The 72,089-nt window shown below is 35.9% G+C and overlaps 1 protein-coding gene and 1 long non-coding RNA gene across 2 annotated transcripts; both read right to left on the bottom strand.

Annotated features, from left to right (window-relative positions):
* Nucleotides 1-28,289: 28,289 nt before the first annotated feature.
* LOC141484201 (uncharacterized) lies at nucleotides 28,290-55,302 on the bottom strand. The gene is made up of 3 exons (XR_012466525.1): nucleotides 55,094-55,302; nucleotides 51,291-51,488; nucleotides 28,290-33,514 (listed from the first exon to the last, which is right to left on the bottom strand). It is a non-coding gene; the product is annotated as an uncharacterized lncRNA (long non-coding RNA).
* A 4,953-nt stretch (nucleotides 55,303-60,255) lies between these two features.
* LOC141484200 (uncharacterized) lies at nucleotides 60,256-61,876 on the bottom strand. The gene is made up of 2 exons (XM_074179286.1): nucleotides 60,980-61,876; nucleotides 60,256-60,922 (listed from the first exon to the last, which is right to left on the bottom strand). The coding sequence occupies exons 1-2, from the start codon at nucleotides 61,146-61,148 to the stop codon at nucleotides 60,492-60,494; spliced, it is 600 nt and encodes a 199-aa protein (XP_074035387.1). The 5' UTR covers nucleotides 61,149-61,876; the 3' UTR covers nucleotides 60,256-60,491.
* Between the last annotated feature and the right edge of the window lie 10,213 nt (nucleotides 61,877-72,089).

Here is a 72,089-nt window from a genome sequence, read left to right as displayed (position 1 = left end):
ATAAGGTTATTTATTGTCACAGGTTAATATATAGTGTGTGTACACATCGAGGCTGTAAAGTATACTAATTTTGCAACGTTGTCAGACTGTTCTCAAAGTATATATTTCTTCATACATTACAAAAACCATACAAAATAAAAGGCTGACAACTCGGATCATTCTCCGACATATAGGTATTTTAGTTATTTTACTAACTGTGAAGGGGTACCCGAATTTTTTTGTAAAAAGGGGAACGGTGTCTAAAAAAGTTTGACAACCCCTGGTCTAATATAATATAAATTGATTTCAAATCCCTGAAAAGATTCCGAAAATAACAGTTTTATTAAACAAGAAACTGAAATAACAAAGAAATAACATGCAAGCAACCACCAAAAAATAAATAAAAATTGAAATATTAATAAATGCTGAAAATTCAATCGAAACGACGTTTCGATTGTTCGGGTGATATCGTCTTCGGGTGATAACTGGACTTATTCCTTCGAGATCCGACTATTTATAGGTCATTCGAGTGATTTCACCTATCCCCTCTTCCCTCTTACCGCTTCATTGGTTTTAGCGGGAGATGACCGTTTGGCGGAAGTTGGTGCTGGACTAACCCTGCACATATGCCGTAATGAAAATACATTTGCATATTTATTTTTAATAATACAATTTGTGTATTACAACAATTAAATGCCAAAGAATTTGGAAAAATTTACGAGACAAATATGCTCGTGAAAAAAGAATGATTCCTTCTGGTGCAGAAGCACCATCAGAACCTCAGTGGGAATATTTCCATGCTTTTCGATTTCTTGAGATGACAAGAGTTGAAATATTGGTGATATTTTTATAAATTGTAGATGTGATATTTTTATGAATTGTAGAACACATTCAGGACTGCAAAAGTATCAGAGATGTGGAGGTTGATATCCCAAATGACTGCCAAGACTGAAAAGATTTTTATACATATTTCAGCAGAACAGGCTGATGTTCATCAGGAGGATCACAGAGGTGAGATTTTTCATTTTTAAAATCGGATTAAATATGGATTTTCAGAAAAAGATTCAGAACCAGAGGCAACGAACCCAGACAAATGTGAAAATTTTGCACCAAAGACTGATTGGGCCCGTAAAAGACGAAGAGTAACTTTTTATACAATGTGCAATCTTTATCATCAATTCAATTATTGCACGTGAAAGACAAACTATAAAACAAACATCGGAAGTGGCTAATATACTTAAATGTGCCGAAAATATAGTTGCTGCCATCCAATAAAAAACAGATGGCACACCAAACGATTTATTTGGGGCCTATGATACTTCATCTCTGAATCAGATGACAACAGATGTTGCATCTAAAAAAAAAGACGACAAATAAGCGACATTCTTGAAAGACAAGAGTGAATGACGTATGTCATCACTTTGTGAACCATAGGCACCTATATCAACCATTGTAAATAAATACATAGCATCACAGGTTGCCAGGAGTAGGGGAAAGTCGGGAGGAGAATTATCGACAAGAAAATAATTTGAGATCTGTTTCAGATGAAAAAGAAAAACGGCAAATCCGACAAGCAGCTGGTGAATCACTAGATGATTCAGATGAAAATGATTTGGAGAGATCTGTTTCAGATAAAAAACCTATGAGATTCGACAATTAGATATGGAATTATTAGATGATTCAGCGGATGAAGAGCTGCCTCTTGCACATTTCGTAAACACAGTTGTTAATTATTCTTCTCTTCCTTCACTACAACAAGAAGTAATCTTGAGCACTTACAAAACGCCAAATAAAAGCGAACCTTCCTGCACAACCGCAACATTGGCCATATCCAAAGTTAAGAAGACAATTTTTCAAAAAAATTCTAGTTCAAGCCGAATCTAAACCGAAACCTTAACTTCATTCGAAATGTTTGACGCTACTCCCGGTCCAAGTGCAATCCAGAACCACGCCTCATCTGAAAACTCAACTGAAAGTTACGTCACAGAAACCGACAAAGAGACGGGAAAAAAGTTGTGTCACTCTTGGACATACGGCCTTTCCCAAAATATGAACGACCAGATAACAGAGAAGGTAGAAAAATTACTGCCAGTATTATCACTAGCACGCCTATGAAAAGACAGTTGAAGGAGAAGTTAAAAAATGAAAGGCAGAATATTGGTGAACCTGTAGACGATGAAGACTGTCACTAAAAGATACGTTGACGATCACATTAAAGCAGCCAAGGAATCAACCTTGAATTATTTCCAAGAATTCATTGCACCAGCGCTACGATCCGTCAAATAAAAACATTGATTCAAAAAACACGAACTGCGAATCATCATTGACAAAAATGCACTGATCACTTCAGCATTGGCTGATCGATTGAGTAATGTGGAGAAGCAAATTGGTGTTATAACCGATTTGGTTGATACTTTTACTGAACAAGTTATTGAAATTGAACAGTCAGTCGTTAAACCTGCACGTGAACAATAGCGAACTGAATCCTCAACTTCATCACTTAGAAGAAACCATATAGCAGTAATATGAGTGATGCAAAATGGCAGGTTGTGAAGGAAATACATAAGCCAGCGCGTCGAAATCTTCCCCGTCGAAAGACAATAATAAAGGTATTTTATGACTTGTGGCAGATGGTTCTGATGGAAATGTAACCATATGCTAAAGAAAATGACGGTCATAGGTACATCCTCATAGTAATCAACTGTTATTCGAAGTATGTATGGTCAAGACCATTGAGAAATAAAACTGCTGATTCAGTTACTGCAGCTATGGCGAGTGTGTTGAAAGATGCGAAGCATGTCCCAAGGAACTTACAATCTGATCACGGTACCGAGTTTTATAATTCAAAATTTTCATCGCTTATGAGAGAGCACCGTATCAATCATTACTCAACATTCAGCACAAAAAAGGCTGCAATTGCGGAAAGAGTCATCAGGACGTTGAAAAGTTGGCTTTATAGACAATTTTCACTTCAAGGCCACTACAGTTGCTTGAATATTCTTCCTAAAATTACCAGTCAATATAACAACAAAGTTCATCGTACCATTGGCATTAAGCCTGCAGACGTAAAACCATCCACAAAATTTACAGTTTATGCAAGATCAAAGAAGCAGCATTGAAAACGTGAAAAAATAGAATTTAAAATTGGAGATATGGTGCGAATCAGTAAATATTAAGGCGTGTTCGAAAAAGGTTATACGGCAAGCTTTACAACTGAGCTTTTCAAAGTTGTAAAAGTAAATAAAACAGATCCTATAACTTATGCGCTCGAAGATGTGAACGGACAGCCAATTAAAAGTTCCTTCTATGGTATGGAATTGAATAAAACCCATGATCCCAATACATATTTGGTGTAGCGAGTTTTGAAACGAAAACGATGTCGTCTATATGTAAAATGGCTGGGATTCTCCGAACATCACAACTGATGGATCAATGAAAATTCATTAGTAATAGCATTATTATTGTACTTGAAAAATAAAGTGGAATGTAATAAATTTGAATTTCATTATAAATTTTCTAAAGCTGTGGAATCTATTATTCTTCGCTGAATAGTTTCGAAATACCAAAAATCATATAAGTAATATTGTAGCACTGGATTTATTTATTTTATAAATCAACATAAAATGAAATGAATTGAATAGACAAAATAGTTAAAATCAGCAGGTAATTCCAGGGCCTATCTGGGTGTATGTCGATATACGATTACCATGGATTTCTCGTCTCCTGATCTGCTCATCTCGTTGATTCGACTGGGTTGGCACATCCCCCTCTCTTAATCGTATAAAGCGAGAAGTTGGAGAAGCGGGGGCGCTACCACGACCACAACCGAATCATATAAAAGTAGAGTTCCGATCCTGAACCTCACTCAGTATATGAGAGCACATCAAGATGAATTCGGAAAAAATCGCCGCTGTATTAGCTAGGATATCACTTGATGATGAGAATAATTGGACGGATGATGAGTCATTGAATGGGGATGGAATGGCTTCCAACATAGAGGGAATTGTGGAAGAGGAAGTTGAAATTATAGGAGATGACGCAGATATTGAAGTAAGCTAATGTTTTGGAGCACGAGGAGATTATTGAAGAGAATATCATCGGGGATGGTGCCTTAATGATCAGCGTCCGATGGCTCAACGTCACCGACACATTAGAAGATCGACTGGACCTGTATTGTGTGACAGATGCGCACGTAAGAATCAAAACGATCAATAATGGTATCCAGAAGTTATGTTGATGCTGTTTTCGATTTTACTCGATACGGAACAATAACGGCGGCTGGTATCAACATGTAAACACCCATGATACGGTCTCTATGATGCAGCTGGGTCAGTATTGATGTGAGGCATGTGGAAGACCGTTCACAAATTTCACAAGAGTGTCAGCATGCATAATATGTAATAGTGTCAAACCTGTGTGTGTGCGTAAGCACACACAGAAAGAATTCGAAATTCCTGTTCAGGCTTTTTAGGACCCTACCGACAACAACATGGAGGAGGAAAATAAAAAGTTAAAAGAGGAAAACGAAGAATTGAAAAAAGACATCGTAAGCTGGCAGGACAAATACCTGACGGAGTTCGCCAGATGCAAGGAGGCAATAGAAGAGTTAAGAGATAGGATTGATAAGTTGACTGCAGAGAATGCAGAACTAAAAGAATCCAAAACAAAGAAGAAAGAAAAACCAAAGAAGGAGGAAGAAGCAAAACAGACAAACACCAGGAAAAATCAACAACAAGAGACCGGAAAGGAAAAAGAGTGCAGAAAAGCGAAGGACACAGCGGCCAACGAGGACAAAAACAAGATTCTGACAACAGCCCCCGAGAAGGAGAAGGAGAAAGCTACCAAGAGGACAAGAGAACAGGTAGTAACAACCGAAACAGAAACGGAAGATGAAGGTTTCCAAAAAGTGGAAACTAAGAAAAGCCGTAAAGCCAAGAAGAGAACGACAAAGGACCTAGAACAAAACAAGATGGACGCGGAAACAACGTCCATGGACACGGAAACGACGCCCATAACTGTCGTACCAGTCATACCAACCGGAGAACGTAAAACTCCGGAGGTCCCAGTCTGGAATTCCGCCTGGAATTCCACACGTACACCCTGAAAAAAGAAATCCCACTCCACGCAGTAATCCGGGGGATACCGGAGAACGTGGAGGAAGCGGACGTCGCGGCAGACCTTACGAAACAAGGGTTCGAGGTTCTGGAATGCCATAGAATGACGTCCAGAAAAACCAGACAAATACTGCCACTATTCCTGGTCAAAGTCCCTAAAGACCAGGACAAAATCTACGCATTAAGAACATGCGTAAATTTGATCGTGCGGGCGGAGCCGCAAAGAATTAACAAAAGAGAGATAAGGCAATGCCACCGATGCCAGTACTTCGGGCATGCACAGAGATGTTGCCACGCAACCGCACGTTGCGTAAAATGTGGTGAGCAACATGAGACTAGAGAATGCCAAAAACAAAGGGAAGAGCCGGCCAAATGCGCAAACTGCCTGGGTGCGCATCCGGCAAGTTACAGGGGGTGCAGAATGTTCCCCAAACCAAGACCCTCGCAATCAACAGGAAACAGGCCTCGACAAACGGAGAGTCAGAGGCCCCGGCAACAAACAGCTCAAAGAAAGCCAGCACCGAAGGCACAACAAACCGGAGGAAGCGAGCTGATCCAAATTCCAGGAAATCTGACGACTGAGCAGCAAAAGATCGCGCAAGCGGTCTTAGCCGCCCTAATTCAAACACCCGGACGACAGTAATGCCAGCACGAGTGCCTGGAAGACTAGTCGTAGGATCGTGGAACATCAACGGTTTCACAGAAAGAAGAAACGAGCTACTGGAGCTACTGTCGCGCCTAGAAATAGACGTCATGGCGCTCCAGGAGACACGGATAAGAAGCGAAAAGAGCTACCGCATCCCAGGATACAACATGTACAGGACAGACAGGCCAGGGGGGCGCAACGCCGCGGGAGGCGTTGCGCTACTAGTCAAAACAGACCTAGCGCAAAACGAAGAAAGAAGACCGGAAACCCAAATCGGCGAAGCAGTAGCGGTCAGAGTCAACGTGAGACGCTACGAGCAGCTGAAAATATCGTCGGTATACCTACCTCCGCAAGGTAGAAGAATAGAAAGAACCGACATGGCAGAATTATTCCCAGATCACCATCCCACAGTGGCCATCGGCGACTTCAACGCAAAGTCGCCAGACTGGAACTGTAGGTTCGCAAACACAAGAGGCAGAGATATAGTAAGATTACTAGACGAATTTGAGGACATCGAGGTAGTAGCACCGAACAGCCCAACGTACTACCCGCAAGCAGACGCAGTCCCAAGCACTCTTGACATCGCGCTAGTACAAAACATCGACACTACGGAGATGGAAGTACTAGAGGAAGGGTCGTCAGACCACAACCCCATTCTATTCACAATAGGAAGGGGAGAAGTGGAAGCAGACAACCCAACGAAGCGAATCATAGACTGGACAAGATTCCAGCGAACCATACACGACGCGCTGGGTGAGATACCACGCATCGAAACAAAAACAGATCTGGAGAACGCCACGGACCAGCTTCAGCAGGCGATCACACAGACAACGGAAAGAAGCGCGAGGGAAGTCCCAGCCACGCGCTTTAACTTCCAAGAGCACCTTCCACCAGAAACGATGGAACTAATCAGAATAAGAAGACGCCTGAAAAGACAGTACCAAAGAACACGTGCACCGATGGACAAAAGGTGCATGAATAGAGCAAACAGGATACTGAAAGAAGAGCTGAAAGCGATCCGAGAAAGACAATGGACCACCCGTCTGGAAGAGCTGGCCACAGAAGATAGATCTGCGTGGCAAATGCAGAAGAAACTTAGGAACGAACCGCGACAACCCTGCCCACCAATACACGGCGAGCAAGGAATAGTCTACACTGACCAGGAGAAGGCGGAAGCATTCGCGGACAACTTCGAAAGGCAGTGCAAAGAGAATGACGTCCCGTTCACAGACGAGGTAGAGGAAATAGAAAACCAGGTGGAAAGAACGGTACGGAGGCTCAACCGACGAACAGATAATGCGCAACCCCTGGCCCCGACATCGCCTGAGGAAGTGAAAGACATTCTGAGGCACCTTATCACTCGGAAAGCACCAGGCCCAGATAATATAACAAATAGAACACTGAAAGTGCTGCCACGAAAGGGTATAGCAGCCATAACCAACATCATAAATGCTATACTCAGACTGCAACACTTCCCGTACCAGTTCAAAGAGGCAACGGTAATCCACATACCAAAGCCCAAGAAGAACCACCTGTTTCCAGCGAACCACCGGCCAATAAGCTTACTGCCATCCATGAGCAAAGTGGCGGAACGCGTCATCCTGAAGAGACTGGAAGAACAAACCAGAGAGTTAGGGATCCTCCCCGACGAACAATTCGGTTTTAGATCAGAACACTCAACAGAGCTACAAGTCCTGAGGGTAGTGGAATTTGCGACAGAAGGCTTCAACCTTGGCAAAGGACACAACACCGGAGCTATCTTCCTAGACGTCTCCAAGGCGTTCGACAGAGTTTGGCACGACGGGCTACTAGCCAAGATGAGCGATTTCGGATACTCCAAACCAATGGTAAGATTAATCCAGTCTTTTCTAGCTGACAGGCGATGCCGCTGCAGAGTAGGAGACGAATTATCAACAGTTCGACTACTGGAGGCAGGAGTCCCGCAAGGTGCAGTCCTTTCGCCACACCTCTACTCCGTATACACGGCAGACGTGCCCAAGCCAGAGAACAACTTTAACAAGTTGGCACTCTACGCGGACGACACGGCCCTGCTGGCAAGATCTAGGAGTCAAGTACTCGTTACAAGATACCTGCAACAACAGGCAGACAGATTAGAGGAGTGGGCTAACCTGTGGAAGATCAGTATCAACCCTGACAAGAGTCAGGCGATACTGTTCACCCGCAGGTTCGTACAACCGGAAGGCAACGTCATCTTCAACGGACAAGAGATTCCGTGGACAAACAAAGCAACATATCTCGGGGTCATCCTAGACAAGAAGTTAACATTCCAGGAACACGTACAACAGAGAATTGGAATGGCCAAACAGGCCAGAAGACGCCTGGCGCCGATCATAGGAAGAAGTAGTAACATGGCACTGAAAGTCAAGCTACTGATGATCAGAACGATCCTAATGCCGATAATTCTGTATGCATGCACTGCCTGGGGCCAGTGCGCGCAGACATACAGAAAGAAGATCCAAGCATTTATGAACACGAGCGTAAGGGCCGCCGTAAATGCACCGTATTACATCCCGAACAGATTCATATACAGAGATCTAGGACTGGACACGCAGTATGTGGACGTGTATATGAGAGAACATGCAGAAAGCACGTTCGATAGAATCAGATCGCATTTAAATCCAGCGTTTCGCGATCTACACGATGCGTTGAACATGGATGACCCCAGGTTCCGAGAAAGGGACAAACATCCAAGGCCGACCAGACAAAATCAGAGACCGCCCCCACGAGTCGCCGTCAGGCGGCTCAGGCAAGTATAAAAATCTCAAGTGTATTAACCATATACTCTCTTACAGGAAAACTGCGATTCAATTTCAAAATCACATTTCTCAGCTTCACTGGGAAACGCCCGACTATCACAACTATGGCCGCCGTTAGCTTTGGGGGCCCCCATGCAAAAATTCAATTAGGAATACCGCGACAAACAAGAGCCAAATAAAATTTAAACCGAGAAGTTAGATAGGGAAATAAAAGCACCTAAAGGCTGGTTTCCAACCAAAAGAGGTTAGATATCAATCTTGCTGAAGTGCCAGCAGCTGGATTGAGGACCGTTTCCTTAAGAAACGGGGGTGGAAGGAAAGGGTCGCCAGGTCCAAACCTGCGGAAGCATTTCCGTAAGGAGGGAGCTTGCGACCTGGGCACACAACCCGGGAGGGGCATGGGGGGGTGAACCTCACTCAGTATATGAGAGCACATCAAGATGAATTCGGAAAAAATCGCCGCTGTATTAGCTAGGATATCACTTGATGATGAGAATAATTGGACGGATGATGAGTCATTGAATGGGGATGGAATGGCTCCCAACATAGAGGGAATTGTGGAAGAGAAAGTTGAAATTATAGGAGATGAGGCAGATATTGAAGTCGACGAAGAAGCTAATGTTTTGGAGCACGAGGAGATTATTGAAGGGAATATCATCGGGGATGGTGCCTTAATGATCAGCGTCCGATGGCTCAACGTCACCGACACATTAGAAGATCGACTGGACCTGTATTGTGTGACAGATGCGCACGTAAGAATCAAAACGATCAATAGTGGTATCCAGAAGTTATGTTGGTGCTGTTTTCGATTTTACTCGATACGGAACAATAACGGCGGCTGGCATCAACATGTAAACACCCATGATACGGTCTCTATGATGCAGCTGGGTCAGTATTGATGTGAGGCATGTGAAAGACCGTTCACAAATTTCACAAGAGTGTCAGCATGCATAATATGTAATAGTGTCAAACCTGTTATACACTAACCGTGGGCCTTCTAGTAAAAAAAAACAGCCCTTTTCAGGGCTACATTATTCATACAAACAGTAGTAGTAGTAGTAAAAGTAGTACACCAGAGAATATCGTCTCACGGCATGAGACTCTTCTTCTAGGTCTTTCATATGAATGAAAGTTGGAAAATTTCCACCTAGTAGCAGAATATGAAACCGGTTTACAGCTGAAAATATACATTTTCATTGAATAACTAGTCTATTTTCGATTTTACACGAAAAATAGTTATGACGAAAGTAGTATGAAATTGGATTTCTTACCACTGAGAATGAATATCCACTACACCGTGCCCCAAATATCATGATCCGCGTAGCAAATTACGCGGCTGCCATTGAAATAATGATGCAGGTGCAACCGCGAATCAGCGACTATGACAGAATGAATGAATTGATCCACGGATTCGTCGCCACTGTCGCGGACCTGCGAATAATTAGCGGATGAAACCGCGGATCCTCGATAATCCGCGGAATCGATGAAAGTTCGCGATGTACGTGAGACATTAAATACACTCTGCTTTAAAGTTATTACGCGGCTGCAACCGCGGATCCGCGACCGTGGCGGAATGAATCACGACTTAATCCGTTGAATGAATCATAATTCGCGGAATAAAGATAGGAAACAGGGGGGGCCCAACGGTGACTGGCCCAGGGTCCCGGAAAACCTAAAAACGGCACTGAACAAATCAAACCAAAACTTTTCATGATGCAGATAGAGGGGAGAGCAAGATGGGTCCAACTTGTTTGTCAACATTTTGCGTTAAATCAAATAAGAGAAAATGCAGTGAAATAAGAGAAGAATCAAGAAAGGACATTTTTGCGATGTTCTAGAAGGAATTATACTGGGATCAACGAAAAACCTATGTGTGTAGTTTAGTTACGAAAGAAAAACCAAAAGAACGAAAATCAGCAATTGTTGATAACTCTCGACGTAGCGGGACTCTTAAATATACCATTAAGGTTAGTACAAAAACGGTGCCTGTTTGTAAAAAAATGTTCCTTTCGACTTTCGGCCTCAATGAATGGCAAGATGATAATTGGGTGAGTCGTAGTCATAATGGAATGTCTCAAGCAAAGAAAGAAAGGCCTAAAATAGGAGGAATTCTTTTTTCTCGAGTTCCTAATGTATTTATGAAAACTTTCTTGGAAAAATTAAATAAGCTGCCTTCTCATTATTGTCGGAAAGAGACTAACAAATTGTATTTGGAGCAATCCTTTGCAACTATCACTGAGCTTTATAAAGTGTACATTGATGCATGTAAATAATGTAATGAAATTGTAATGAGCCAAAATTCTCTAATTACAATGTTAACCCTTTCGCTGCGGATAGCGCATAAAAGCGTCATTTCATTTTCGTGTCACCTCTGCGGACGACGCATTTTTGAGAAAGGTTTAGTTGTTTTGCTGCTGTAAGCACATGAATGCGTATAAACAAGTCCGTTTCTTATCCACTCTTTGTCACGTGATTTAGCCAATCGCTTGGGCAGATTTGAAGTGGCGATGAAATGTTTTACGTTTAATAGCGCTTGGAACGTTGGAACATTTGTTGTGACGTGTTAAGACGTGTCGAGACGTTTAGTATTGTTTGGAAAGCATTTTGCACGGAGTACAAAACAATAAAGGTGAAATAAAACGTAGTCATTCTGGGCGAACTGTGCCGAAACAGTGATTATAGAATGAAAGGTAATTACTTTGGTTAGTGCTGAAATAATAATAATTATAATTTTTTTTAGTAATAACAATGTCTATCCCCTTGCCTAAAATAGGGGCATATTATACCATTGCCAAACTAGAGGAAATCCTGACGCAAAGTGACTCAGAAGATGATTTTATAGCCGGAGATGCATCGGATGATTCCGCTGACGAGATTGAAGCCGAAGTTCTGGAACAGATGACAACTTCACCCGCAGATGAAGCTAAAGTGGAAGAACATGCAGAAGAAGAGCCAGGTGAAACTTGATTTGGGAACAGGTAAACATTGTGCCGCGAAGATTCTCTTTTGACACGAGTAAATGTGGACATAATATTCCGGGTCTTTTTGTGTAACTGTTCCGAATACGATTGTTTTCAATTTTTTTTTCGGGAACGAGATAACAAATCATATAGTTAGCGAAACCAATAAATTTTATAAATACGTCGTGGAACATAAAGATCGTCTTCTGCCACATTCTAGATTGAACCAATGGAAGGACACTGACGGAAAAGAATTACATCGTTTTTTTGCTCTGAATTTTCTAATGACGCTTGTAAGAAAGCTTCAAATACAACAGTACTGGTTTGTAAATGCGTTATTAGAAACACCTGCCTTCGGAAAACAATGCCACTGGAACGATTTCTGGGGATCTTCAGTATGCTGCATTTTTTCGACAATAATTTGCCAAAGAACGATGATACTTTACGAAAAATTCGTAAAATTTTGAATCATGCAAGAGCGACATTTAGAGAATCTGCGCAATCGAATTTCGGAAAATCTGGAGATGTAGTTATTACACTCCTTGAACCCTACTTGGACAAAGGCCATACACTGTTTATTGAAAATTGGTATAGCAGTCCTGATTTATTTTTATGGTTATATGAACATTGCAGTAACGCTTGCGGAACTGTGCGCAGGACCAGAAAGCAAATGCCTAAAATGGAAGAAAAATTAAAAAGGGGCGAGTTTTCCTTTCGTACTACTCGAAACAGACTAATTGCCATAAAATGGTGTGACAAACGTGAAGTATTTATGCTTAGTACAGTCCATGACAACAGTGTCGCAGCTACAGGAAAAACTGATAGAACGACCAACAGAAAAATTATGAAACCAGAGTGTATTATTGAGTACAACAAAAGAATGGGGGCAGTAGACAAAACAGATATGCTGCTAAGCTCTGTCGAAAGTGTAAGGAGTACAACCAAATGATATAAAAAAGTATTTTTCCATATTATGGACATGGTCCTGCTGAACAGTCATATATCGTTCCAAGATGCCATAAAAAAGAAGATAACACTGGCTAGTTTTCAGATGAATTTTATTTCTCAACTGATAGAACTCAACTTAGGTGACTACGTTTACACATCAAGAAGGGCGCAAGTTCCGGCTCCATTTCGATTAACAGCTAGACATTTTCCTAAAAAATTTCCACCAAAAAATAAAAATAATTTGATCGGTAGAAAAAGATGTTTTGTTTGTACTCAGAGTAAGGTACGAAAAGAGACAGTTTATATGTGTGAACCGTGTAATGTCGGGCTATGTATAACATCATGTTTTGAAAAATATCACAAATTACGTAACCTAAAATAGATAGGTACAAAAAATCGTTTTGATTCATATTTTCATTTTGTTAAGACTTTTTTGTTGTTTTGTTCTGATTTTTTAGAATAAGATTTCTTTTATTTTCCTTATGTAACTATTTTTGTTTATGTTTATTAATTAATTTAAATTTAAAAAAAAGTAATACTTACTATAAAATTCAAAAAATTATTCGGTTATGGAGATTATACGATTATATTTCAAAATTTGATGCTTCACTGCGGATGAAGTCTTTTAGCGCAGCACTGGGGGAAACAAAGCCAGATCGAGCGCGCCGCAGCGAAAGGGTTAAGAAACATTAACATCTCTCTATACAAACCAAAAAAAGATGAATGTGACATCTGTTGTCAATTCAAAGAGAACAATGTATCTGAAGAAGAGTGGCAAAGGCATCAAAACGAAAAGGATAGAGCAAGGGAGGAAAAGAAAAAGCTAAAGATAAGGAAGAAATTTTAAGAGGTGTCCAACACGTTTTAACAATGAATCTGCAAGCGGTTAAGATATGCCCTTCTATAATGGCGAGTGCTCTGTACTATAAGCGAAAATTAGCAGTCCATAACTTTACAGTTTATAATCTGGCTACGAGACACTGTACATGTTACTGGTTTGACGAAACACAAGCCGATCTACAAGCCTCAACATTTAAATGATGGTAAACCAGTTATTCTCTATTCAGATGATTGCACTTACCAAAACTGTAACAGTATTATGGCAAATGCTCTTCTACATTTATCAAAAGAACTGAATATTTCCATCCAACAAAAGTTTCTTACCAAAGGACATACTCAAATGGAATGCGACAGTGTTCATGCAAATATTGAAAAAAAATTAAGAAACAAGAAAATTTTCTTACCAAGTGATTACTGTCGCATTACTGAAGAAGCCAGATCATTACCGGAAAAATTTGAGGTCAAAATGCTTTCCCATGATTTTTTTACTAATTTCAACCAGTTTATAGTGTATCAATCGATCAGGCCCGGAAGGAAACCAGGAGACCCGCAAGTAGTGGATCTACGATCAATTCAGTACACAGATGGAAAAATGTTGTATAAAGTTAATTTTGATGATGAGTACAAAGAGGTACCACAGCGAAGAAAAATGGAAGTGAGAGACCAAAATAATTTCACAAAACTTTTTGAGGAAAGATTGAAGATTATGAAAAGTAAATTTGATGATCTTCAACAACTAAAACCTGTAATGCCTAAAGATTGTTGGCTTTTTTACGACCAATTACCACATGATTAATATTAAAAAATTAATTTTGTTCTTTTAAATACAGTACTCTCTCGCTAATCCGCCGCTCCATAATCCGACAACTACTATAATCCGCCGTTTTTTCGCAAGTTGATCCAATCTATAGACTCTCTGTAATCCGCCGGTATTGAACGAGTTTGGTTCGGTAATCCGCCGCCGCAATCACCTCCCTATCTTTTTTTTCTGGAATGTTCTATACATCGCCGTTTAGTCTTAAACAACTATGTACTCGTTAGTCCGCCACTAGGAATAAAAACGAACGGTCGCGCGTCTTTCTTTCTTGTTGTTAATTAGCAAAAAATGGCTTCTTCACCACAATCACGATCTACTAAACGAAAGCACGAAACTTTAACTTTAATGGAAAAAATGGAAATCTTAAAGAAAGTGGATAGTGGTGTGCCTTTTACAGACATAGCAAATCAGTTTCATATTGGGCGGTCAACAGTTTACGATATTAGGAAGAACAGAAATAAGATCGAAAACTATGTCACTAACACCGAGTCTGGAATAGGAAAACGTCAAACGATGAGAACTGGTGAATATCCACAGTTGGAAGAAACACTTTTTTCGTGGTTTTTACAAGAGCGTCAACGTCACACACCGATAACTGCTGAAGTATTGCGACAGAAAGCACTCCAGTTCTATGCAAAAATTTATAAGAAAAATGATTTCAGAGCTAGTGAAGGATGGCTTACAAAATTTAAAGCAAGATTTGGAATCAGATTGCTGTCCATAACTGGAGAGAAATTGTCCAGCAATGAGGCTGCTGTATCATCATTTCTTGAAGTTTTTATGAAAAAAATTGAAGAGCTTAATTTGACGGCGGGTCAAGTTTACAATGCCGATGAAACTGGCTTATTTTGGCTACTTTTACCACATAAAACGTATGTTCACAGAAGTGAAACGTCTGCTCCAGGCAGAAAAGTATCCAAGGAGCGGATAACCGTTATGCCTTGTTCAAATGCAAGTGGCAGTCATAAGTTGAAACTCTTAGTTATTGGAAAATCTAAAAACCCTAGGTCATTCAAGGACACAAATCTCCCGGTTGTTTATATGAGTCAAAATAAAGCCTGGGTAACCAAAGATTTGTTTTACGACTGGTTTCATCATGTTTTCGTGCCTGAGGTGAAAACATTTTTAAAGTCGCTAAATCTACCACAGAAAGCTCTTCTTGTGCTTGATAATGCTCCTAGACACGGCCCAAATGACGAATTATCATCTAGTGATGGCTGTATAAAAACACTTTTCCTTCCTGCTAATTGTACGCCTCTGCTCCAACCAATGGATCAAAATGTGATACAAATGATGAAAAACAATTACAAAAAGAAGATTTTACTTAACGCCATAAGTCGAGAGGCAAACATTTCTGAAACTCTGAAAATGTTGAATATCAAAGATGCAGTTTTTACAGTTTCTGATGCCTGGGACGAAGTTGGAGAAAGAGCAATCAAATCATCATGGAAAAAATTGTGGCCTAAAATTTGTGAAGATGATGACACTTGGGAAGAAGAGGATCTAATTCCATTACAGGAATTGATAGAGTTTGCAACAAATCCTAATGCAGGTTTAACACGTGAAGATGTTGAAAATTGGTTTGAAGAAAACCCAAGAAATATATGAGACACATTTAACTGAAGATGAGCTTGTAAATGAATCATTTGACTCATCCTTTGATAGCTCATCAGACGAAATGTCGGTACATGTAGATTGTTTACGGTTCACCTTATCATATTATTTTTTGAGTTTAGTATTATTTTTGTTTCATTACCTTCCTAAATGCAAAGGTTGAGTGAGGAAATTTTCACTTTTATTTTTTGGGTATTATTATTTTTTTTTTCCCTGTAACCACACGGGATTCTTTCACCGCGCAAATGCAGTTGGGGAAAACTCAGACATGCGCGGGGAGAAGCAGAAGGAATACGGCCATTTTTCGCACCGCAAATTGTTACTCCGCTTTAAAAGTATTTTCCCGCATTTTGTGATTAGCTATATGATTGCTATATGTGTAAAATCGAAACTCTAGAGTGTTGTGCAGCAGAAGAAGACACATTCGAAGCCTTGTGGACATGCTATCCGTCGACAGAACAACAGGTGAGTGGACCCAACTGTTCGTCGTCATTCTGCATTGATTGGGAGTGATCTCCCTGGTCCTTTAATTCTTATTATTCTTATAATTGAATGAACCAGCGCCATTAAAGATTTTACATGGCCACTTCGGCCGGATCCCAAAAAATTGTGAAGATTTCCTCACATCTAATAATTATATGTTCTTGAAAATAAATTCATTAATTTATCTGCCTTTCAAGGTCACCCAATAGGCAGGTATTCAGTGCCATTTATTTTGTTCTTATCAGTTTCCTAATTATTTTCAAGGTCATACGATACGCAGAGTTTTGCTTTTTCATTTGCTATCACCAGTGGCGTACAGATATTTTTTCGCTATCTTAAGTAATAAAATAAAATATGTCTTCAAACGCTAACAAACTGAAACAATATAAGGCGATTCGCCAAATTTATTAGTATCAAATGCGTGAACTCAAAAACTTCGCCATGAATGCTTCAACAAGTGAGCAAGCAAAACTACAGTTTCAAATGGCATATTCGGCCTTTGATGAGGTGAAAAAACAGTTTTATATTCACCATTCGAGCACAATAAGCTTGGCTTGCATTATGGAAAACGAAGATACCGATGCCGAAGAAAACCTTCGCAAAGAATTTGAAAACGACGCTTCAGAAGTGTATGCTTCGTACCATACTGTATTCCAAACTGACCAAAAACCTGTTCTTTCCACACCACAACCGAGTAAGCCTTCTGCTAAGCTGAATCCACTCAAAATACCCAAATTTTCAGGAGATCTTAAACAATTCCGCCATTTTTATGAAATTTTTTCTTTAGTCGTTGACGGAGACGACGACCGCTCTGACGTCGAAAAATACTCGCATCTAATGGACGCCTTGGAGGGTCCTGCAAAGGCTGTTGTCCAAAGCAATTCCGCATCCGCACTGAACTATAAGGCTGCTCTTGACGCTCTAATCGAACGTTACGATCGACCACGCTTAATCGCATTCGCCCATTTACAGTCGCTAGATAACGCACCTATCGTTACTAATTCTAATAACTCGAAAGCTTTACGTTCTCTTGTAGATATTTTCACTGAAAATATTTCTGCTTTGGAAAAAATGAAATTACCTATAAAACAGAGTGATTTTTTACTATTCTATATGCTTTCCAAGCATTTAAATGATGATCTGTTAACTAAATTTGAAATTCAATACGGTAATCCAAACAAAGGAACCTTTCCACAATACGATGATTTGAAATCATTCATTGTAAATCACTGTCACGCATTAGAGACTGTAGAATTTTCTTCTTCTTTAAAATCACAAAAAACGTCTAATAGTCAATTACATTGCAAGCCTGAAAACAAAACCAAAGGTTCTAATTCATTTCAGTTGAAACCGCGTCAGGCAAACACGTTTTTTGTAAATGCAAAGAAAAGCACCACTTATTCATGTACATTCTGTAAATCAACTGATCACTTCATTTATAAATGTCCTCAGTTCCAAAATAAATCACCACAAGAACGTCTAAGCCTTGCCCACGCTAACAAATGGTGTTTAAACTGCCTCTCAGATCGTCATACCTCTGAGATGTGCCGTTCGCAATCTAACTGTCGATCCTGCTTTTCAAGACATCACACAATGATATGCATAAATACGTCACGTAATAATCAACCCACTAGTGTTACTAGTCCGCAAAATCCCAACAATTCCATTTACAATCCGCAGTTCAATTCTGCAACGAATAATTCCCAATATTATCCGCAAAACTTGCACGCCACTGACAGTCTTTTCGCCACTAGTGCTCCATTAATCGGAGCAACGCCTCAATCCGCTCATGTCCCGCAAACGAGTCCCCTCAATACGCAATTCAACAGTGGCTCCTTACCCCGAGCACACCCCACTTCAGATGTTAATTTTTCATCACCGCAAGCGCAAGCAAAACAAAATATTTCTTTACAAATGCAAAACCCGCAGCCGCCTACAAATTTCTGTGGAATCGCTTCATCTTGTTCTGGTGTATTGCTTTCAACCGCTCTTCTTGAAATTCAGGATTCATTTGGTAATTTTCACAAAGTTCGAGCACTTATTGACAGTGGTTCCGAGACAAATTACATATCAGAAAAGTGTTTTAAAAAACTACATTTGGCGCGATTCGAATCGTCCTTGAAAATTCAAGGTTTGAATCAAATGGAGGAATATACTACAAAAGGTGGAGTTTCTTGCTCTATCAAACCGATTGGTACCTCCAACCCAATATTGAATATTGATGCTTACATTTTACCAAAAATATGCACAGATATGCCACCTCGCACTCTGAAACATACGCACCTTGACCATATAAAAAATCTGTTTCTTGCTGATCCTAAATTTTATGAACCCGGTCCAATAGATTTATTATTAGGTGCCGAAATTTTTGCTCTTATTTTACTTAACAATCATATTTCAGGCGAAAGGAATGAACCGATCGCAATAAATACAATTTTCGGTTACGTATTAATCGGAAAATATACGGAGTTGAACTCTTCATTTACTACCGCTACAACTTTATTTTGTTCTACGGCACAAACAGATTTGTTCAACTTGAATAAGACTCTTTCGCACTTGTGGGAAATTGAGGAGATTCCTAGAGAAAAAATGATGTCTCCAGAAAATGAACTCTGCGAGAAAATATTTCGAGAAACACACTCACGTGACGCTACTGGTAGATATATTCTAGAGCTTCCATTCAAAAATATTAATGAACCGCTTTTTGACATCACAGAATGTCGCGCTCTTGCTACAAAACGTTTTTTGTCCCTTGAAAATAGGTTGTACGCAAATAAGGAATTACATCGCGAATATTCAAAAATAATTGTTGATTATTTAAAAGAAGGTTTTCTCAAACCTGTCCCTGACAACCTACTTCTCCAAAATGGTTTTATAATACCACATCACGCGGTAGTGAAACCAGGAAAGGTCCGCATAGTACTAGACGGCAGTTTCAAAATTAGAGGCAACCAACCGTCGTTAAATGATACGCTTTTGATTGGTCAAAAGCTTCAAAAGGATATTGGTCAAATTCTATTAAATTTTCGTCTTGGTAATATAACATTCACTTGTGATATTCACTCTATGTTCACTATGCTTAAAGTAGCTGAAAAGCATCAAACTTTTCAGAGAATTTTATGGAGAAATTCCAAATGCGAACCTATCCGCGAGTACATGTTTGAGAGAGTGATTTTTGGGTTGTCTTGCTCTCCATTTCTTGCGAATCGAACCATCCTTCAGTTAGCACAAGATGAACGCGACAACAACCCCTTGGGAGCTCGAATTTTAGAACATTCGACTTACGTTGATGATTGTTGTTCGAGTTTCAATTCATTTCAGGAAGCAAAGATAGCTCGCGATCAACTGATTGCAATACTGAAAAAGGGCGGCTTTGAACTAGGAAAATGGTCGAGTAATACTAAGAAATTACTTTTAGATATTCCAGAATCGCAACTTCAAACAAGTTTAGTTAACTTCGACACAGAATCGCATATCTTAAAAATCTTGGGTCTTCAGTGGTTTCCACAAGATGACATATTTTGTTTCACAGTCGATACCACAGAATGCAAATGCACCAAACGGAATATTTTAAGTCAAATTGCACGTCTGTATGATCCGTTAGGATTTCTTAGTCCTGTCACTTTATTCGCGAAATCCTTTATGCAAATTTTACATACATTAGGTCTTCAATGGGATGATGAACCACCACTCGAAATTCGCGAAAGGTGGTCACAGTTAAAAGATGAGCTTTTACTACTCGAGAAGGTTCGAATTCCTCGCTTGATTGGAATCAAACAGAACTCGGAAGTGCAATTGCATGCATTCGGAGATGCCTCAATGAAGGCGTATGCCACGGTAATTTATTTTCGAATAACTGAAAATGAAAAATGTGATATATATTTTGTTATTGCTAAGTCTCGCCTTAGTCCTTTGAAAAATTTGTCAATTCCAAAACTTGAATTAACTGCTTGTGTTCTTCTAAGTGAATTAGTTTCCTACGTTTTGAAAACTTTTCACAATAAAATAGTGTTTTCTAGATTGTATGCGTGGACTGACTCGTCAATTGCTCTGCATTGGATTAAAGGACCTGCATATAAATGGAAAACATTTGTCGGAAATCGTGTTGCGCGCATTCAAGAATTATTATCACCAGAATCATGGCATCATATTGACTCGCAAAATAATCCTAGTGACAGTGCTTCAAGGGGACAATTACCTTCAGAGTTCTTAGAAAATAATTTATGGTTGAAAGGTCCGCCATGGCTTGCATTACCCTGTAACCAATGGCCAAAATCTAGATTCAAATTTGATAGTGCACCCCCTGAAGTGTTTTCTGAAGAAAGAAATACCTTTCTTGTAACTTCCGAACCAGAATTCGACCCTTTCGAAAAAATAATGACCCACTTCTCTTCATTTTCGAAAGTACAAAGAATTATTGCTTACTATTTACGTTTTCTTTTCAACTCTAAAAAATCAAATCGCGATTTTCGCAGAACGTGTGTACTTACAAGTTGTGAATTACAACAATCTACTTTATTTTTAGTAAGATATACTCAACAAAAATATTTTTCGGATCTGATAAATAATATGAAAAATAAAAGATCGATTCCAAAGGCCTATAAAAAATTAGGAGTATTTATTGATTCCCATAATATTATACGAGTCGGAGGTCGTCTCGAACACTCAGACCTAAACTATGATCAAAAACACCCCGTACTTTTACCAAAAGGTTGTCGGCTTACCACTTTGATCATAGAATACTTTCATAAAGTCTATTTACACCCCGGTGCGCAGACCTTACAATTTTTATTAATTCAACATTTTTGGATCTTGTCGCCAAAACGCGCTATATACAGCATCATTTCAAAATGCCTAAAATGCTGGCGTTTGAACCCAAAACCATATCAGCCTCCAATGGGTTCTCTACCCCGCTTACGCATTTCTCAACTTCGCAGTTTTTCAGTTGTTGCAATCGATCACTGTGGTCCTTTCACAACGAAAGCAATGAAGATTCGCTCTCCAAAAACGTTCAAATCGTACGTGGTCGTGTTTTGTTGTTTTGCTACTAAAGCATTACACTTAGAACTTTCGGGAGATTTGTCTAGTGAGACGTTTTTGTGTGCCTTCCGGCGTTTGATTTCACGAAGAGGCCCTGTAATAAAATGTTATTCTGACAACGGTACAGCTTTCGTTGGTGGTAACAAAATAATTCAAAACATGTTGAGAAATGCAGCAAATTCTCTCGCAATAGAATGGCATTTTCAACCTCCTTCTGCTCCACATTTTTCGGGATTGGTAGAAGCTGGAGTCAAGTCAGTAAAAACGCATTTGAAGCGAGTAATTGGTGAACAGATTTTAAATTACGAAGAATTTTACACAGTACTCGTTCAGATTGAGGGTTTGCTAAACAGCCGCCCTCTAACATCCATCAGTTCAGATGCCAATGATTTTTCCGTGTTAACACCGGGTCACTTTTTAACCCTGGAACCTATTTCTGCGTTACCTGATCCAGATTTGTCTCACTTGAAGTTGAATCAGCTAAGCCGATGGCAACTTTTACAACGACTCCATCAGGATTTTTGGTCACGATGGCATACAGAGTATTTACATACCTTGCAACAAAAGGCGAAATGGTTTGCTCCCACCTCGCCTCCTCCCAAACTTGGTACTTTAGTAATAATAAAGCAAGATAATGTTTCTCCTTCGAAATGGAATCTTGCCAGAATTACAGCTCTGCACCCAGGTGCAGATGATATTTGTCGCGTTGCTACGATCCGCACTGCAGATGGTAGTGAATTCAAAAGACCTCTGGTAAAGTTATGCCCTCTACCAGAAGTTGAAATTTCGCATTAAAAAAGGGTCAAATACCCCTTTTTGGGTGGCCGGAATGTTTACGGTTCACCTTATCATATTATTTTTTGAGTTTAGTATTATTTTTGTTTCATTACCTTCCTAAATGCAAAGGTTGAGTGAGGAAATTTTCACTTTTATTTTTTGGGTATTATTATTTTTTTTTCCCTGTAACCACACGGGATTCTTTCACCGCGCAAATGCAGTTGGGGAAAACTCAGACATGCGCGGGGAGAAGCAGAAGGAATACGGCCATTTTTCGCACCGCAAATTGTTACTCCGCTTTAAAAGTATTTTCCCGCATTTTGTGATTAGCTATATGATTGCTATATGTGTAAAATCGAAACTCTAGAGTGTTGTGCAGCAGAAGAAGACACATTCGAAGCCTTGTGGACATGCTATCCGTCGACAGAACAACAGGTGAGTGGACCCAACTGTTCGTCGTCATTCTGCATTGATTGGGAGTGATCTCCCTGGTCCTTTAATTCTTATTATTCTTATAATTGAATGAACCAGCGCCATTAAAGATTTCACATAGATTGCACTGTCAAATCAGAGGACGCTTTGGAAAGTGTTGACACTTGCATTAAATGGGCTCAGGAAAATGGAATGACATACGTTTGGTTAGAAATTTACGTAAAATGCGTGATCAAGGAATTACGAAGATTTATTATGGCAAAAAACAGGCCAAAATAGACCAGTATTTTTCAAAACCTGAGTAATCAGTTACGTGTCAGTTTATTTTCTAATTTCAATTCATTTTTGTGAACCTACATACTAATACAAAATATATCTGCATATGAGTAAATATCTATAATCCGCCGTTTCCAGTAATCCGCCGATGGTCCGGATTTTATGGTGGCGGATTAGCGAGAGAGTACTGTATTGTTCTAAAATTGTTCCTAGGAGAAAATAAAAAAGTTTCAATTACTCGTAACTTCTTGTTTTTACTTTTCAATAGCTCGTAAGTCTAATTTCCTACAAATTGAAAAAAAATATTTAAAAAAACGAAATTCACAGGTTTTCCTTATTGATTTTCTTGTTAACATTTTCCATCAAAAATTTGATCGTTATTAAACATCCAAGACAGTTTTATGTTCCATTAAGGACCCTGGGTTCGTTAACGACCCACTTCAGATTTTCATTGTCAAACCTAACTTCTTTTGCATAAACAAAAGATCAAAACTTATTTCCATATTAGCATTGTGTACCTTTTGCATGCCGGGCGCTTGTTTCAGGGTTTTTTCTGGCTTCAGAGAAATTGTTGAAAATAGTATTTTTTTCTTGTGCGTGAAATGACTTCATATCGGAACTGGTAAGAACCTTTTTTAGTATTTCATTGTTTATTTTGGTAAATTACTACAATTATAAAAGATGTCTCACAAGTAAGGTTTTAAGAAATCAAACTTCGACTGCGAGGTTGCCAAGCTGCATGTGTTTTTTTTAGTGGGTCGTTAACGACCCCTTCGGCCTCAGAAGTTCTTGAATATTTTTATTGGTTATTTTTTTAGGAAGCGCCCACTCACAGCTATTGAGCTTTTAGAGCAGATAGAGAATTTAGAGGAAGATGATGTGATTCCAGACGGAATTGTGATATTACCAGCTTATGATGGTGATGAGAGTGCCGAAGATTCAGGAGACGAAGACTGTAGGGATCCGGACCGTCTTTGTGCAGCACAACTAAATGCTGAAGCAGAGTTCTTTTATGACAATTCCGACCTCCCAGAAGAAAGCAAAGAAGCCGCAGAAGTAATTCAGGAGACAATTCAACCCTCTACTTCTAAAAACTTACCTATGAATCATAAAATTGTAATAAGTTGGATTTATTATATTTTCCGTTGAATTTTAGATACCAAAACACATGTGTTTTCGTATGAAAAGGGAACCTTATCATCTTTCAGAAATAACCTTAAGGCCAACAGAACCAAGCCATTTAAAGGAAAAGTCGTTAAAATTAACTGCTTGATGCTAAGAAATTCGATATTTTGTAACATTCAACCCCATAATTCATTTCATTATCTTTCGTTAAGGGTCGAAAATGTCATCCAGTTTGTATACCCCATTTAGAATAAAGTCAGAAAACACTCAAACGTATAATAAATATCGCAATTTATTTTATGAGCTCAAAATTTAACGACATGATAAAATGAAGCCACCCAAGTGGCTACATATGTTTTATTCGAGACAGCAAAAAATATCAAAAATGACCCTTGCAGTGACATCTATATATCAGTAGTAGACTCACGACATTAGAAATGTCGGGAACTAGACGTGAATTCTTGCGGACTTATTCGCCGGACCATGAGGTGGCGAAAAGAGTACCAGTCTTAGAAACAATTTAAAACTTTCCGATTGGTTAGAATTTTCTGAAACATTACTTACATCCCCTAACATAGTAAAGGTGGTCAGGTTTTTTGAAAAGATTGAAGTCAGTGGTGCGCGCAGCGGCGGTCCTAGGGCGGTGCGACCGCACTAGGCGCCGTAATGTGTGGGGCGCCGAAAACGCTCGACCACTGATCGCGTTTTCTTCATAATCATCCATCAGTCACTCGCAAAAACTATTTGTTCGCGCACGTGTGTATTTAATTACTTCTTACTTGTGTCTTGTGATCTATTGATTAAACTTCAAACAACTATTGCCTCTGTTGCAGATACAGTTCATTTAGGTAAGTAAGATTATGCATTTCACTAGTTCGGACTTCCATTGTCTATTATATAAAATGATTTGAAATCCCTGAAACAAGTAAAAAAGAATAATTAAAAAAGAATAGTTGAAAATAACAATTATATTGAGCAACAATAAACCTGAAATGAAATGATAGTAAAATATCCTACAAGTAAAAATATAATAATTGAATAAATAAAAATTAAAGGAATGCAAAAAAGAAAATAATAAAAATAAAAAAGTGTAGAGATTCCAAGTCACGTTAGTTCATGACGTTTCAATTGTTGGTATCTACAATCGTCTTCGGGTGATGACTGGCTTTTTTACTTGTTTCAGGGATTTCAAATCATTTTATATAATAGACAATGGAAGTCCGAACTAGTGAAATTCATCACGAAACATTGTCAATCACCTTCAAACAAGATTATGCATGTTAGAGATAGATTTTATATTAGCCCGATATATCATACTTTAACTATCCTAAAGTATTAAGATATAAATTTGATTATTTCATTATATATTTTACATATAGGTAGGTATCTTTTTTATTTGTATGAGGGTGGGTTTGTACATTAAGTAATTATATATGATGTATCCTTTGTTTAGTTCAAAATTTGCCCTCAAGTAACTTAGTAGACCTCATTTATTTACATAATATATATGTATCTCTTACAGAAAATAAACATGCCGCCACCAAAAAAACTATCAGGCGCACAGAACCTAAAAAGAAAAAAGAAAAAACAAGAGGAAATTGAGAAAGGTGCAAAATCACTTGCAAAATTGTTGAAACTTGAGAAGTCAACTGAAACATCGTCGTCATCAAAACTAATTCAACAGACAGAAGAAGACGAAGACAAATGTTCTGCACGCGAAGCTTATGAACATGAAGAGCAAAACACGCAAGACATTGCTACTTCTGGAACCTCATCTGCAGATCAAAATATTGTAAAGATATTGTACAATCATCACCATGCTTGCAAGATAATTATTGGGATGATATTTCAAAGTGGCCGCCACTTATTGATTCTTCAACACAAGATGAAATAATCATTAGAGGACCTGTAAATAATGAAATAAGTAATGAAAAGTACCCTAGAAAATGTGATGGGCGTCATTTTTCAAATATACATTTTCAAAGAGTAATGCCAAATGGAGAAATTTTTAAAAGAAGATGGCTTGTATACTCAAAATCTGCTGACAAGGTATATTGTTTTTGCTGCAGTATATTTAATCGAAGTGTACATTCTAATTTGGGAAAAGATGGATTTGATGACTGGAGGCACTTATCAACACGTCTTAAAAGTCACGAAGCATCTTCAGATCACCGACGTGCTATGAACAATTGGATAGAAGCATCGATTAGATTGAAGAACTTGAGTGGAATAGACAAACAGTTGCAAAAACAGATTGAAGACGAGAAATCAAAGTGGGTCGCTATCCTCGAACGAATGATGTCCATAGTATTCTTTTTGGCAGGCAATAATTTGTCGTTCAGAGGAAGCTCTGGATCTGAAACTTTATACACTTATAATAATGGTAACTTCCTGGGTTTGGTGCAACTTCTAGGAAAATTTGATCCTGTGATGATGGAACACCTTCGCCGCATTGTTAATAAGGAAACTAATGTCCACTATTTTAGCAAACGAATTCAAAACGAGTTAATTGGGTTACCTGGAAGTGAAGTTCGAAATAAAATATTGACTATGATTAAGTCATCTAAGTACTTCTCCATCATACTAGACTGCACTCCTGATATAAGCCACGTTGAACAATTATCATTAACTTTCCGTTTTGTTGACACGAATGGAGAAGAAGTCAAAGTACGAGAGTGTTTCGTTGCTTACAAGCCGGTAAGTGACTCTTCAGGAGAAGGGCTCACTGGCCTTTTTCTTGATGAAATTGTGAAGGAAGTTGATTTGGATATGAACGATTGTCGAGGTCAAGGATATGACAATAGTTCCAATATGGTAGGCATAAACAAAGGTGTCCAGACCAGAATTCTGAACCAATTTCCTCGAGCACTTTTTAACCCTTGTGGCTGTCATAGCTTGAATTTAGTGATAGCAGATGCGGCTAAATCATCCGTTAAATCTGTTTCTTTATTTGGATTTCTTCAAAGACTGTTTGTAATATTTTCTGGGTCAACAAAGAGGTGGGATGTCATATCCAAACACATAGAAGGACTATCATTGAAAAAAGTTTGCGAAACTCGCTGGGAAAGTAGAGTTTCTAGCCTTGCTTCTGTTCGCTATAATTACTCTTCAGTTCGTGATGCTCTTTTGGATCTTCACGAAGAAACGAATGACTCAGTTACTGCATCAGAGGCTTTATCACTGATTCAGAATATGGAGCAATTTGAATTTATAGTTACAATGGTGGCTTGGTACGACATCCTATTTCAAGTTAACATTGTCAGTAAAGCTATGCAGTCTGAAACTATGGATTTATCAAACGCATCGCAATTATTGAAAAACTGTTCTGAATTTGTGAAGCAGTACCGGACGTATTCGACTGCACAAATAACAGCTAAGGAAATAGCATCTGAGGCTGGGATAGATCCTACATTTAAACCAGTCCGACCCCGAAGAAAAAAGCGATTATTTGGGTATGAAGCTACAGATGAAACACCAACAAATCCCGAAGAACTATTTAAAAATAAGTCTTTTACCCTATGATAGATACTATCGAAAATGCACTGGTGACTCGGTTTGGACAATTATCCAAATTTAATGATACATGGTCTTTTTTGTACAATATCAAATTAATTTCTGATAAGTCATTATTAGAAAAAGCTTGTGCAGATTTGCAAATCATTTTAACCGATGGGGAAAAATGTGACATCACTAGTCGCGAATTGGTTGAAGAACTTTTGAGCCTAAACCCATTATTAAAAAACCTTGAAGCAGCAGAGCCACTAAAAGTTCTTCAACTTATTAAACAAAATGATTGGCAGGATATTTTTCCGAATGTGTGGACAGCGCTTCGGATTTTGCTGACCATCCCTGTAACTGTCGCTAAAGGAGAACGCAGCTTCAGTAAGTTAAAACTAATTAAAACGTACTTACGTTCCACTATGTCCAAAGAAAGACTATCAGATCTTGCAATATTATCAATTGAAAATGATATTGCTCAGGAGTTAAATTGTTCCGATCTAATAAAAAAATTCGCAAGCGCAAAAGCAAGAAAAGTATTAATCTAGTATTTTTATTAAATCAGAATAATTTAAATTTAACCCCGCCGCCGCCATTTTAATTAAATAAAACATTAACAAAAATACTTTTTTCTTTTATTATTTATTTCCCATCCAACAAAATACACTTAAAAATTTAAATAAGTTATCAGAGGAGGGGCGCTACCATAAAATCTCGCACCACCTAAAAGTTATGCTAAGGCCCCCCACTGGGTGCGCGGAGATTTGGTGAATCCAGTTGAATTTCCTACGGTAGCTGGAAATTCTAGAGGAAATTTTGAGTGAATTGAAATATTGAAATATTTCAAGTCACTGTTTAGAGAAGTGACACTAATTGGGTTATGGTAGTACTCGCGGGTTTATTCAATTTAGTGATTTAGAGATTTTTTTCGAGTTCCTGGTAAGAGTATTTGGGGAAATAGTGGCTTTTGTTGGAGTTTTCAGGGGAGTCCGTCTACGATAATTTTGGTGAGCGTATTTTAAACAATTCTGATATATAGTGTAGATGTTATTGCATGCGTATGTGGATTATATTTTCGACTTGGCACCTAGAGTATTAATGAACATTTACCATAATAATATAGCTACGAATCGGGTTCCCTTTTCATTTTATTAGGTTATTATAGGTCATAGTAATTTCCTACGTTATACAGAGAGGAGCGATTAAGTGGGTCTCTTGAGAACTTCTCAGAGTTGTATTTTAGTTGGTTTTATAGCATAGCTAGTAGAATTCAGGCAAGGCATATCTATGCCCTGAGTGAAGTTACCTCAATTTTCAAAGGAATACTCCTGTCAGTTTGTTTTAGTAGTTTACCCATAGTTTGCTCATGGTTATAATTATTAATTTCTTTTTCTTTTATATAGTGTAAATAACGTTCAGTATTAATTTTTGTTCATTTAATTTTTTTCTATTGTTAATCCGATTATTCTGCCAACTTTACTCATCAATAAAGTTGGTTTGTGAAAACTTTGCTAATATTATTTCATTCCCTCAAACCCCTAGAAGACCACGCATTTAAGCCGTGGCCGAATCCAGTCTCTGAGGATATAATTGGTGGCATAACCAAGCCATTCCTCCACGAAGATTAGAAGGTAGGAAAAAGTCAACTGTTGACCAAGTTGCCTACTAATTCTCAATCCGTGTGATCAGGACGGATTTCAAACTTTTTCTGATCTGGTGGCAGCAACTCTCACGCTACCAAACTAAATTAAGAAAATAAATACCTTTGGCTGAACGATCCCATATACAGGGGGGTGAATTTTTCTGGTGCGAGTAAACACTGAGATGATTATTATATATTCATAGTAGTACTTATATAGGGATCGCCAATTCAGACCCGACGGTCATTTATTACAATATTGGAAACTTCATATTTTCACAAACATTGCCAAAAATTGCAGATTTCAAATCGCAAGCACCAGGTAATTTCCAGAAAAATGAAACCAATACTGATATTAAATTTTGTCAGCCCCTAACTGTTTCCAGGGAGAGTGATCCTTTAGATTTTTTTGAACTATTTTTGACCCCAGAAATTATTGAAAATTTAGTAAGATTTTCATGCTTGTATGCTGCGAAAAGAAATAAAGCAGGATTTCAGTTGGATGTTGGCGATATGTACACCTACATAGGAATTCTCCTTTTGAGTGGATATGCTCTATTACCACGAAGAACAATGTATTGGGAAACAAACGAAGATGTTCGTAATCCTCTGGTGGCCAAGTCTATGCGCAGAAATCGTTTTTTTGAAATATCTTCTAATTTTCATGCAGCAGATAACGATAACTTGCCTCAAAACGATAAGTTTGCCAAAGTAAGATATCTTACTGATGCACTAAATAATAACTTTTTGCGATATGCACCTGTTGAAAGCAACATATCCATCGATGAATCCATGATTCCTTACTATGGAAGGCATGGATGTAAACAATACATAAGAGGTAAACCTATCCGTTTTGGATATAAGGCATGGGTTGCAGTACTAAAGTAAGGATACTGTGTACAGTTTCAAGTGTATCAAGGCAAAGATAAGAACATGGATATCGACAAAGATATGGGACTGGGAGTATTAGTAGTATTTCATTTTGCAGAAATACTGAAAAAATCTCAAAACTTCTCCCTTTATTTTGTCAATTTTTTCACTTTTGCAAAACTTATCACATTGTTGGGTCAAAAAGGTATAGGAGCAACAGGTACCACTAGAGAAAACAGAACTGGCAAATGCAAACTGATAGAAACTGCCACAATGAAGAAGCTTGATAGAGGCTCCATGTGTTCTGCACTTGATAACCATAATAATGTGGTTGGTGTTCGCTGGAAGGATAACAATATTGTCACACTTATGTCTAATGAGTATGGGTTAGAACCAGTGGCCAAATGTAAAAGATATTCGGCAAAAGAAAGATCTAAAGTCAACATATCACAGACTTACGTTGTAAATAGGTATAATACTTTCATGGGGGGAGTGGATCAGCTGGATAATCACGTCTCAAATTACCGAATTGTATTTAGAGGCAAAAAGTGGTACATTCAGCTAATTTTTTGAATGTTCGATGTATGTGTCACAAATGCATGGCTTTTAGCGCGTGAGTATGGATACAGTGAAGACAATCTTACTTTCTGTCGTACAGTTACACAAGCACTCTTACTGAAATACGAAAAACGAAGCACATGTCCAGGACCAAAGAGGGCAAACAACCCAAAAATTGCAAGCGGACGACACATAATCTTAACTGGACAAAGAAGACTCCGATGTATGGTATGCAAAAATAAGACCAACAAGTCTTGTGATGCTTGTAAAGTTCCGCTACATGATAAATGCTTTCAAACGTATCATAGTTAATTTCAAATAATATAAAGTCAATAAACCACCTTATATCTGAAGTGTACATTTATTGCACTCCTAAGTCCCAAGGGGTCATCAACGACCCACCTCAAAACTCAAAAACCAAAAAGATAGAATTTTTTAAAGTATTTTTCTGAGTCATTTCTGACGTTCCTTGAACTGAAAAAGTTATCAGAATAACCAATTTTGGAAAAAAATAGTTCTGGGCCTTAATGGGTTAAGACATACGAGTTATTGATTTGAGACCGTCGATAAGAAGAGGCGGCAAATTATAAAATGGGAGTGTATTCATCTAATCCTGATGAATTGGAAAAACAGATGGCCAATATACAGATTTGCATTGATACAATTGATACATGGTAGATATTGGAGTAGAAATTGAGTAACGAAGTATGAATCCCAGTTAAACAAAATAATTGAAGCTGAATTCCAAATATATTTTCTCATAGAAAAACTTATATAACAATGCAACTCATTTTCGAAAATTTCCTATAATCAAAATAGAATGAAAATCAACTCTGCATAAATATTCAAGATAGAAAGCACAATTGACCAACATTGTTCAAGTTTGATGTTTTCCTGAAAAAGAATAAAAAACAGTAACAGTGAAACAGTATTCCTGTCTAAATAAAACAAATATTCCTGTTTCCTCGAATACAACTGCAAGAACAAATTTTCCTCCAAAGTTGGACCGGTAATGAAAATCAAAACGCTTCCCAGCTATATTACCTTCGTAAAAATGTGAACATGAAATATTAAAAATAATTTCTGACATCTAGTCCTAACTACATGATAAATATTAGAGGAGATACTGAAGTAACTTAAAAAATGTCGGAGAATTAAACTACGGGTAACTCATTTTTGAAAATTTGCTATGATCAAGAGGTAATGAAAATCAACTCTGCATAAACATTCAAAAAAGAAAGCACCATTGACCAAAATTGTTCAACAAGAAAGTTTTCCTGAAACAGAAAAAAAACAATAAAACAATATTCCTGTAACAATAAAAGACATATTCCTGTTTCCTCCAATACACCTGTAAGAAAGTATTTTTTTCAAATGCTGAGCTGGTAAAATGAAAATCAAAACACTTTCCAGCTATATTACCTTCTTCAAAATGTGAACATAAAATATAGAGAAAAAAAATGTGTGAATAAAAACATCAGTTAATCTTAGCCTTGATCGGTTTTTGTCATTTTTGTTGTTTTGGTTTCTATTGAACAGGGTTGAAAATGGATGTTTGTATGTTTAATACATAATATCAACTAATAAAAGATCATTTAACCAAAATTATTCCATTGTAAAAAAAATTTACCATATCCGCTACATCTTTATAAACATCAACATAAGGGTCGTTATCGTAATCAGGTAAGGATATTCACATAAACTGGTTATGGTTTTTCTGTAACATGGTTGAAAATGCATCTAAATTACATAATAACAAGTAATAAAAGATAATTCAACCAAAATTATTTGATTGTAAAAAATATGAACATTTTCATCTCCAAACTATGTCAGGAACATAAATTGCTCAACTATTAATAGAATAGCTTCAGGGATTAATTAGAGATTACTGAATATAATCCAAAGTAACTGCAAAGTGAGGTTCAAGAGATGATGAAAATCAACTCTGCATAAACATTCAAGAAAGAAAGAAAGCCCCTTTAACCAAAATTCTGGGAATATAAAGAAGTCATGCAAGCAAAACTTTTTGTGAATCAAAACAACAGAACATACAGCAAGAAAATAATGCAACCAATGCATTAAAAAAATAATGAAAGAATTTCATCCATCAGATTTTTTTCCTGTAACCGAACTATTTCGAAGATCGCACCAAAGAGGAACAATTATAAATCGATTTCAAAACTTCCAATACCTTGATAATTTCCCCGACAGAGAGCAACATCTCCGGCGAGGTGACTAAGCTTGACATTGACATCCAGTCCTAACTACATAGTAAATTTTGAAGAAGATACTGAAGTAAGAAATAATTGAAATCCCACTTCAACAAACAATTGAAGCTCAGACTTCCATATATTGTCCCCCTTGGAGTAGTTATTCATAGAAAAACTTCTGCAATGTTGGAGTATTCAACTACATGCAACTCATTTTCGAAAATTTGCCATCACCAAGAGATAATGAAAATCAACTCTGAAAGCAGGACAAGTGACATCACTTACTGTTTCCTCAAGTATGCTTTATAAACATTCAAAAAAGAAAGCACCATTATGACAAAATTTGTTCAAGTGTATGGTTTTCCTGAAAGAGAATAAACTACAACAATAAAACAATATTCCTGTAACAATAAAACAAATTTCCTGTGTATGTATGGTTTTCCTGAAAGAGAATAAACTACAACAATAAAACAATATTCCTGTAACAATAAAACAAATTTCCTGTTTCCTCCAATACACCTGTGAGAAAGTGTTTTTCTCCAATGCTGAGCTGGTGAAATGAAAATCAAAACACTTCCCAGCTATATTACCTCCTTCAAAATGTGAACATAATGTATTGAAATAATTTTGTGAATGAAAACATTAAAAGCTAATTTAAGCCCTGTTTGGTTTTTGTTGTTTTTATGGTTATGGTTTTTATGAAACATGATTGAAAATGCATGTATATTACATAATATCAACTGATGAAAGATCATTCAACCAAAATTATTTGATGATAAATTGAGAAGACACTATACTATTCCACAATATTTCACAAACTTCATTTTTTTTCTTTTCAGCTTTCCAGGTTGACTCTTGCACTTAAGATGGCTTTGGTAGCGTTTCAGCTGTCTTTTTCATAGAGCAGGACTCTGAAAAAAATATATAAGGCCTTAGACGCCAATTTCAGTCAATACAGTTAAACTAAACATACATGCTACTATTATTTTCACTACTATGTTCAATAATTTTCTGTGGAAATTATAAATTATTATTGTGACGCATCACATCATATCTCAAATAAGTATGGGAAAATAGATTCACTAAATTGATCAAAATGAATGCCAGTATCAATCTAGCTATTTTGAAACTGGTATACGTTTGTTCAAAAGTAATTGACAAATAAGAGTACATCATTACCACTGACAGAGCGAAGCCTCAATTGAAGCTACTCAAGAATAAGCAAATACATGGGTTATCCCTTCAAAATTGAAAACTGAGGTTTATCAAAGCACCTGGGCTGAAGTGGAAAATTGAAGGTTCATCATGGACTGACAGGATGGTGTATTTAACACCTTAGTCTACCGCGGTCGCGTTATGGGTATAGAGATAGAGATTCCTGACACAAGGTGCAGGTCCTGTCGCGAGGCGTCTGAGACCTTAATGCACTTGCTATCAGCATGTCCAGCATATGCGGTCTCGGCGTATATTCATCGACATAACGCGGCCCTAAGAGGGCTATATTACCATCTACGGCACTCTTACGGTATTGACGAGACACCGGTGTTGCCCTACGCTCCGGGGGATATTGAATCCTTTGTAAGAACGCAAAGTCCAAATTCATTGAAAATATTTGTTACCTACCCACAGGTTCATGCAAGGTAATAAGCCTAATGTAGTTCATCTCGAGCACGAGATTTTCTCTTCGAACTCCACAAATTGAGATGTTTGTTCTGATTATTGGAGTCGATAGTGCAATGATGCCCTCTCTGCTGACGAATTTCAAGATCATACCATCTTGCCGCACTAAAGCATGTGCCCCTTGACTTAGGGCACATGATTCTCGGTCCCAAAGATCACTTACCCCGCGGTGTGGGGAGTGGTCGTTGGTTGGTATTGGTGGCGCACCCTCCTGAATGTATCGATGCTTCGGGAAAGATGAGCCTTTGATGTCATACAATGGGGAATGTTCCTCCTGACGAAAATCAAATAATATTCATAAAAGAGCTCTAAAACAACGCATTTTAAAGTTATCATTTCAACCTTTTTCTTCAAAAAATTATTTAAATACTTAAAAAAAGAGGAATGAAATAATGCATTCAACATTTAAAGGATTCGTTCCTATTTCACCATTTGGCAACATCGGTTATAGCTAATAAAGGACAATGAATCTGTTACCTGTATGAGACAAACAAAGATGACATATTTCAAAGGCGTGCTGTTCTGTTTACTTATGTTCCGAGTTCCGAGACATTCTGTGACATATGACATTTTGTGCACCTAACCTATCTTCCTCTATATAAATAAATAGCAAAACAACTGTTAATGTGGCTTGTGAAGTTGGTATTGAACTATAATTTATATTTTGCCTTAATTGTTGATTTATAAAGATAATTTTCCTTTTTTAAAGTAGAATATCTAGGTATGTATAAATTTTTCAACTTGATGTAGGCGCTGTTGCTAATAGTTGCCAATTAGAAACAAATCCCTTTAAAAATTAAAACCCAACATTTGAAACATCAATTTGAATACTTTTCCAAGTGAATTTGAAAAGCTCATGAATTAAACTCAACTTTATTTTGTTCAAACTTGCATTTGCTGTAATAACCCAAATTGAGGAACATTTCCCATTATGAAGGCAAGTCAAGTCTGTAGAGTACAGATTATGACTATACAATGATCAGATACCGGTAAAATACAATTGAACACGATGATTACAAAAACGTTAAATATTAAAATTGAGAAGCTAAAAAATAAGAGCCTGTAGTCATAAATGCCTGGGTACTGATTCAATAAATTCTTCTACCGAGTAAAATGCTTTTCCGATGAGATAGTTTTTCAAGTTGTTCTGAAATTGCTTCAGAGTATTAAATCCCTTCATAGAAGAGGTTAGTTTGTTACAACTGTCATTAAATGTAACATTTTTAATGGTTGTCAAGAGTATTAAAAGAAATCAATATTCCAAAAACACCACTATCGATTTCAAAAACACCAACAAGAAAAATATCATTCAATACAATTGGTATAATATTAAAGACCAGTCTATCAAGGATTTGTTGGCCATAAGTTAGGCCAATAACTGATGAATTATGCGTTTTCAGAATAATTTTATTATTTCATTTTGATTTTCAATAATCAATGTTTTCAAATCTTTTGGAAGAAAATTAATTCATTTGATTGAATCAAGTATTGCAAGATTTCCTGTATTTTTTTTTTGAAAACTTTGTCATTTCGATCAAATCCAAATTGGAATCAAATAGCAAATGCGAGAGAGAACATGAATGTTGCAAGTTCATTTCGTAGTATACACATGGCACCATCAAAATTAAGTAAAATATACAATATGTAAAATAGGTGAAAACAATCACAATTTTTTTACAATAACTCTAAGTAGATCTTACATTTAATAAAATAATCCAGTCATATTAGTCAAAATAGGGCAAATATCCTAGAATTGAAGATAGTCAGCTATAAACTTGTATAAACCTTTATTTTGACACCCTAAAACTTGTCTTTGTATTCATTGTGGATATTGAAGTTTATTCAAATCTAAAGCCATATGAAAACAACATGTACGAGGTCTATCCAAGAAAGTTCAAATTTTGCAGGCTAACAAATGGTTTAGAGCGAATAAAATCTGAATCAAGCCAAGACACAATCTATAATCATCTCTTCACATACAGAAGTCGCACAGGGTTTATCAGTGAAATCATTTTGTCTTGGGTCACTCACATACATTATTTATGTAAAAAATGATCAAGTATAATCTTCATGCTTCGAAAACTGGAACAAATATTAAGCTTCACAGCTAAATTGCTCATTTTTCACCGTTTCATTCGCATATATGCTATTTGATAATTTTATAGGGGGCATCGTCCCATTCCGCTAAAGCTGTATTCTACAAAAATAAAGCCATAAGTATTTTAACAAGAGCGGATATGCGGAATTCGTGCAAAACTAGAAATTATGACTGTTCTATGGGTTCACATTTATGATTCCTTAATAGAAATTCATAACAAGATAACAAGATTCATTAACCAAAAATTCAGACCACCATAATTATCCAACAAGATCTGGAAATCTTTAGACGTCAATGATATAAGGAAGGAAAAATTCGCTTGACCTTGACATTTGCAACAAACTTCCAGATTACTTCAAAGATTTTCACCAGAATCTGTTCAAGAGTAGAATGAAACATTTTTTACCAACTTACTGTTTTTACTCCACTTCAGAGTTTCGCAGTTTCATTTTTTCCCGCAGCTCTTAATTTGTTGAATGAAACAAACTGATCTTACTCATGAGATTCCCGCTAACACATCTTAGATCGGTGGGTATATATGTGTATAATTGTATTTTATTTTATATATGTCAAGTATGTTTGTGAATATTTGTAGGTGTATTTTGTTCACAAGGAATTTTAACTCATCAATTTATAAACACATATGAATGTATTAACCTGCGTAAATGCTGTATCGCAGTAATGAGCAACAAGCGGCCCGCCAAGCTTTTCTAAAATTGATTTTATTTTATCGACTTCCTCCCATCAATATATTGTTATAAAATTACTCATAATAAAATGGTGCATAATAAACCGAAACAATTTTTTGTGACGAGTTACTCACTTGCAGGTGACTTGTTCAACCAAAGATTCAAAATTATGTTAACCAACAAATTTTTTCAACTTTCAACTGTTTAAACCATAACAGCATGTCAGAAAAGCAAACAAAATAACAAAAGCTGCGGATGACAGACAGATAGACAGACATACAGAATTTATTTAATCACGTATGCGTACAATACATTTATGACAGGTTAAAAAGAGAGCAGATGCACTCTGTACTGAGTACAAAGTTAAAAGATAATATACAAATATTATTTATCATTTGAAATAAAACTCAACTGCTAGCTATAATAAAATATTAATGCTACAGAACATCACATAGTAACATATATATATATATAAAAAGTAATATTAAGTGAATAAATCATTAAGTGTAAGTACTATTCATATAATTCTGTGTTGAGTAAAAACAGTAAGGTCAGCTGGTAAATATACCAAGATGGCGGGTAGAGCAAACAATCATACAATTGCTCCCAAAGAAAATGAAAATTTTACATGTAAACATTGTTCGAAAAAAGTGGTGAATAAAGTGAAGTGTACAAAATGCAGTGAATATTTTCATCCGAAATGTCTAGAGCAGTCTAGCGATAAAAAAAATCAGAATGCAAGCATGTACATGACATGCAAACTGAGGACATCCGAGGAAGAATACTTGAGACAAGAAAACAAATTACTCAGGCAAATTCTGACAGACAAAGACATCATTATTGCCGACAAAGAAAAAATAATTCAGAAAATAACATTTTTAGAAGAAAGACATTCATCAATAAATAGCCATGTCTTTCAACAAGTCAGGAGCACAAAAAATCTGTTTTTGCAGGTAAAGAAGAAACTCTGGAAAAAAGTTCATAAATTGCAAACAAGATACAGGATAGCACTAACATTGAAACCCAACCCAGCATCATACAGGGTGGCACTAATTATGAAACGAGACCCAAGAACAGATTACACGAAACTATTCATCTTGAAAAGGCCCAAAGGAGTATCATGTCCAATATCATGTATATAAAATGGCGGCAGGTGCAAGTCCACTATCATTAAACTCTAAAGAAAACAATGAATTTATATGTAAACATTGTCAGAAAAAAGTTGTGAACAAAGCATTGTGTATCAAATGTGAAGACACTTTTCATCCTGCATGTCTCAGGCAGGCTAATGAGTCTAAAAAAAGTGATTGTAAGCATGTGGTGGGAAATCAAAACCAGGGTAAAGAAAGAAAGCAAAGTGACCTAGTCTACACTGAGGAAATATTCCTAAAAGAAGAAAATAAACTTCTGAGAGACGTAATCCAGAATAAGGAAACAATTATTAAGGACAAAGAGATAGTTATCTCATTATTGAATGACAAAATCGCATTCCTAGAAAATATTTTGTCACAATATAGCTATAATTATCCTCACAAAACTCAATCTGAACAAAAAAACGGCAGGCAAATAGCACAAAAAAAGGCCTATCAGAAAAAGTTGAGGCTGAAAAAACCAAACATACCAAGCAAAACCTTATAAATGAGTCAAAGGTAATAAACAGCCAGAAATCGGAGAATGTCCAATTACAGGGTGATTCATTTCTCCAAAGTGAATCAGATTGCACCAAAAATACTACAAATTCAAACAGAACAAAAAATGAACGAAATCATAATGTTGACAAAAAATGATGAAGAAACACAGGATGATCACCAAGTAGTAACAAGAAGGAGAAGAGGACATAACATTGGAAGTGGTAATGGAAATGAACATTTTTATGGGAAACACGAAAATAAAAGCAAAAAGATATGGCTATTTGTATCACGGGTACCAGACACCATTAAGGAGGATAACATAGAGAAATATATTAAAGATAAAACGAAGACAGAAAATGTGCACGTCAAAAAACTAGAAACAAAAAACATACGGAAGGATAACCAGTCTTTTATGATTGGAGTAGATCCTCATCTAAAAGAACTTATCTACGCACCTGACTTTTGGCCCAGAAATATAATTTATAGTAGATTCAATTTCAAGATGGGCAACACTTTCTAGATGGGCAACCAAAAGAAGAGGAGGCACAGACAAACCAACCGAGGTCTTTTTTAGAAATACAACAACAAGATCATCATACCCCCAACCACCACTGAACTGTGATGATGCATTCAATATGATTCATTTCAACATACAGGGACTTTCAGGAAAATGTGATGACCTTAACGTACTACTGACAACACATAATGTGAAAAGCGCTTGTATCGATGAACACTGGCTCACAGAAGATGAACTGAAGACAACTGTGATTAAAAACTACAAACTCATCTCATATTTTGCTAGGACACAACATCGAAGAGGGGGAGTATGTATATTTGCTAATGAAGAAGTAAACCTTGAACCAATCACTTATAAAGGTAGTGTAGAGAAGAGCTTTGAAACGTGTTTAACACATATCAAATTTCTAAATAGAAATAATCTCATATATATTATTAGCATATACAGAACTCCAGATAGTGAATTTGGTACCTTCATTACCAAGATAGAACAATTACTCTATGAAATATATAACAAAGAGGATACTTTTATTATCTGTGGTGACATAAATATTAACTTTCTCGAATACAGTGTGAATAAAATGTTATTGATGAATCTGCTACAAGAGTATAACATAAAATATTACATCAATGAGCCTAGAAGGATAACTAGCCATTCTGCAACTTGCATTGACAATATCTTCTCGAATACAGAAATAAGTCATGTACGGGTGTTACACTCTTTTTTATCCGATCATACATATCAGCTTTGTACTCTTAATATTGCAGTGAATGAGGAAATCAAAACAGAGTCTATCTATGAAAGAATATTCAATGACTCTAATATTAGCACATTTCAACAACATATATCCACTGAAAACTGGAATGAAATATACTCAGCTAATACTTTTCAAGATAAGTTTTCCATATTCTATAAAACATTCATTTACTACTATAACATTTCATTTCCCGTAACTAAAACTAAATTGAAAAATAACACAAAAAAATGGTATTCCCCTGAAATCAAGGAAATGCATGCTCAACTTTGTGAAATTGAAAGGGTAAAAAACCAAACACAAGACAAGAACTACATTGCAGCATATATTCAGTTTAAAAAAGAGTATAAATGCCGAGTAAAACATTTCAAAAAACAAAAAAATGATGACAGACTTTTCAATTCACCTAATATCATGAGAGAGAGCTGGAAAATTATTAATGAGGAAAATTGTAGCAAGCAGATAAATAAGGTCAATATTGTTGATAATGAAGAACAGACAATTACTGATCCAATGATAAAAAGTAACTTTATCAATGACTTTTTTATAGACCCTTCTCACAATTTCAACAAATCCAATAATGGTGATAAAAAAATCAACAGATTCCACAAAAGTTTTTTTCTAACACCAGTGACACCCATAGAAGTAACATCCATTATAAATAAGACAACAGCTAAACAGTCTGCTGGCATAGATGACATAAATGGGAAAATTCTCAAATCTGTCTGTACTCTTGTAGCAGATATCATATCATATTTAATAAATGAATCTTTCACATCTGGAACATTTCCAGATGTTAAGGAATCAAAATGTATACCTGTATTTAAAAATAAGGGCTCTGAGTCAAATCGCTAAACTATTCGAAGCATCCTATTGTGATAGATTGACCAAGTACTTGGAATATTTTGAGCTCATCCCAGCAAATCAGAATGGTTTCCGTAAGCACAAATCAACCAGCTCGGCAATTTCTGATTGCCTAGAGTTTATCTACAGTGCAATGAATGATAGAAATAATGTTCTAGGACTGTTCTATGACTTCAGTCGGGCTTTCAATACCATTGATCATCATTTGTTAATCATGAAATTGGAAGGGTTAGGAGTCAGGGGTGTTCCGCTTCAATGGGTAACATCATACTTAACAAACAGAACCCAGACGACAGTTGTGAATGGTGTGAAGTCAGATTCAAGAGTAATAAATTCAGGGGTTCCACAGGGTTCAATCCTAGGACCACTATTGTTTGTAGCTTTTCTGAGTGACATTGAAGACACCTGTAAATTCGCAAATCAAATGATATTATATGCCGATGACACTAATATTCTGATGTCACACAATAACATTGATCAATTAACAAATTTAAGTAACAAAGCATCTAATGAAATAGAAAGGTATAGCTTTGAGATAGGCCTTAGCCTGAATAAAAAAAAATCAATTATGTCCGGTTCTTGCCAAAAAACATGAATCCAAATTATGACCTATACTCAACCTTATCTGGTAAATCTATACAATCCATGGAAACCATCAAGTTTTTAGGTGTTACTTTGGATAGTAAGCTAACATGGGAAGCACACATAAGTACTGTATGTTCGAAACTAAGCATTACATGCTATATGATAAAAAATCTGCGAGATACTGTATCAGCAGACATCTTGAGACTATGTTATTTTGGGATGGTACAGTCTACTCTACAATATGGTGTGATCTTCTGGGGGTCGTCTTGTCACTTTGAAAGGATAATAAGAACGATTTGTCATGCTCATCCAACCACAACATGTAAATCTTTATTCAAGAATCTCCAAATACTAACCCTTCCATGTTTATATATTCTTGAACTGATTATGTACATAAAACGTAACCAAAAAGAACTAATGAGGAATGAAGACACTCATATGTATAATACTAGGAATAAAGAAAAACTTCGACAACCCTATTCAAAGTTATCAGTCTGTGAAAATTCACCAAAGCATATTGGTATCAAGTGTTTCAATAAAATAAGAGATTTGATAGATGTGAATCTGAATGACATTATATTCAAAAATAAATTGTGTAGTGATTCAGTTTTACCGCCAACGGGTTGTTAGTGAAGTGTCGGTGGAGGGGCGCGTGAAACAGTGGCGTCAATTAGTTTTGGGAAGGTCACTAGTAATAATAAGTGATCACAAATCATTGGAGTTTTTGTTAACAAGTCAATTCCGTAGCGCACGCTTAACTAGGTGGATTCTATTCATTCAGGAATTCGACTTTGAAATTCGTCATTGTAAGGGAGTGGATAACCTTACAGCGGATATATTATCTCGGAACCGATCAATGACGGAGGCCATGTACATATTTTCTTTGCTCGTTTGAATACCGATTATTCTAGGATTGAAAAACATTTTGTTAATTTGCGCGAGGACCAAATGCGGGAAGAATGGATCAGAAATAAGATTGAAATATTAGAAAAGGCAAAGTGCGATAAAAGGGCTCTCGGAGTGAAGGAACAGAAGATTTATAAATGGTATTTAATGCATGAAGGACTATTGTTTCGAAAGGGAAGTCTAGGATACAGTGGGTTTCAGTTATGTGTTCCTCGGGCTCAGATAGTAGATTTAATTATACAACAACACGAGAGTATAGGCCACTTTGGGAATGCGAAAACTTATAGTAGCCTAAGAAATTATTTTTGCTGGCCAAAAATGCAAAAGCATGTTCGACAGGTGGTTGCCGGGACATGCTGTTATAGTAGAAAAACCAGGCGACTTAGTATGTATCGATTTGATGGGGCCTCTTCCACCGAGTCGTGGCGGGGTACAACATTTGCTAGTATTAGTAGATGCCTTCAGTAAATATATCAAGTTATACGCGCTAAAAAGGGCGTCTTCTAGAACCATTTTGAATAAAATTTTGAATAATTACATTGGAGAAGTTCAAAAACCACAGTGTTTTTTGAGCGATGATGGAACGCAGTTTACTTCCAAGCTGTGGGGAAAAAAGTTAAAGGAGGTTGGAATCCGGCATAAGTTGATTTCTGTCTATTATCCACAGGGGAATATGACGGAAAGATACAACCGAGAAATTGGTCGTTTATTAAGGGCTTATTGCGCTGAGAAACATACAATGTGGGCCATGTTGCTTCCGTGGGTAGAAACATGCTTGAACAACGTTATTAACGATAGCACAGGATATACGGCTCTGTTTCTTCAGTTCGGTAAGGAGTCTACTAACCCGTTTGAGAAAATCGTGCAATTTCCTTCGGTCGATAAAACTTCAATGGGTTTGGAACAGGCTTGGGTATTGGCCTCTAAACGGTTACGATCAAAAGCACAAAAACGGGCAGATATACATAGCGCTAAGTTTCAACCTGTTTCCTTCAAGGTCGGCGATAGGGTTCTTGTTCGGTCGCACCCACAGTCCTCAGCAAACGATCGTGTTATCAAAAAGTTTGTATGGGCTTTCGAAGGACCGTTTGTGGTTGTCCGGCAGGCAGGCCCAAATTTATACATCATTGGTGATGTCCAGGGGAGGGAACTCTCTAATCAAAATGTTATTAATTTGAAACCCTATAATGAGATTAATAAATTACAGTAACTGTGGTTATCGTTGAGGAATTAGAAGTTCTATTTTATTTAGTTGTCAGTGTTTATTTTTCTTTTCATTATCATTTTGGCTACCTTAGAGAATTGAGTAAGGGAGCTTTGTAGAAGGTTGTGTCTACTTCCAGTACTTAAATTGCCGTTACTTGTACACCTAATTTAAGTAGGGGGGTGATGTAGTGATTCAGTTTTACCGCCAACGGGTTGTTAGTGAAGTGTCGGTGGAGGGGCGCGCGGAGTTAAGAGACGAATTGTTTTGGACAGTCAGTCTGGCATGGTCAGCCGACAAGGCAGTGTGTTTATTGACTGTGAATTTGACGATAGCGATTGCGAAATTAATGTTGTATCGCAGCTATCTAACACTTGTATATATTTTAATGTATGTTCTGATTGATAAATAAATCAATAGTGGTTACACGTCTATATCAAACTCATCGAACCCAGAGTCTCATCGCAATTGAAAAACTTTCTTCTTGAAAAAGTATTTTATAATATTGAAGACTTTTATAATTCGTGATATCTCATAATTGTAAGACTGACTATTGTATGTACAATTTTTCTGGTTTGTTTGCGATTAACAACTTATTTGTAGATTACCTTCTTTTCTTTCTTAACTAGTCTGATAAGTGTTATGTATGTGTATGTATAATGCCTTGTATAACCTTTGATTGATGAATAAATTCTATTATTATTATTATTATAATTAACCTTTAGGAAGGAAATTAATGTGACACTGAACGTTTTCAACAGGTCATCAGGAAAAGTAATCGCAGGAAGATCAATTATGGAAGAAGCGATGGGGACATCAATTTTAACACTTTCAATGCTAATGACCCGGATCCGTGTCACCTCCCACCTGTAGTCACGTGCTCGTGACACGGATCCGTGTCGTCTGTGTTTGTGAAGTCATCTTGGCAGTGTATCGCGAGCACCGGTTGAAAGCAGTAGTAAGTTTGTTAGCATATAGCCAATGCATAGGAAATTCGTATTTTTTGCGCCGTTTCCGTATAGAATTTTTGTAACAACTGATATCAGAACAAAATGGCGGATAGTGAGGCAGGGCCATCGGAGTCTAAAAAAAGAAAATTGACTGTTAAAAACCCTCGTAAATTGACTGAAGATGAGCTTCAGGCAGCATTGTATGAATCTTTCAGTGACTTTGATTCTGACGACGCGTCGGATTTCATTCCTAACGACGACAATGACGATGAGAGTTTTAGCTCATCCGACTCGGGTAAGTGTATTCATTATGTTTTTTTGTACTCGAACTCTGAAGGCAATTAATTTGATTTCAGAAGATGATGTACCTTTGATAAATTTGACGAGAAATAACGTGAACAATAACCAAGAATTAAATAATGCAGTGGCTCACGCTGATAATATTTCTTTTTTATGGGATGAAAATTCTAATGGGATGTGGAACTTTCCATTTACGAAAAGAAATGAGCTTCTGGTCCCCTTACCGGGTGACAAACCAATTGATTATTTTCGTTTCTTGCTTGACGACGATTTCCTAAACCTGATAGTGGAACAAACCAATATTTATGCCGAAGAAGTATTTTGTCAGCCAGGTATATCTGAAAAATCCAGAATTGTTTGATGGAAACCATTATCGACGGAAGAATTACTTTCATTTTTGGGTCTGGTATTGCACACAGGCACGATAAAATTAAAAAAAAATTCAAGACTACTGGAAAGTGCATCCACTGTTTAATTTTAAATGTTTTTCGAGTCATATGAGCCGTGATAGGTTCCTCCTAATTCTGCGATGTTTGCATTTCTCAAAAAATCTTACCGAGGGCGAAACTACAAACGATCGCTTATATAAAGTATCACCCATTATAAATTTTTTCAATAAAAAAATGGCCACAATTTACTATCCAGGAAAACAACTTTCGCTAGATGAGTCCATGGTTTTATGGAGGGGTCGCTTGTTATTCAGGCAATACATAAAAAACAAGTGACATAAATATGGAATCAAGCTCTATATGCTTTCGGAACCAAATGGCATCATTTTAAACATAGCTGTGTACACTGGTGTTTTAGATAGTAAAGGAGGAAAGGGACATGCGGCAAATGTTGTGTTGCATCTGATGGAAGGTAAACTGAATTGTGGCCATTCCCTTTTCTTGGACAACTTTTACAACAGTTGTGACTTAGCAGAAACTTTACTACAAAAACAGACTTATTGTACTGGGACACTTCGTGCCGATCGAAAAAATAATCCAAAGGAAGTTGTTAGAGCAAAACTGGGAAAAGGCGAGACTATATCCAAATATTCAAAGAAAATATTGGTGGGAAAGTGGAAAGACAGGAGGGATGTTCTTTACATATCAACAGAGTTTGAAAATGAAAGGATTGAACATACAGATAAAAGAAATAGAGCACGACTAAAGCCTTTGCCTGTTCTTGAATATAACAGGTTCATGGGAGGTGTGGATAGACAGGATCAAATGTCCTCGTATTACCCATTTGAAAGAAAGACGCTTCGGTGGTACAGGAAATTAGCTCTACATATTATTCAGCTAATGCTATTGAATGGATATTATTTGCATGGAAAATATTCTTCACAGCAAAAAATGTCATTGTATGATTTCAGGCTGGCGGTTATAGAAGAGCTATTGAAAATGAAGACAAAAGCCACTCCGGATTTCAAAAACACAACATTTGTTTCTCATCACCCAAAAAAAATTCCTGAAGTTTCTACTAAAAATGAAACCAAGAGAAAGAGGTGTAGGGTATGCTCGCAAAATAGGATTAGGAAAAGCACTATATATCACTGCGAGAAATGTCCTGATGCGCCTGGCTTGTGTCCAGGAAAATGTTTTGTAATATACTTGTCAAATAATGCTTTTTATTTTGGGAAAAAATATTTTTCATGTTTACTTTGCATTTTTTATGAATGTATTTTATGTTTGACGTTTTTATGTTCAATATATTTGTGTTTTACAATAATTCGTTGATTTTTTTTTATGGGAATGTAGATTGCATTTTTACCGCCTACAAGAAGGAAAAACAATAGAAGACCGACACGGATCCGTGTCGGTCAGCAAAAAGCAAGAAAAATTTTGCTATATGCTCATGACACGGATCCGTGCCATGCTTGAGAAGTTCACAAGCGCTAGATATATGTCGATCTAAATAGTGAATTTACATTTACAACAAGAACATAAAAGAAGAACATTGAAAAAAAAATTAGCACCTAGGTTCAGCAAGCTTTAAAAATTCCGCAGCGAAAGTGTTAAAGGTGTAAATGATGAACAGAAAAAAATTTGTTACAAAAGTTCCTGATAACATAATGGAAGAAAATGTCAAGGAATATATTGAAACACATATTTTCAAAAATCAGGATTCTGGAAATGAAGTGGAAGTCAAAAAAACTACACACACTTAATGTAAGAAGGAATAACCAATCCTGGCAGCACCAGGCTTGAAAGAGGAATTATATGATCCAAATTTCTGGCCAAAAAATATTGGATTTGAAAGCTTCGATTTTAGGAGAGGAAGATCTCCTTGAAAATGTGGAAACTCGAACAAATAACACAAACCAAGCAGAATCTTTTTTAGAAAAGAATCAAATAAACAAGATCCAAATGATATGAAAAATTTTCCAATGCACCACAACGTACAGTCTTTAGGAAACAGTGTGAATATGCTCCAAAAAGTCATGGAAAATCCTAATTGCCCCATTCTATGCATAACAGAGCACTGGCAAACATGGGAGAAACTAAAACACTATACTATTGATGATTTCAATCTTATATCGAGCCATTGCAGAGAGGAACGCAAACATGGAGGTTCAGCAATTTATGTGATGAAGAGGATCTCCGGTAGTCCCATTGGTGAAATTAATGCCCTCTCAGAGGATTTTACTTTTGAATGCTCCAGCGCAGCTTGCAAAATAGCAGGCGGCACCAAATTTATCATAGTCTGTGTATATAGATCACCATTAGGTGATATAAATTTTTTTTTATCTAAATTTCAACATATAATGGACATTTTATATGAAAAACACTGTGTATATTTTATTGCAGGTGATTTCAATGTGGATCTTTTATGTCAAAAAACGAAGGCTTGCAGAGATTTCAGAGATCTGCTGGCCAGCTACAATGCTACTATAACTATTTCGGAACCAACAAGGAAAACTTCTCATTCTAGTTCATGCTTAGATAATATTATTACAAATTTTGATGGATTTGAAAAAGGAATAGTCATACAAACCGGTATTTCTGATCATTCTGGGCAGCTCTTGCTCTGTTATATAATGAATCAAACTCACCTCACTTCCAGAATTCAGAAACGATACTATGATCTGGAATCAATTCTGGAATTTCGTAAAAAATTAGTTTTCGAGGATTGGTCAAATCTTTACAACGCAGAAAACCTAAATGAAGCATTCTCATCCTTCAGTAATACTTTCAACTTCTATTTCAATCTCTATTTTCCCAAATCATGTAAGAAAAAGAAGTTGACTAAAAGTAAATATTTCATGTCACCAGAGATTAGTCATATGAAAAACAAACTAGTTTTCTATCAATCAATATCGCACATTGATCATCAGTACAAAGAAATTTACAAGGAACTAAAGATCAACTATAATAATCTACTAGAAAACGCCAAGAAAGATTACTATAGGAAAAGAATTGCACAATCAGACAACAAAACCAAAATGATGTGGAAGATAATTAAAGAAGAAACGGGTTCACTGCATTGTAATCAGATAGATACTGAAAAACCAGGAGAAATGGCTAATAATATTAACAACCATTTTGCAAATTCAGCTCTCAAAATTTTGTCAACACAAAATAATATCAGTAAAGTGAGCGGTTTTGAGAAGTTGATCGTCAGTTTCAATGATTTTAGAATGACCTGCAACACCTCTGTGAAGTTTTTGGGTATATATATCGATGACACCTCAAGTTGGGTAAATCAAATTGACAATCTCTGCAGAAAACTCTCTTCAACTACATATGCTATGAGAATTCTCAAAAAAAAAACCTTGAGTGTTGTTCTGATGACTGTCTACTACGCTAATTTTTACTCTGCAATAAGGTTTGGTATTATTATTTGGGTCTCCAGTCATGAGCTGAACAGAGTATTTCTCTGCCAAAAAACGGTAATCAGAATACTTTTTGGTATGAAGGTCAAAGACTCATGTAGAGGAATCTTCAAAATGAACAAATTATTAACAGTACCAGCGATATACATTTTTGAGTCATTAAAATTTTTAGTAAATCAACCAAGCTACTTTGAAAAGCATCATAAAACACATAAGTATGGAACAAGATTTAGGAATGATTTTTTATATCCGATACATAAAAAATCTCTATATGGAAGAAGTACTGTATACAGTGCGATTACATTTTTTAATTATCTGCCACAGGATATGGCATATTGTTAATCAATAGTTTTAAGTTAGTACAGTTAGAGTTAAAGACATTCACCTACCTATGTAATTTTTCCAATCTTTTAATAAAGTCAATCTAAAAAACTTTTATTATGAATACCCCCTTTTCCAATTAGAGCTGATCGGTTTCGTGTAAAAATACTTAATGGATAAAAGAGGTAAGTAAGTAACTGCACTTTTTTTCCAAATTTGTTTTTTTTTGTAAATGTTACTAAATTTTTACCAATGTTGAAGAAAATGTTTCATCATAGCCCAATAACAGGCAAAGTTTCAACAAAAAGATAAAATCATTAAACGAGTACAAACAAAAACGGTTTTTGAAAATTCAAATTGATTTTTTCTCCATTTCAACATTTTGTTACTTACCTCCTTCATCCACTCGACTCTTGAACTATTTTCAAACATTAAAATAATCAAAATGACCAACGATCAAGACTGAGTGATGCACGATTACAAAGCTGCGTACGTGAACCTACCTCATTAATTCCGGTTGATATTTATCAGTTTGTATCGAAGAAACAGTGTTTGTTTTTATTTTGCATTGAAAATTGTATGTAAAATCTTTACTTTTTTATATATTTTTTTTCTAATGTTTATTATAAAGTTTTGTAAATTATCAATAAGTGTTATTTTATGTGCGGTCCGCCAAAAAAAGGCGGTAAAAACAGAATCTCTGAGAGAACTCGAGTACATAGCAAAAAGTGCATATATCAGAACTGCTTCAAGGATCGGAAACAATGATGACACAATTGTATTATATCGGGGGGAACGACTTTGAAGGAAACAAAATAGAAATTGAAGAATAAATACATAATTTTTTGACCTCGTATCACCTCCTAACATTTGACAGAGTAGACCAATCTTCACTTATTACAAATTTCAGGTTTTCGGAACATGATCATATGGTTCAAATAGTTATTATATAGAGCACCAAATAGGTAGAATTCAATCAGAATGGAAATGCTTAAATAACATATTATATAGTTAAACTATCCAGCGAAAACAACACAATGTGTTACTAGAATACCCCAACAAAATTTTACGCTTTGATTGAAATAATAACTTCTATTGTTTTTGTCATTGTCAACTGAAATTCATTTTTTTTTCTGTTAGTCTGTAGTCTTGAACATGACATTCAATTCTCACATTAGTAAGTACCCTTTTTTTTATACAACTATATATTTTTTTTAATGATGCAACTAATTTTCCTTTATTTTCAGTATTTTAATATTAAATTTCACAAAATGGATTCGAAGCTTTATATCTTCTATTAATCACCTGCGAGCGCTTTCGACAGCTGGTCGTACTGTCATCTTCTAGGCACTCCTCAAACTGTTGTGTTTTGATTTGTACTTGTTCCTTGATAAGTGATTTATGACTGAACATCCATAAATTCAACAGTCATAAATCACTTATTGAGGAACAAGTACAAATCAAAACACAACAAGACCTCACATTCAAAATATTAAACAAAACCATACACATTCCTAGAAAAGATCTAACACAAAGAATAATACCTGATGCAGTACAAATACAGGCAAATTTACCTAAATTACGTGAAATACCTGAGTTGAGACGTTCTGACTGTATAAAGAGGCAGACGACAGTTTGAGGAGTGCCTAGAAGATGAAAGTACGACCAGCTGTCGAAAGCGCTCGCAGGTGATTAATAGAAGATATAAAGCTTCAAATCCGTTTTGTGAAATTTAATATTAAAAGACTATATTTTTATATTATATAATAACAGGTGATGTGGAGAGGTTAGCTTGACTGGCTAAGTTAAGAAACAGGGTAAGATTGAAGCAGATATTGAAGTCGGAGACAAAAAATATGAAAACTCTTTTTTCTGTTCAAGCTTTCGAGACTCTATTCTGTTCATGTTTTCTGAACTTTATTGGCTCTTCTTCAGGAACTCCATAGTACAATGAGATATAATTTAATTACAATTAAAAGTAGTACTTATGAAAGGAGAGGTTATGAACATGAAACCAGCAAAGATATTGTTTTTCTTGATACATTATAAAATCTGAAGCATGTAACACTCATGAAGTTCAAACACATGGAAACAACCAAACATCTTAAAACAGAGAAATTACTCAATTTTATTTCGAGTTAAAACAAAGAGATGATGGTTCAATTTCAATTATGTGTGATTTTATATACAGTAGGATGATTCATATGCAGAATTCTAATCTGAACTCGAAAATTTTTTACTAGTCCAAAGAACTGTTGCTAAGAAATAATTATTGGTTCGTAATCTCCCTTTGAATTATCGTGTTAGAAAATGGTGTAATGAAAAAGCATTTTGTACAATTACAGAACGAAAAATGTTGAAATCTTACCGTTTGTTTGTTAATGTACCCCAAACAATCTCTATTCTTATGGGTATGTAACTGACTGCCGCAAGCTGCATTCAACGAGTGTTCCCAGGTATTTCCAATCAAATTTATCCATAATCCATATCCTTAGCAGACACATCTGGAATGCTAGCACTTCTCATTGTCGCAAACACAACTTTCCGTGCAAGACTGAATTCTGGTCTGAAATGAAAAAAAAAAACAGTAAATAGGGTCCGTATTTTCAAAACTAAAATGAAGTTATTAATTCAATGAGTCAGGATTCGCTACAGATAATTTTATCATAGAATTCAGAAGGATCTCACAAATTTTCAATAATTGGCTAATCACATACTAAATTCGACAGTCTCCCAAGAGAACAAGAAAAATTCTATAATAATCAAGAATCTTTTGGACAATCCTGAGCAGTAGAGCAGTATAATATTTAATTACTGGAGGTTCAATTATATCAATGATGCAGATGTCCAATTGGCAATAAGTAAAATAATTTTCAGGAGAATAAGGCATGAAAAACCTTTACGTTATTGGAAAATTCATCTCAGTGAAATTCCAAATACATGAAATGAAACAAAAGGTATTTGGGACTGAAAAAAAAAGACTCTGGAACTAAGACAAAACTAAAAGATTCCAGAATAACCTCCACAGAAGACCTCATTCAATTTTGCATTGCGGCCCTGACACTTGCAATCTAAAAGTTTCTCCTCTTTCATACACGGACAATAGATAGTTGCTTTCAGTAGAAAGATGAAGATAGTCCTTTAGTCAAAAAGTGAGATTCTCAGACAGCTTATTCATAAATTGATGAATTAACTATGATACAATAAATAGTTGAGGTTAAATCATGAAAAATAAGAAATGAAACTTACTATGTTTTTACTACTTTTATTTGTAACGTTACTAAAATTTCGTCCTTTACAGACATTTTCAAACTTATACATTAAATAAACTGAAAATGACTGATTACATTAGCCCTTATATAACACCACTGTAGGTAATAACAGGTACTCAACTTAATTGAGTACCTGAATTTTGTTTACCAGTGACAATGTGGATGCGCTAATTTGAAAACCGGTGAGTAAACTAATGTGATTTGATCATTTAACAGGTTGCACTCGCAATGCTTAAGGCTGATTTATAGTTTAAGTAACGCAACCGTACCGCTAACGCCCACCGTACCGCAAAAACATAAAGGTTCAGATTAACATGCTGTCATTTATAAATGCTACTCCGCAAACGCAACAACGTATCCGTAACGTAAGAGATGGTCATGTTTCATCTCTTGCGGAAGTATTCCTTACGGACAACCAATCAGAGCACGAAATTTCTGTTTTCAACAATTGACAGTCATGTATCAGATGTTAGTTTTCGATTTTGTGGTTAGTTTGTTCATTATTTAAAATATTTTACGGTTTTTGCTGTCGAGAATATTGTATTATTATAGACATGGGTAGATTTTAAAAATGTATGAAATATATCTTCTTTTCTAAATTAATATTTCTAGAAGTAGATTATGATTTGTTAATAACATTGGTTCAGTCCTTCCCACACCTCTATGATAAATCCAATAGAAATTTTAAAAATAATTTGGTTAGGGGCAATATCTTACTGAAGGGTAATCTCTAGTTTTTCCTCTGGGGTAATTCTGTCAGAAATTGTTCGTTTCCGGATTTTTGGAACAATTTGTGCCAACAAACGTTCAAAAAGTGGAACACTCATTCTTGTATATTTAAAAAATTGTTCTGGATCATTTTTCATTGGCAAAAATGTTGTTGTGTAGAATCCGCGAATTCTTCTGTCTACATTTAAAGGTTTTGTTTTAAATTTCCTAAATTTCCTTTTTTTTTTTTAATCAGCGCACTTGCCAATAATAATAAATAGGTGGATAAAAAAAGATAATTATTGACAAACATTTTGAAACTTTCAAAACAAATCTCTCTGTATTTGACACACAACAGGATTTGACAGAGTGAATGCGCATGCGGATGCTACTGTTTTGCGTTGCGGTGCGTCATCTATGAAACGAATATTTGTTTTTTTGCGTTAACGATTACGTTACGGTACGTCTTATGTTGCGTTACTTAAACTATAAATCCAGCTTTATGCTTATGAATTTCCAAGGATTTCAAATCCTTCCTTGAATAGTGCAAAATTTCTGCATCCCAAGGAATGGTTTGAAAATGTCAAATTATTGTTACCTAGTCTGAAGGACCTTTCATGTTCAACATATTGTTTTGAAAAATTTCGACCACATTGTCTCACATAAACACTATTACACTCCGGACACTTGAGCTTATAAACTCCAGATTTCTTCAACTTGTCCACTTCTTGATTTCTGATTGCTTTATCTGGGGGTATATTAATCTGTAAGTGAATTTACGGTTTTGTTTTCTGACAACTTCAGGATTGTGTCTGCGTTGAAACCATTGTTATGGCCCATCTGTATATTCATTTTAAATTCCCAAGCTAGATTGTGAGCAGACAAAGGTAGTGAGAATGCTCTGTGCAACAGAGCAGACATTACCATCCCAAGTATTTCTTTCCATCCAGACAGTCATAAATTAGCTGCCTACAATTCAATGTTGCACAGAGCATTCTCACAACCTTTGTCAGCTAACACTGTAGCTAGGGAAATTAAAATAATTATACAAATAGGCCATAATGATGATTTGAAAGCAGACACAATCCAGAAGTTATTCATAGAACAAAGCCAAACATTCACTTACAGATTAATATACCCCCAGATCAAGCAACCAGAAATCAAGAAATGGGTAACATATTTTGAAAAAAACCAGCGATAATTGTGGGTTTATTTATAAAAAACAATGTGGAAGTGGCATTTAGACCACACGCCAGGTTATCTGATTTCTTTTCAATGCCAAAGATAAAGTGCACAAGTAGGAGAAATCTAATTTATAAGCTCAAGTGTCCGGAGTGTAATAGTGTTTGTGTGGGACAATGTGGTCGAAATTTCTCAAAACGGTATGCTGACTATGAAAGGTCCTTCAGAATAGGTAAAAATGATTCGACGTTTTCAAACCATTCCTTGGGATACAACCACAAGTTCCCGAATCTGAACAAAAAAAAAATTTGCGCTATGCAAGAAAGGGTTTAAAACTCATTTATTTGGAATCCTTGGAAATTCATAAGCATAAGCATTGCGGGTGTAATCTATTAAATAATCAAATCGATCTAGTTTACTCACCAGTTTTCAAATTAGCGCACCCACATTGTCACAGGTAAACAAAATTCACTCCTTACAGGGCAAAACTTCAGTAATGTTAGTTACAATGCTAACTTTAACTGAACTTGGGATTTGCAAATGTTTTCACTTAGCAATCCGATAGGTTGGAGAGTTATGCAGCATTGAATATGAAATATTCAAATACACAATACTTACTTCATGGGTTGCGTTTACATAAGTTTAAAACAACTTGAATTTTCACAAATATATAGTTTTATTGGAATACATGTATATATTATTTGAATGGTAGTATTTGCTGACCAGTCAAGAACAAAACTATGATTTTTTGGGAAAGAATGTTTTTGGCTTTCTACTACTCCATCTGATACAAAAAAAGGGATGAGACAATCTTTCAAAGAAAGGAAGGAAGTAATCAATTTGAAACTCTATACATGGATGTGTATTAGTCACTCCTAAAAATATAACCCCTTCAATTCAAAACTATGATGTTATTTATGTAGGCAGCAAATTAGAAATCATAGGAATAGCTTCAAATTATTATATAAGATAAAAATAAGATATTAATAATAAAATAGGCATAACTTACTGTTAGTGAGGTTAGCAGTTTTCAAACCTTGTATTTTCCAAACATCACATGTCAGAGATGACGAAATCATTTTATAAACAAAGTTAAAAATATTCAAAGTTGCACATGATATGTAAGGCTTTCTATTTTCACACTACACACTAACACATCTGAATAATTTACAGGTGAAACAACAGGAGTGGAATTCCACCATATTATTTTGATAAAAAATAAAATTTGACAGACTGTCATATAGAATTCAAAACTATCTTCTTCTTGGCCCCAGCAGCAAAGACTATCTGGCCAGTTGTTAACAAATATCACATTTAAAACCAAATTTGACCACATTTTAACTCCGTATAACCCGATTCAGTTTTTCATCTATTTTGTGAATGAGAAACTGTGAACAGATTTCACTGTATCATTTTATACAGAAACACGGATATTGATTCGGAAACTATATGAAAAATTGAACATTCAATATTTTTCATTCCGATTATGTTGGAGCGCGTGTGCATAGCATATGTCTATCAGTTTTTAGGGTTATAACTGTGATAAATATCGATGTTTTCAAAAGACAATATGATGTAAAATACAGATAAAATTACTCATATATTTGATATATCTCCTATAAGTTAATCTGTTGTTTAAATAGTTTGGTCGTCTGCACATGTTAGTACTTTGATTGAAGAATACCAGAAATACCCCTGCTTATATCCTATCAGACACCCATTATACCCAATTCAAATGTTTATTTTTGTTGTAACATTCAAATTGAGAAGGGGTGATAGAAAATTCATATCTGAGCGCACTATACTTGTACTAAAAAATATGACAAATGACAAGTTTGATAGAATGAAGACGAAACCGGGTAATGTTTGAAGTATTGAACTATACTGTTGCAGTTTTCCATAATAAAATCTTTTCAAATAAACTATTATAAAGTAGTCATTATTACAAAGAATATCTAAAAGACCTACAGTACTCCGATACGAGGATTTGAGGATCCTGGTGGAAACTGACCCTACACAAACAGCTCCCATGCGGTTTTTGTTGATTTAAAACGTATTGGAAAGGTTATAGAGCTCGAAAGTGAGTGCCCCACGATTTGAACAATTGACAAAAATTGTCACCTTTCGAGTCTATTCTTCTTTGATTTTGCGCAGCCAAAATGATCCTATTCTGAATCTGATAGTAGGAGACGTGCAGGACAATGGTTGGATACTGATGATCATCCAAGCACTTCCCAAAGGCAAAAACCCACCAAAAAAGTCATGGTTATTGCATGGTGGTCAACGGCTGGTGTGATTCCCTATAACTTTCTGCAAACGGTCCAAACCAAAACATCAGTCTCACTGTGAGAAAATCGACGAAATATACCGAAAATTGTGTCAGCAGCAGCTGGCACTGGTCAACAGAAGAGTTCCGATGCTGTTCCACAACAACGCACGTCTGCTCAAAAATTTAACGAATTGAGCGTCGATCTTCCACCTCACCCACCATAGTTCCCAAACCTCTCTCCAACCGACTACCAGTTTTTCAACCTTCGCCAATCAGGACCAAGCAAAAACGGCCTTCCTTGACTCCATCAAATTTCGAGCACGCAATTTTTATGCTGACGAAATTAATCGACTTGTGTCACGTTGGCAAAAGTGCACTGATTCAAATGATGCTCATTTAGATTGAATTGAATAACTATCAACTGAGTTTTTACAAGTCAAAGTAGACATATAAAAAAACAAATCTTTTGACAAAACTCAAGAGTATAATAATAACATTGATTTCTCAGTCTTTAAAATATAGTTATCTGTGAAAGAAAATAAATTGGAACACATTTCATTAAGTCACTGATTTTCATTGAATAAATCACTTGTATCAAATCCTAATTTAAATCAAAATGATTCAATTGTGACAACCCAGTACTACAATAATATCTACTCACCAATATATGGATAAGGATTTGAAACATGTCTATACAGCACGAAGATTGACAACCGAAACCCCCGAATTCCATTAATTTTTGTTGATCAATTTTGAAACACTGCCAATGAAATAGTCTCTCGTCATTCACTTCTCATAATGAAAACTCGCTTTTTGCTTGACGAAACATTGAAGTTAAAAATGATGAAGAGAAAACATCCAACTAAGAGAAATCAGGAGTATGTAAGTTAAAGTGTGGAACGTGTCCTAAGGTGTCCAAACTTGCAAAACATTTAGGAATCATATCCAGGAGAATCATATGAGCTATATGTTTATATTTACCTAGAAATGTGCACTATTAGTATATCCGCTCGAAGACCGGCACAATGTTTATCGTTTCTGAATATACTGCTATAAATAAAACGCAAACTTTTTCCTTTTTTCCTTCAAAAGCGTTTTTTATTCTTCTTGTTTACAAAAACTGTCATTCAACTATTTTTCAAAATGTCAAAACAAATACAAAGTGATTCTTATTCAAAATAAAACTCAACACTATATAAATAAAAAAAAGTTCAACATATTACAATCATCTTTCAGAAGAAAATAATATAGTTAACGAAGATTTCGAAATTTTGCATACAGAAAATGAAGGTTTAATGCTGAATCATTATGAAGCAATGGAATTTGATAAACTTAAAAATTCAAACATTCTAATGAATGACCCATTGGATTTAAATAGATCACCATAACTGAACTTGTTTTCTTAAAAACCGATGAAGTATTATGATCAGGCGCGTAGCTGAGGTAATTACCTCCCCCCCATGACCATGACTACGAAAAGAAAAAATTCGAACATTTCTTATTTTCAAACTCAAACCATGATGATGATGAAGACACAACTATGGGTTTTTAAACCTGTCTTCTAATATTCTAGCCAAAACAATGCACTATGTGCACTATGTACTAAGTTTGAACGAGGTGAAATGAGCACTGCGGACGATGCACCCAGTGGACACCCCAAAGAGACCGTCACCGACGAAAACACCAAAAAGTCCACAATATAATTCTGGATGACCTCAAAATGAAATCGGTCGAGATAGCTGATGCTCCAAAGATACCAATCCACCCAAAACAACAACGAATTGATGAATCTGAGCAGTGTTTGAAGCTGTTTCACCATAAAAAAACGAAATTTATGCGTCGATGTATGACAATGGGTGAAACATGGCTCGATCATTCCACACCAGAATCAAAACAATCCACTCCAAAGTGTGCAAAGACGCACCAATCGGCTGGTAGAGATATGGTATCAGTATTTTGGGATGTGCATGATATAACATTCATTGGCTATCTTGAAAAGGATAAAATCATCAACAGCGGCTATTAAATAACATTTGGAGAGTAAATTACAAAAAACTAGCCCTAGTTGAAGAAAAACAGTGCTGTTTCATCAAGACAATGCACCAAGTCACAAATCAATGAAAACGGTGGCAAAATTTCCCGAATTGCATCAACTGTATTCTCTAAATCTGGCCCCCACCGCCTTTTTTATTTCTTGGATCTCAAGAGAACCCCCACAAAAATTTAAAAAAAATTGTTGAAAGTTTTTTCTTACGATATAGTCTGATGTATTGCCAATTATAAACACTCCTAGAGTAATTGAGATATGAGTAAGAGTAAAGTAGGCCTCGGTATTGATGTGATTATTTAAATGAAAATCCTCGATGTTTCCGATTGGTATGTAATTATTATAAAGAGGAAGGATCAGATGCAAAACAATCATACTTCTCTGTCTGATGTATCCGAAATCTGAATTGGTCAACGTCACAATTATATAAATGAAAGTGCTCACTTGTTATCTGTGTTAAGTTTAAATATTTGGTAATTCGATATTTTCTCTACAAAAAAGATCCATCAGATATTTATGCAAGGCTAGCTACAGGAATTCATGCCGCCCATTATTTGTGAAGCAAAAAATTTTACCTTAGTATGTCTTTTTATTTTGGAAACAAGGTGTCTTATCCACAAAAAATATAAAAATCAATTTAATACCACCTCAACTTATAGTAGGCACACGTCAGTCTTACTTCATTTCCCTTCCGACACCTACTCTAGCCCTTACACAAAATTCTATTATTTTCAGTAGTAAGAAATTATTTAATCACCTTTCCAGTATTTCAAGGCGAATATTTAATGAAAAAAAAAAATCAGAAAGAAGGTGAAAGAATTCCTTGTTGGGAGGCCCTATTATAGTGTGGACGAATTTTACCAAGGCTCTATCGAGTAATTGGAACGTAGCTTTGTGTAAACAAGTTATTGAAATCAACACGAAATGGCTATCATGTTCATTATGTAGCAATATACAGGGTGTCCCTGGACTTCCTCTTTTCCTCTCGGGAATGTATAGATGGGGTCAAAATATCACCAGTACTTCATATAACTTTTTTTCCTAAAATCCTTCGTTACCAAGTAACGGGCCCTCGAAGTTACAAAATGAAAAATGTTTTTCTTTGATAACTTTTCAAGTGAATATTCAAAATCATCCAAATTTTGGTAATTGACTAAACAAATGAATTTCTTCGATGAGCTTTCATGCAGGAGTCAGTTGTTTTGCTACAAAGTCAGGAACGGACTACCCCCGATGGTCCACACCCCAAAACTTTGAAATGACAGATATTTTTCAATATTTTTCAACAAATGAAGGTTACTTGGACAATTTTATGAATAAAAGTACTCGTGTGGAAAGTCGATCGGAGCAACGAGTCTTGATAAAAATGTAGTTTCACTCGACGACATCAAACCCGCTCGTCCACCATTATTTGAAATGAATAATTATCAAAGCAGAAATAATAATGATAACGTTAATTCAACAACATTTATCCTGAGATGTCTACCATTATTCGAAAATATTAGTTTTTAAGGAAAATGGAAATGATAGGTAAAATGTTCATAACGAATTTTTATAATGCAAACACGTTTAACTAACGAAACTCAAGAGCCTCAAGAGCAAACAGAAATGAAAAATCCGCTACAGAAACTGCTCGATATGACCACCTTCTCTCTCTATACATTTTCTTAGTCTGCGAAGACACCCTCTCTGTACTTGAAATAGCATTCCAGGGTCGTTTCGTATGGCTTCACAATGTAATGTTATTCTATTCAACAATGTGTGAATAGGTGTAGCGTAAACAAGGCTTTTTAGATGCCCCCACAGAAAGAAATCCAATGGATTTGAATCCAGAGACCGCGATGGCCATGAATATGGCCCACCTCTACCAATCCATCTATTGTGGAAAATATGGTTCAGATGGTCACGCACAATCAAACTAAAATGAGGAGGAGCGCCATCATGCATAAACCACATATCTCTTCGGGTTTGCAATGGAACATGTTCCAAAAGTCCATTCAAATCGTTCTGAATGAACTCCAAATAACGTTCTCCATTCAATCGGTCCTGTAGAACGAATGGTCCTATAAGATGGTTTCCTATGATACCAGCCTAAACATTCACGTTGAATTTCCGTTGGTGTTTGGTTTGCAATATCCCATGGGGATTTTCTTCGGCCCATATATGGAGATTATGAGAGTTGATAACTCCATCTCTACTGAAACCTGCTTCATCAGTGAATAAAACTCGATTAATAAATGTCATATCCTCTCTTTGCCTATTCATGAACCAATTGGCATATTCCAGTCGTGTTGGAAAATCTTGAGGTGTCATGGCATGTACCTTCTGGATGTGAAATGGGTGGAGCAGTTGTTCCCTAATTATTCTATGAATAGTGGACTTGGATGTATGGAACTGTTCTGATAGATTTCTGATGCTCATTGAAGGATCATCAGCGACGGCTTCCAAAATATTTTCCTCCAATACAACGGTACGTACAGTCCTAGGAGCGCCCTCACCACCTCGTTTTGGCAAAACTGTACCTACAATAATATCGAAATAAAACAACGTGCTCAAATTAATTATCAATTATTACATACCTGTCTCCCTCAAGCTGCGATCGACACGCTCGAATGTTTCTCTTGACGGTACCGTTCGATTGGGAAAATGCTCGGAATACAGACGACGAGCTTCTGCAGCATTACAAAATGCTCGTCCATAAAATACATGCATATCTGCATATTCATTGAATGTAAACTGTTCGGCCATATCAAAAAAATTCAAAATATCCTATAGAATATTGACAATACAATGATAGTCATATGACAACGCACCACTCAACAAAACAAAATCGCATTCCAGTTTCTCATTTTTTATCAAAACTTTCTAAAAGGTTTTTTTTGTCAACATCTGTGAAAGAAATGGAACATAATTATTCCCTGGATATTTTTCACCTGATCATGTGCAGCCGTTTTTGTAGTTCATTCGTTTGCTTTTTATTAGTATAGTAAATATTTTTTCCGATGTGCGTTTTTTCAGCTAAATTTAGATTCGTGTTAAAGAATTTCTCCCATAAAATTATAATTATCAGTGGAACTCCTCATCAGTTTAGCTGTGAAGAAGAATTTGAAACATTCGAATGTTGAGTTTCATGAGATTCAGATAACTGATCAACACGAAACGTGATTATTCCACACGTATTATGTACATACAAAATATGGAATGAATTCGATATTTCATAGTAGAGTAGCTTGTTAGTTTAAAAACACCACGAATCTACAGAACTTGATATTTCTTTTGAAAAAATATCTGCTATCACAATTGTGACTTAAACTTCCATATAGGTACTGTACTTTTTGTTTACGACTTCATTTTAGCATACTTTGTATTATTCCTGTTATAAATTTTGTTGAATTAACGTTATCATTATTATTTCTGCTTTGATAATTATTCATTTCAAATAATGGTGGACGAGCGGGTTTGATGTCGTCGAGTAGAACTACATTTTTATCAAGACTCGTTGCTCCGATCGACTTTCCACACGAGTACTTTTATTCATAAAATTGTTCAAGTAACCTTATTTTGTTGAAAAATATTGAAAAATATCTGTCATTTCAAAATTTTGGGGTGTGGACCATCGGGGGTAGTCCGTTCCTGACTTTGTAGCAAAACAACTGACTCCTGCATGAAAGCTCATCGACGGAATTCATTTGTTTAGTCAATTACCAAAATTTGGATGATTTTGAATATTCACTTGAAAAGTTATCAAAGAAAAACATTTTTCATTTTGTAACTTCGAGGGCCCGTAACTTGGTTACGAAGACTTTTAGGAAAAAAAATTATATGAAGTACTGGTGATATTTTGACCCCATCTATACATTCCCGAGAGGAAAAGAGGAAGTCCAGGGACACCCTGTATATTTACATTCACTCAATATTCATATATTCATATATTCATTCACTTATATTTCCATCTGTTCAGCCGGGCTTAAAATTGTTCTGTCCATATACTCTGCTCTTGTCTCTAAGCATTATTTTATAGTTTATATTTGTTAATTGTCCCATATACACGTTTTACTCTACTAGACTTTGCCAATAAGATGTTCAGATCTTGGATAATAAAACATATTTTGATTTGATTAGATTTTATTTATCGTGCGTTCCACTAAACACTCACAAGGATCAAAATGTTCCTATAACCGTTCCACGTAATGACCGCGGTCGTTGTGGTCGCCTCGAAAACGTCACTTCATATTTATACAAGAAAATGTGAATCTCATCGATAAGCTTTGGAGTTTTAAAATTATTGGATGCGTTCTTAAATTACGAAAAGAAGTTGAAAGCTTGTTCCAATTTAAAAATGGTTGCATGAGTCCATTATGAATAGAAAAAAAACAACTGTAGATTGTTATTGATTTTTTATAACGATAAATAAAATTAATCGGATAACCTGGAAGATAATGACACGTTTTCATTCTCTTCATTATTATTCCTGAGGAAATATTTTTCTGGTGGAACAGGATGGGAAAAATACTAGGTCGGAGTAAGTGTAATCGGCTCTCGATATCGGGTTATTTAAAGTCGTGATTGTTGAAAGGGATCGACTACTGACGACCTTTCAGAAGCTTGATAGTGATATCGATTCTCGTCATTAGTTATTTCAGAAATATACCGAGTTTATAAATCAAACCTAAACGATGAAGATTTCACAAGAAGTTTATAAGCTTACTCTTGATATTTTGTTTATCATCAAAAAGGGTCTAGTGGTTGGATGAGTGCATAATGAATGAAAAAAAAAACTGTAGATTTTTATTGATTTTTTATATCGACAAATAAAATTAATCGGATAACCTGGATAACAATGACTCGTATTCATTCTCTTCATTATTATTCCAGGAGGGATTTTTTCGATCGACCACTGACGTCCTGTTAGAGGCGTAATAGTGATATCGATTCTCGTCGATAGTATTTTCAGAAATATACCGAGTTGACAATTCAAACCTAAACGATGAAGACTTCACAAAAATTTCAAAACACAGTTTCCGTGTCAAAGTTATGTTGTGGGTATTAAACAGTACTAGTGTGAAGTTCACAAACTACTTAGTAGGTGGTTTGTGGTGAAGTTAGCCACGCTTTTCCATCCACAGTTTCTGACGTGCTGACTGTCGATGTTGGGATAGAGGAGATATTGTAGGCAGTGTTGCCAAGTTTCTCATAAATCTAAGGCTGGTATTTAATTGGGCGATATCATACAAATGAGCCGAACAAATCAAGAAACATTTTCTAAACGTATATACAAAGAGAACTTGAAATGAAATTTGTCACTGATAATTATTCATAACCGTATTGAGTAAGCATAGGAAGCGTATTGACAGTACCGATTTTGACACGCATTATTATTTTTTTTGAAGATGAATACCTACTTCCTATATTCTGACAAAACTTCGTATTTTACAAATAACGGCAAGAACTTCGGGAAATTTTGTGGAATACCTTTTAGTGCACTAATAGAGTGAATCATTAAATCAGCGTGACGTGCCGTATCGCCTTGATTACAATATTTTATACTTAGGAAAATAAAAAAATCATATTTTCCTATTTACGATGAGTAACGCCATGAAATTTGGTAGAAAACCATTTGCTGATGTGTACTAACAGGGTGACTCCTCAAATTAGCGTCACCTACTGTACCAACTCTGATACGAATTTTTATTGGTGGGAGAATAAAAAAGTCATATTTTCCAATCTACGATGAGTACCTCCATGAAATTTTGTGAAAGACAATTCGGAGGGGTGTGCTAACAAGATGAATCATCAAGTTAGCGTGACATGTCGTACGGACTACCATACGAATTTTTATTGTTTGAAAAATAAAAAATTCGTATTTTCCAATCTACGATGAGTGCCCCCATAAAATTTTGTGACAGACCATATAGAGGGGTGTACTAACAGGGTGAATCATCAAATCAGCGTGACATACCGTACGGACTGCGATACGAATTTTTATTATTCGAAAAATAAAAAATTCGTATTTTCCAATCTACGATGAGTGCCCCCATGAAATTTCGTGACAGACCAATAAGAGCGGTGTGCTAACAGGGTGAATCATCAAATTAGCGTGACATGCCGTACGGACTGCGATACGAATTTTTATTGTTCGAAAAATAAAAAATTCGTATTTTCCAATCTACGATGAGTACCCCCATGAAATTTCGTGACAGACCAATAAGAGGGGTGTGCTAACAGAGTGAATCATCAAATCAGCGTGACATGCCGTACCGACTCTGATGCGAATTTTCATACTTACAAAAATGTTCGTGTTTTTCAAATTACTGTGAGTTGCGCCCTGAAATTCTCTGAAAGACCTTCAAGTGAGGTATATTAACAGGGTGACCTAAAAAATTTTGAAAAGCACCATGAATATTTCTGATATTTCAGTGAGCTAAAGGCTTGAACATAATAATCATTACTCATTGATTTTCATTTCAATTATTAAGTAACAATAATACTCTGGTGTAACTGTCATCCAAATTTGAAATGGTAAAATGATAACTTTTTACGTGTTTATTGGACATGTTGACAATTTGTAAAGATTTTAATTTTTACAGTACATGCATCTTCAAATCTTCCAATTCATCCTGCAGTAGGTAGTTATAGTGTTCTTCTTTAACAAGTTCTTCCTGCATAATGTTGTTGTATAGGATCCATAAGGAAAGTATTGCAACCATTTAAATCCACCTGGAAATGTCATATGTGCCTTTTGCCACGTTTTACTTGATCAAGTGGCCTCAATTGAAACAAGTGGATATACAAGTGATTCGATGTATCAATAGCATTTCACGTGCATGAGCTCTTTATTTCGGAATAAAATTTGCTTCAACAGAAAGTCCAGTCATATTACGTGGTTGAAAGACAGTGAGACGAGGAGCTATTCGAGGAGAATAATTTCAAGAACATCGATGATGACTGATACACTTTTCGATGAATAAGTATATGCATGTAACTTATCAACTGCAACATGATTTTCAATATAGTGAAATTTTCTTAAGCTAAGACTAGAAAGATCACATGTTTTTTGCATAGAATTACACATTGCCCTTACATTGCTGCTATCCACATTTTCAGGTACTTACTTATTGACGGAAGAGGTAAAAATGTAATGTTCACAACTGAGAAAGTTTTGGTGAGACTAAAAAGTATACTAGATAAATTATATAGCCATATTTTATGTCTACTGAAAGTGTAAATAAAACAAATATTAATTATTGAAAATGTTGCTACAAAAAATGCATTCAGTTGCTTCAAAATGTTCAAAAATGAAAATCAATTTAACATAAAAATATTTTTAAAAAGAATATAATTCAAAAAATCTCTGAGTGGAACACAAGTCCACCATATGAAAAAATAAAATTCTCCTATATGCTAAGAAATTAACAGGATTTCTAAAATAAGTTTAAGAAATGAATAAATGAAATACGATATAAATAAAAATATCAAAATGAAAATATCTCTTGATGATTGGGTACTAACATATTATGAAGGAGTTCAAGTATGAATTGATGTATATAAAATATTGCAAATGAATAATGACTGAAAAATACAAAATCTGGAAGATTGTTCTTTTTAGATTTCCAAATATTGAATACATATATCGCAGTTATCGAAAGGAAAAACATATTCACTTCTAAACTTTGTACCGAGACATTTCATGTGCATTATTCGATAACAAAAGTTACATTTAGTGATGGGGATATCTCTACTCTCAAAACCACAGAAAAGACATTTATCGGACATATTAGAAGAGCGCTCTAAAAGAATATTCCTAATTTTTCCTCTGAAACCATCCGGATTGAACTCATCATTCAGAGATTTACCTTCTAGAAGTTTTATGGAAAAGTAAATTACATATATCCCGCAATTATAACTATCACGCTGTAAGACATGAGGATAATATTGTATTCTCCAGATGAACGAATCAGAAACAAAGAATTTGAATTTATGAAAATATTTTTCACATTCACTTTTGTTTTCCCCCATAGGATCTAAAAAATTGAAAATTTTTTTCTCGTTATCGATGTATATTAGACACCAGTGATTTTCGTTAATGAGCAATGGCATAATAATATATTTTTTCAAGAATTTGACGTCATGCAAAAATTCTTTTTTTAAATTTAGAATGAACATTTTTTGTGAGGTGTGCGAATCTAAAATCTGAAAATTTTCATTATTATTCAATAAATTCAATGTTACATCAATCAAGAAATTTGATAACCATTTATTGTCATTGAGAACAAGGATATCGCTGATTTTCAATTCTTTCAAAAAGTAATCTAAATAATCATAGTTGCAAACATATTCTTTAGAAATAGACTTATAATAATTCTGAGATTTCACTAAACCATTTGGATAAAACTCTAATGGTGTTGACATACTGAATTTATGTAGGAATTGTTCCCTTATTAAATTTTTATCCCTCGAACCTAGCATAATTTCTGGTTGGAGAAAATTTAGGTAGAAGAAAACTAACTTTGGCCTCATTTGAGACCAAAACTCTTTGTCTCTCAATATTTTATGTATTGAAATACCATGTTTCGTGTATATAACAAGATCACACCAATTCCTATCTAATATTTCCAACATGCCTTGGATCTGATAAAAATATATATGATCTGTAAGTATCTTCCCATCAGAAGCCATATAAGCTAACAGATTTTGACGTATGGCCTTTTTTGGATCATGCTCTCTAATAGAATATGGACACTTTACTTCAATTAGCCCATAGGAACCTACCAAGCCATCAGGAGAACATGCCAAATACTTGTGTCTGTTATGCGTACGTATTCCTGAATGTCTGACCTTATTTTTTGTTTGTTTTGTATATTCACACACCGCATTTTCTTCATTTTCAATCCCGTAATTGATAGCAGGAGAATTCGGACTCTTCTTATAAAGAAAAGTAAAGGTTGACGTTATCAAACTTCATCAACCCAATTCAAGTCATTTAAAAATATCTGGCATTGTTCAAAAAGTGAATGACCTATTGGTGACACATTTACTTGAGTACAATCTGCCATTTTCATAGTACAGAACTTGCAGATAAAAGGGCCACTATAACTCTCTTCATCAGCACTATCACAAACTGCATGAACCCATCCTAGACACTTATCACACTGGACCCAGTTTGCAACTGTAGTATCCAGGGTTCCTTTACCGCAGTCGATGCAGGCTGGTGTTATGTTTTGGGAGTTATTAGAGAAATTATTAATCGAATCATTATTGAAATATTTTGGTTTGATTTGGTTTGGTTTGACTTGTGCCATGTTACTTTACTTTTTAGTGCTTGCGATTCGTAGTTCTTGTTCCTGGTATATTTTTTAGAATTAATTTCTAAATCACTCTCTTTGCAGGTACTAACCGTATATTGACGAATTTTTCTGAGTACTCTGCTGCATTTCTGGTTTTTTTCACCTTTGAGGACGATGTTTTTTATTATTCCGAAGTACCTTTCTACCGGAGCGTTACTAACTCGCTTTTCAGTGAATATGCCACATCAAAGAGGAATGAATGATACATACTTTTTCTTCAGATTTTCCGCAAGGTCTGGGAAATATGCTTCATTCTTCACATATTTTCTGTCAGAAGGACCAAATTTGACTTGAGACAAAATTGATTGGAATTTCCTGTAGAATGCGGATTGTTTATAAAGAGTCAACTCATCATCTTTCTCTTCAGATATTTGAGTAAAATTATTGCTGAATTTTAAATATTCTTCATTGAAGTTCACAGATTTGTCACTCAGGCGTTTTTTTGAAGATAAAACTAGATCGTTTTCAGTTTCAGATATTAAAATGATATAAATATCTTTCAACCAAAATAATATTTCATTTAAGTCAGACATTTTGAATAGTAGGGCAAACTTGAATTTGAAAAATTCTCTTTGTGACTTGTCTTTCGTTACCTTGTTGGTATCTTTACATATCATTTTGAAGAAATGACAACAACAGATTCGAATTTTAATCAAATCTTTTGGCAAGTAGTCACGTATTCTAGTAATTTTAAATTATTCCAGAATAATGAAACTGCATTAAGAAGGGCAAACGAAAAATCAACTACAACCATGGAAAATAATGACCAATGACTGCTTACTTTCATGGCATATATTTTAAAAGAAATTAACCAAGTCCCGATTGATCCAGTATCATGACTACTGTTATTAGTTCCATGACAGAGCACACACGTTTATTCCGTGTGGTAATCACTCCAGCGTAGTAATACACTCTGGATTTTGCTGCTTTCGGTCTCTTGATAATAGTACCCGTCGCATCTAAGTAGAGAACTGGTGACTGTTCTTTTAGTAATAAATTCAATTGCTCTTAGTAGTTGTTTACAGCTGATTCTCGGCCTCCCCCCACCACTATGACGTATTAATTGCTTTTTTTATTGGTTGTTGTTTGGTGAAGTCAAGGTGATGTGACCTTGAAGGGTGTGGTGTATGGATCGTTCAGAATTTTTTTCCCGGTTCTAATCCTCCCCCCACCAATATGATGTGTTATTTGCTTTTTTTGTTGTGCAGTGAAGTCAAGGCGTTGTGACCTTGAAGTGTCTGGTGCATGGATCGTTCAGATTTTTTTTTCATATGAGATTTTGTGTGTTTATGTGTGTGTGTGTGTGTGTAGGAGAATGCACGGTACAGGGTTTCATCATGTGCTTGTTTGTCTATGTACAAACATACGTCTGCATACTTCGAAGATCCTCCAAGTAATAAATGCTCCATCGGTGTTAGGGCACCAAGTTAGTAGTGGAGTGACGTCACAGCAATAACCGTTCAACGGCTAGAGAGCGACATGTTCACTCCACGACGTGTGGCAGAGTAATGCGTATTCATCGGTCTGCCCTCACCTCTCCCGAAGCGATGAAGGTTCGCTCTAGCCCCGCTATCGATGGTGACACAACGGCAGCCGAGGACCGTCTGCCTAGCGTCTACCCTCTCCGAGACCGCAACGACCATTGCTTGCTCGTACCGGCAACTGTTATCGCATCAAGTTGGGAGATGGGCTTGGCTGTGACGTCAGGCATCTCTAGTGGATAGCAACTAGCAATGTGAATCTTTCACGGTTTCATGGTGGGGGTGACTCACACTGTTTAATATAAAAGAAATGCCTGGCACACTATGAAATCAGTAGACGAATATATCTGCAGCAGTTAGCAATTGGTAGAGTGTTATTCAGTTCGTAATAGAAGGAAGACGGTGAGTGTATTTGTCTGTTGGAAATTGTTTATATTTTCATATATATTTTCATCATGTCCGTTTCAAAAGTAGACTTGAATAAAATTAATAATTTGATTGTACAGGAGGTTGAAATACTAGAGCAAAAGGCCTTATCATCATTGCCAATTGATGAAGTGTACATAATTAAAAATATGTCAACTTATTCTACACGATTTGGTAAATCAATTTTATTAACTTTGCAAGATGTGAGCAATGATAAATTATTTAAAACATGGCTACCAAAACGTATTTCGTTGCAATTCAGTGATGACGATATATCTTGTATCAACTCATCAGGTGGTAAATATACGATGATGTATTTAGGACAGAGCCAACAAAGTTTGCTGGCATGAAAACGCGATCTCTAGTCAAATTCAATATGATTGAATAATAGTAATAATTTATAGTGAATTTCTTTAGGTCATAGCTTACAAAGTTTTTTTGGTGTGAAAACGATAACTCTAGTCAAATTCAATATGATTGAATAATAATAGTAATTATAATGAATTTCTTATTGTTTTATTAATATTCATATATTAGATGATAATTATATGGAAATATAAACATTACTAACTTAGTTGAATACACTCACTTTGTAACTACAAGTAAAATGGGAATGTGAGTATTATATCACTGAAAAATTGGAGGTTGCTTATTGTTTTTTTTATTCGATTTCAGTTCCACCATTTAAAGATGTGGATGCAGTACGCAAGTCAAGATTGGGTCGATATTGTAGATCTCAAATCATCGGTTCAACATTTGTCGTCTAAATTGAAGGTGTTGGGTGATGGAGCCGAACATGCAAGCGTTTATGATATGAGTGTATGCTATGATGAAAAACAAATCGAATTATGCCTTCGTGATGCTGAGAACTATTGGAGTGGTGCAGAAGTTTGCAACAAATTTTTGGATAATGAATTGGAATTGTGGCAACTTTGTGAGGTTATGATTGAACTGAACCTAAGAAGATTCCTGTATAGCCTCCAACCATACTTGCCAGAATGGATTATTCATCACTTTGAATTGAATGATGAAAATCGAGAGGAAATTGAAGATGGTCGCGAAAATGATGATTATGAGGAAGAAGTTATTTTAGATAGTCTGTATGTTCCTGTAAATCATGAATAATGTCAAATATAAAACTTTATATTATTTTCATGTTTTATTTATTTAAATCTGATGAAATACAATAGAAAATGATTACAAAACAATAAATATGATATAAAATACAATACATGATATAAGTCAGTTACAAATAAAAAAAAAAGATCATAAAACAGTACATGATAGAGTGAAAAAAAAGTGTCAATATCTGCTATGAACTGAACCATCCAATGCATTGTATGTTAAAACTGTATCATGCAAAATTAATGCATATACTTTAGTGTTGTCTGGAAACTTGGTCTTCCTCGTCTCAAACTCAATCTTTATATCAATAGTTGATGATTTTGTTGCATTCGGTTGATGGGAACAATCGATGACGAATAGTGGATTCTCTCTAAATTGTCCAATGTCCATCAGAGGTTCACTCATATCTTTATCATAATAACTTCGCTGGAAACTCTCAAAAGCATAATAAGCAGGAGCATCAAGTTTTTTATCGAAATTCAAATTCCAACGCTCATATGGATAAACTTCAGAATTCAAGTATACTCGAATACTATTGATATCAGCAGTTGTAAATTTTGTAATATCTTGTGTTCTATCTTCAGATGTGGTAGTACTTTGGAATGCGATGATGACAAAACGAGGAGTTTCCAATGCGTTAGTTGTTTTGATGGCCCATATGTCTGAAGAAGTCCCACGTAATGATGGTAGTTCATAGAGGTCCCACATACGATAAGCCAACTTGATTTTGGCATTCAGACCGCTTTTGTTTATTCTACTCAAAAGTTTGAGCTTGTGTTTATCATCTGGTACAATATGTCTTATTTTCCATTCGATTTTATTTATTTCCAAATCAGGATCAACCTCACCTATATATGAGTTTTTGAATGATCGAGCGATAATCAAAATCAATTCCTGTTTGGCATTCAAGATACTTTTGTTGTAATCTTCAGCAAAACCCATCAAATATTTCAGTGGTAGTTTTCCACTAAAAACATGACTGTTTGTATCCAAGATATCTTGCTTCAATTGTGAAAGTCCCCAACCAGATGTCAATAATGTGTTAGCATGAGATTGTCCAAATGATATCATGGTTTTCATTGTAGATGTTATCCTAGGTTTTCTAACAACAGCCACTTGTTCACCACCCATTTCATAACGAATTTCGTCAAAGAGAAATGCAATTGCATTATTCGAGAGATAGCATGTTTTCGCTACATCTTTGGGGGTGAATTTACCTTCTATGTAAATGAAGCTCTCGGCAATATCTAGTATAACATCTTGATTATTGATTGCAATTCTGATTTCATCCGAATTCCTGAATAGCGGTGATC

The sequence above is a fragment of the Leptinotarsa decemlineata genome, unplaced genomic scaffold (assembly GCF_025532065.1).
Source record: "Leptinotarsa decemlineata unplaced genomic scaffold, Ldec_3_MD MMD2_tig00005002_RagTag_RagTag, whole genome shotgun sequence".
NCBI lineage: Eukaryota > Metazoa > Arthropoda > Insecta > Coleoptera > Chrysomelidae > Leptinotarsa > Leptinotarsa decemlineata.
The sequence above is the reverse complement of the archived record's forward strand: the minus strand, read 5'-3'. Positions and strand labels throughout refer to the sequence as shown.

Bases quoted from the DNA above. Each gene is read 5' to 3' on its own strand.
- LOC141484200 (XM_074179286.1), bottom strand. From the start codon at position 61,148: ATGGCCGAACAGTTTACATTCAATGAATATGCAGATATGCATGTATTT. The intron at 60,923-60,979 runs GTATGTAATAAT...ATATTATTGTAG, and splicing joins TCGCAGCTTGAGGGAGACAG to GTACAGTTTTGCCAAAACGA.